Raw genomic sequence first — 63,656 nt, 5'->3', positions numbered from 1 at the left:
ATTAAAATTCTAGCATTTCGGCAATATTCTATTTAGAACTTTACACCACTCAGGCCTGCTCTTGTTCCTTCATTGCGGCCATAAATGCCTTTTATCCTATATACTCCCAGATCCCCACACTTCTCTGTTTCTCTGAGTAAGCCTACCACTCTTCTCCCCTGCCAAACTGGCAACACACAATTCCCCTCACTCCTAATCTTTCCTCCAGTTCCTCTAGAGTGCTTCTCTCCTTGAATCTCTTCACTGAACGTTGCCTCCACTTCTTAGAGTTCAGTAAAAGTTGACACTCACCTGAGGACGCTTCTTTCCCTGCCCATTTCTCCCACATTACACAGACTACAAAAAGCCCAGAAATTTTATCCAGTTTCCCACTCCTGCTTCTGCACCGTTTCTTCCCATCTCATGCAAAAATCTCATTACTGAAATTTATGGCATCCAGCGATTTTACCTTTTCTGTTCTTTGTGGCCGTGATATAGTCCATGTGCCAGATTTCCCAGTTTTCGGCACCAGACTCTCTACCTCCTGCCCCATCGTCATCCTGGACGACTTCAACGTTCCTGAGGAAAACTCATCCTACACCCTTGCCACAACTGCTTACGGCTTTTGCCTCTACTGAATTTTGACCATCTGCTTCCAGGGGTACACATCAGGCTGTTTCATAACCCAGAACTCTATGATCCTGAACTCCCATAGTCTTCTCAGAACTCCTATCTTTGCTCCTTTATTCCTTCTACTTGCTCAAGATCACTAATGCCCGACCCAGCCCTGCTCTTTCTGATGGCCAGTACTCCCACCAGACTTCATTCTTCTTCCCCAGCCTTTCTAGACCCCAAGGTGCATCATCTCAGCTATTCTCATAACTCCCTTGGCTACTAGTCCTTCAGCTATACCTGCTTGGCAAACCTCCAAACCAGGACCAGGACTCTTACCACCCATCTTACTACCCTTTTACTGTGTCTATTGAGTTAGACTACAGAAAATCGTAAAACCATGAAGAAAGCCTTTGTAAATTTACGGTTTACCACCTCAGCAGTGGCCTCATTCCCAAAACTCATAAAGGCTATTCCCCCTCCCAGATGGACCACTCCTTCGAAAACATAATTACTTCTTACTTAACAAGTTTATGCTATCAGATACCTTGCCACTTCCCTTATTCATACGTGTGTCCCTAAACTCCTTTCTAACTCAGGAGAAGCGCTATTCCTCTTCCAAACAGCTCCTTCTTCCCAATTCACTACTCTGAACCAACAGCCACCCGAGCTCCACTCTCACTGCTTCATTAAACTTCTCTTACTAAAGTTACCAGTGGTCTCACAATCAAATCCAACAGCCAATTCTTAAGTCTCCTGACTTACCTTTTATATTTGATACTGTAATCATTCCTTTCTTGAAACGCTAATTCACCTCATCTCTTGGACTTCCATTTCCTTAGTGTTGCTCATTTGAAAAGCTTCCTCTTCCTCTGCCCTTAAATGTTGTTATTCATCAGAATTCTGTCCTTCCTTTTTCACTGTACATACTTTCCCTACATTATCTTATTCATGTCCATGGCTTTTTCTATCACACAGTGGTGACACCCCACCCCCACTTTTCCCATTTTCTCTTATATGGACTTTTTAAATAGTTGGCTAATTGGTCTCCCTGCTTTAAGTCTCACATCCTCCCATTCTCCAAACCTATCCTACATATTGCTGCCAAAGTTATCTAATACAGGATAGTGGTTCTCATCAAAATCCCCTGGAGTGTGTGTTCAAACAGACCTAGGTATTCATCCAGAGTTTCTGACTGTTAGGTTTGGGTTAGGGCTTGAAAATTCCCATTTCTAACAAGTTCCCAGTTAGGTGATGCCAATGCTGCTGGTCCAAAAATTACACTTCCAGAACCCTTGACCTGAGAACTCTTTGGGTCATCGTTAAGTCCTTGGCTTAAAATCTCTCATTAGATAGCTTCTGTCTACAAAAGTCCCCAGCCTTCTGTCCACTTAAGAATTACCTGAAGTACTTGTGGAAAATATGTATTACTGGGCTTCACCCTCAAGATTCTGACTTAGTAGATCTGATGCAGTGCCCAAGGATCACTCCTTTGACAATCTGTGACCTACAAGGTAATAAAAATCCAAACCACTTAATGTGGAACTCGAGTCCCTCTGTAATCTATTCCTTGCCTAGCTCTTTAGCATTATTGAACTATTAGTTAAAAACTTAGTGCAAGTCTATGCGAGTTTTTGCCTCTTCTGTTCCCACTGCATGAGCCCTCCCTCCCTCTCTCATCTCTGTGGTAAACTAGTGCTGCTTCAAAATGCATCATGTGTGTTACTGATGCAGTGAGGCATTCCCTGACACTGCAGCTTCCCAGCAAAGTTGATCATTTTCCTGCATTAATTCTGTCTCTTGCATATACTTCCTTGACTGAGCACATTTGTGTTACAATTATTTACTTTTTTGCCTTCTAGTAAATGCACTCTGAACATGAGTATCTCTGGCACTCAGCAGCATCTAGCACATAGTAACTGCTCAGTAAATAGAAATGAGAGGGGTGGTGTGGAGGTAATTGATAGGGAGGGGAGGGAAAGCAGCTTAGGGAATAAAACATAGAATCAGAGTAAACAGGATATTGAGGAACGTTTCCATCATGCTAATAATGCCTGTGAACTACCCTCCTCTACTCTGACACATTTACTCACCTTAAGCCACCCAGACAACTGGTCAAGCAACTTCTTTCCTTCTCCAGTATCCCAAGTTCACCTAACTGATCTTTTGCTATACCATTTTTTCCACATACCATTTCCTAATATTTAACAATTACAAAAAAAAGGCCATTCTTTAACGGGCATGCATCTCCCCCTATCACTAAACAAAGATGGTGTCCTTTATATCACATGATTCCTAAGTAACAGGATACACAGGTAACTAGTAATTCTTCTCTCCCCCATCTGAATGTGGCACCTACAAATGTCAGCTAAAATGAGTAGAAGCATGATGAACCGAAGGGTTTTATCTCCTGATGCTGTCATATCTGGAAGGAGAAGGGGGGCATTTTGCAATTCCTTTAGTCAAAATTAATTTTTATTTATTATATTCACTCATTTGTTTGGCCAGGTTGGCATCTGGTCCTCCTGTGCTACTACTTTAGAATATGGCCAAGACAGGTCAAACCAGAAGGGGGAATCATGTCAGCTTTCAAGAGTAGTCTATTGGGCTTCCCTGGTGGCGCAGTGGTTGAGAGTCTGCCTGCCAATGCAGGGGATACGGGCTCGAGCCCTGGTCCAGGAAGATCCCACATGCCGCGGAGCAATTAAGCCCATGCACCACACTGCTGAGCCTGCGCTCTAGAGCCCGCGAGCCACAACTACTGAAGCCCGCATGCCTAGAGCCCGTGCTCCGCAACAAGAGAAGCCACTGCAATGAGAAGCCCGCGCACCGCAGCGAAGAGTAGCCCCCACTTGCCGCAACTAGAGAAAACCCAGGCGCAGCAACGAAGACCCAGCACAGCCAAAAATAAATAAATAAATAAATTTATTAAAAAAAAAAAAAAAAGATGCCTTCTAGCAATGCCATTCCTAGCACTTTCTATTTCCTTGATCTGTTTTTAGTTTTCGCTTTACCACACCTATTGCTACTACCAGGAGACATTAAATTATATGTTTGTTTACAGCATATTTTGCACCCCCCGCCCCCCACATGGTAAGCTCTTGAGGTAGGGCCTTTGCTTTTCTCACTCACTGCTATATCCCCAGTGCATAAAATAGTGCCTGGTGGCCAACACGTTATTTGTTGAATGACTGAATACACTCATATTGACTGCCAAATTACGTAACTTAAAAAAAAAAAGTGTATCCATCAAAATATTTAAGGAAACAATGGTTACACATAGTAGTCACCTTGGGTAGCTGTACACACACCTACTCCTCACAATGCTGCCTTTGCTGAAAACCTGCTGGGAACTCTTCTGCAAGAACTGTTTTCAGAGCCAGTTTATGAATTACCTGATTTTTTTTTTTTTTTACTTCATAAGCCATATTGTGTTTCAGTGTAAAAAAGCCAAAGTGAGCATAGAAAACACATGAGAATATATTTCAGGCTCTCAAGACAAGGCCTCAGAAATTCAGATGACTAGTGACATCAACTAACTAAGTATATCACCTCTCAAGAAAATGGACTGAAAGGGGTTAATGCTCACAGACATGAAGGCTCTGGAGTATGAAATTCAAAACACACACAGATCAAACTACCTGAGGACAAAAAAGTAAATTCTCATATTTCACTTCTGCTGGTAACTCTAAACATGCCTCTGTAGCAGAGTTGCTGCTAGACTGCATCCATTCCTCCAGTAACTTGGTGTCTTCAACCTGCCCAGATCCCAGCCCAGGGGATATGTGCTCATCTTCTCCCACTGATCTAGTCACACACCAGCTCCTTCATAAGTTTGGGCACTCTATTCTGTCCTAAAAAGTATTCTTTCAAAACAGCTAACAATAAAAGGAAAATCTTTACAAGCAAAAGAAGTGAAAGAACAGGGAAAATGAGAACAATACCCTGTTTCAGGGTAAGAGCTCACACAAAAGTGTATTTAAATGTCATACGGCAGATAGAACGCTGAGTTCCTACCTTAGAAATGCTTCCTCCCAGTAGGCAGCAAAGAGAACCCCACCAGGACGAAAACCCACTTTTGCCCCATGCATTCCAATACTATCTGCCAATCAGAAAAAAAAAGACAATGAGTGCTGTCAAGCAACTCCACTGATCTCTTTCTGTAGCAATAAGGCCAGCTAAGGACTAAAGATAATGAGAAAGACTAGAAGGCAAGTAGACACACAAAAGGTACTGTGTCAAGTGATATATGAGATGTGTTCATAAGTGAATAAGTTATTCCAGAGCCATACAAACAAATCAATCTCTTTACTGGAGAGGCACACCTCTCCTCTGTATATTATTCAGATATACTAACACAGGAAAGATCACATCATCTTGTTTATGGATACATTTAATGTCCCTTGCCCTCCCCACCTTTCAAAACATAATAGTATACAAAATATAAAATATCTTAAATATTTATAAAAATCGCAAGAAAAAAATAGAACGTATGAAAATATTTTTATCTGAGTTCTCCCTCACTGTTGAGAGGCAGCTTAGTTTGCCTTGAGTTCATAATTATTGAGTGGATAGGAGTATGCCCTGCCTAATACTATTCTGTCCCGGAGGAGCTTAAATAAAACATAGTAGTTGCAGAAGAGGATGAGAGCCATGGAAAGTGTATGGTTCCACTTCTCCGACCGCAGCAAGGAATAGAGCTGGTAGAAGACAACACTGCCCTCAATAAGGATAAGCAGATTTAACAGCCTTAATGGACGATGAAACAGGAACTGTAAGGAAGTTAAAAAGCAAAATGTTATTTCATAGAAAAGACTGCAGTTATTCTCACATTTTTCTTCTAAAATCATTTCATATTTACAGGCTCCTATGTGCACTAACAAGCAGATCTGCTTATTGAGTATCAATCAGGCTATTTCTTGCTATAGAGACCCAAACCCTTTCTTTTTTGCTCAAGTAATAATGAAATACATTTTATTTCAACACCCCGAGACATGAAAAGGGATTATATCCCAAAGAACTCTGCCTCAAAAATTTTTCCTAGATTTTATCTTAGGTATATATTTTATTTGAGATAACAAAAAGTATATTTATTTATCTAAGACAGGGGCTGGATAAAGGACCAAATGGGAAATATTTTAGACTCTCAAGTCAAGAGACAAAAACTGAGGATATTATATGTAGGTAACTCATAACCACTTAAAATGTAACCGCTTAAAAATACAAAAATCATTGTTAGTTTGTGGGCTGGTCTAAGACATAAACACCTACACTAGACAAGTCTGCAGGGAGCAGTGGTAATATAAGTTGAAATATCAATACAGTAATTTCTTAATTTTTTTCTTAAACTGTTACCCACCATGCTGTCTGTTTTATTTTGTTCAGTTTTTCTGGGTATTGATAAGTAGGGTGAACAAAGACAGAACAATGAGGAAGGAGGGAAAAATTAGTCAGAATTAGAGTTTGGCTAAAAACAGACCTGTTTTCATTCCCACCAAATTCTTCAGTCTAAGAGGCTAAATCCCGGTTGACTAATAAAAATGTATTATGAATAGGAAGATAGAGGCCAAAGAATGCAAACTGTGATAATGGTAGTATATCAGATCTAAAAGAATAATTTAGACCTCAGGACTCGAATCTGAGAATAAACCAAATCATCATGACAGCTCTGAAAGGTAACTGGGTTCTCAGGATCCTTCTGCGGGAGGAAGAACATGTTTACCTGGGTTTTATTACATGATATCCAGTAATATCATGTATAAAATTGGCTCAGAATTAACATTCAAAAAAAAAATTAGGCAATTTCAGATTCTGTGGCAATTATAATTAAATGTGCAAGTAAGCTATAAACTGAAAGAGTAAAAATGTGAGGACAGCCAGAGCTACAGGTAATAGGCACATTTTAAGTGAGTGTTCTTAAACAGTGTGCCTAAGAATCATTTCCAAATATGCAAATGCTGCAAATTCCTAGGATCCTTCAGAGATTCTGACTCTAAGTGACCCAACGACCACTTTGGGAAGCACTGATTTACTTTGGTCACGCAAAATCAGTAACAAGTTAATTTCCTTAATCTTTCTTCTATGGATTCCACCTGATGCTTCAGCTGTCCAACACTAGCAAGGAAAATACTTATATTTCAAGCAGAAAATTTTAATAAACTATCTGGTTACTGTAGGTTTCCAGGGGACTGCAAGAGCCAACAGATGTCCTTAATGGCCTGTGGAACTCAGCTGGCTGAATTAAATATTCTGTGTAGAAACCAAATGCTTATGTAGTTGTAACCTAAGTCCACTCCTCCATCTTAAGGCAATCCCACAGGAGTCTAGGAGATTACGGTATTTCCCTCATTCAAAGGCCTTTCACCTTGCCCCACCCTCCCCTACCATATTATTTATAAGCATCCCGCCCTGATGCAAGTTTCCAGTATTTAATTAAAAGGCCCTTAGTAGCAAACGCCCGCAGAACCAGGAAATCCAAGTACCCTCATAAGGAACTGGGAGTGATGGGAGGGAGAAAGGGATTCAAGCATCTAAAAAATAAATAAAATCTCCAATTCTTTTTCAGAATATGCTCTCCATTCAAAGGCAATGCACTGCACTAGGTACATTTTTACTAAAAACAGTTCCCTGCATGTACCTTCTTTTCCCCTCTCCCATCAATCAGCTGGCCTTTCTCTTATAAGTAAATACTTTTGCCTCCTAGAGCCAGAATTTCTGGAAAAGTGAAAGATCAAATAGAACATAACCCAAGGTGTAAATTCAAATGGAACAGAAGCTGGATTTAGTGGGTGTCTACTGCTTTTTCCTTTTAAACTTTTAAGCCTTTTTTCCTTTTAATCCAAGAGAAGGTAAAAGGCCACAGATCATGGCATTTGCCTGAGTTTCAAAGGGGAAGTCAAAGTATTTTAAGGAGATGATACATATGACAAATACCAAAAAATAAAACCATCACATTATTACTATATTAAATATTGCTTAAGGATACACAGATATATTATAATAAGGACACCACTAAACCAAACTACTGCAAATAAAAGTTGTAAGATTAAAAATGGAAGTCTTAAATAACTGTGTACTTGTTTCAAGTAATACTAGACTCAACAAATTCCAGTGTAACTAGAGAAATCAGTCAAGCTATTAAAATTGAGAAATAGGTATTTTCACCTTCAATCTGCCTTCAGAAGATATTTCCAAAGGACAGAGGTCATTATAGTAGTAAAATAATTACCCTGTCTTAATTTCCTAGTATGTGCTACACACTGTGCTAGATGCTTACACACAGAGTAACCTCCTAACACTTACTCCTAAGCTTATGTTTGAAAAGAAATAAGCTGTACTTGCATAAAAGCGGGCATGGGATACGTCTGAAGGCACTGCCACGTTGTAAGGCCCCATGGCTCTATATAAGCACCTGCTGTGTCGCACCAGCACCCCTTGAGGCCATATTGTATTTTCTGACCAACTAAGGGAGAAAGAAATGCAATGTTAGCCTATTGGCAATTACAGATAAGACAGTGTCTGGCAAGGCCAGCTATACTTCTATGGAAAGGATTAAGTATTCAAGGCTTCATCTGCCTGAATTCTGAAAATACAGTAATTCCATGGTCAAACTGGAAGCAGTCAAAAAGGATTTATTATAACTTCATTGCTATATAGTAGAGAGAAACTGCAAAGTTAACTCAGTGTCAAAGGACTTAAGAGGCTTAGGAGAACAAGCAGAAATAAACGTGTAAGGAAGGCATCTATGAGCCAGAAAATCCAGTGTAAGCAGGTGGACTGTCACCTCAATCCCAAGTGAGTAGAGTCTATTGGTGGAAATGCTAGAGGGAACAAACAAGAAGAGAGAGTGGATGGTAGTAAGAGTAGTGGAGAAATTCACACATTATCCAACTAGCATGACATTTACTGCAGAATTACATCCCAAAAAGCTACAGAAAATCTATTCATTTATCACACACTTCAAATGCTTCATATATGTGAGAAGCTATACAGAAGAACACAGAGACACACAAGGTACCGACACACAGACTTTTCTTTTTACCACTTTCTTGGTTTTTTTTTATAGAGGTTTCTCTAGGAAAAAGAAGTTATGGAAGAAGCTTCATTCTTTCCAGCACCAACGTAATGGAGTTGGGGTGGGGATGGGGATCTTCAGGTTAAGCTTTTTAAAAAATCTAAGTTAATTCATCTCTTCCTGATTTTGGAAAGGTTAGTTTCCTAGGGTAAGAACTGGGACAGCATTTTAAATATGTTAAAGAAAAAAAAAATTCTAGCACCCTGAAGCTTTCCCAGTTCAGAAAATGTTCCGTCGGCCTTGCTCACACTTACCAGCATTAAAATGATGATACACCTCATGGCCATGTGCCATCAGGAGCCTGAAGATGTACAGTACTAGTACTGTGGATTGTATTTTCAATTTTTATTGAAATTTGTCCTTTGCCCACAGTCGGGTTTCTTTTCAGCCTGGCCCAATCTCTTTCAGTTCCTGGGCTTGAAGGCCTGTGCTAATCTGTATCAGACATCAAGGCAAATAATTGAAGGGAGCACTCTGAGGGGGAGGGGGAAGGGAATGTCACCTCAATCTGTCCCCCTTAATTAGGAAAGAATTTCTAGGTGATGAAATTTGTGAAATGTTCAAATTATAAAAGGAAGATGAAGATGGTCCAGGTCTGAGAGAGAGGCATGATGAAAGGCTCAGAAGCAAGTGAATAAAAGGGTTCTAAAGTCAGTCATTCTGGACCACAGGGATCATGCAGAGAAATGACTAATAGGGGGACACAATGAGAGGAATACTCAGAAAGAACTCACTTAGGGACAGTTTTCATTCAAATTTAGGAAAAGCAGGGCAACATTCATTAGTGAGTTTAGGAAGAAAAGAAAAACACAATTAAAGATGCAGGCTAAAACAACAACAACAAAACAAAAAACCCAAAAAGCAAAAATAAATAAACAAATAAAATGCGGGCTAGGAAAATCACTAGTACAAATTTACATTTATTAGAAAGAAAAGATGAGAGAAGCAAATTCCAGCTGCCTAAGTATAAGACAATTATCTAGCAGCTATTCAGCTGTGGCAATGAAGATGAGAAGATGAATCTCACAGTCTTCTAAAGAAAATTAAAAATATGTCATGACTCTTTGAATTTGGGCAAAGGGTTAGGACTGAAAAGAAAACTCCAAGATTATAGCTTGGGAAATAAATTACACATTCTAGAGTGACTGGGTAGTTGAAAGGTAGGAGGCATTTAAGGAGGGACTGGGGATGGTGGTGGAAATGAGTTAATATCCCCTGCGTTCAGTTTAGAGGGATGATAAGCACCCACGTGGACAAAAACTAAAACTTAAGTGTTCAAAGCCAAGAACAAGAGTGACATACAAAGCAAATAAACATGATCAGCAGCATGTAAAAAGGTGTTAAATGGTTTTATCCTCTAACCTACTTACATGTGCTGTGGAGCATTGCTGTAGGACCCATGTTCAAGCTTCTGCCACTTGCCCAGGTGAGCAGCTGATTTATGTAGCAAATCACAGTATTTGGATGGCAGCAGTTGTGTGGTGAGCATGACAAAAGCATTGATCCACACCATAATGAGGTGCTCACATGACCAGCGCATGTCATAGTACTGGGTACTCTGGAAGAGATCAGAAGAGAGAGAAATGATCCATGTACTGGTGAGCAACAAGGCAGGGATGGTGCGTGTACATACACCCTGCAGACAAATGCCACTCTGAGTCACCCATGCATTTGTTGTCCTCCTGTCTGTGCAGAAAGTTCAAGAGCAGAGTCCTCCAAAATCCTTCAACCTGACTTTCTGGCTGTATGAGTTAGGGTTGGGAGGGAGAGGCGATTATACTTTAAGTGCTTCCTTTCTAGAAGTGAATGCTCTCTGCGAATGACCACTCCAGCTGCAGATATGCTTCTCAATGGGTGAAGGAAGGGCACTGAAATGACCCAAAAGATTTTGGGCCCAAGTGACATCCAGACCATTTTTCTTTTCTACTAAAGTAAAGTTTAAAGGTTAGATTAAATTCAAGGAAACTCGTGATAACCATGATAAGATCAACCATGGTAGGCTGAATTTTACTGAAACCTCAGTCCTCTTAAGCTACCACATACGGATTCTAAGTACAAGTTTATCCTCCCCAGAAACTGGGTGGAAAAAAAAATCTTAAAAAAAAAGAAGAAAGAAAAGAAAAAAAGAGGGGACCACCACGGGTGCATCACAGATATGGAAATATCTATCCACCAACCAGGTATTAGTGCACTCCAGATGCAGCCGAACTCCACCATCCAGGCTGCCAAAGGGGAGACAGAGAAAAGGGGGATTAAATAAGAAATACCCAGTTTATGTCATTCACACACAAATCCAGGAAGCACATAAAAGCAAGTAACCACTTACCTTCACAAAACACAGGGGGAGAAATGCAACATAGTAGGCACTGAAGAGAGAGTTGAAGAGAACTTCCTTGATTCTGTGGTTGAAATCTGCTTTCAGACATTCTACTTCATTGCGAATGAGGTCTGGAGACAGGGGGCAGCTGTGGCTGGGGATGGGTGTGGCATTATTAAACTGTTCTTTTAGAGACTCCAGCAATAAGGAGAGGAAGTCTTTGGACTTGGCCAAGCCACCCACAGTCGAGGCACTCTCCTCTACCGCCTGGTGCTGAACCATGTAGTTATAGTCTGCAAGAAGAAGATGAGCTCTACTATCTTGGTGGAAACAGCAGAGAGGAACATAAACACCAAACCTGTAGAAAAAAGGGAGTATGAAAATGAGACCACAGAAGCCACCTAAGATCAGATCATATAACTGTGTTAGTAAAATAGTCATGATTCATCAGAGTGAATGTAATATAATAGGGACTTTGCTGACAGTAAATTCATTATCTGGGAAGCTCTTTAATTTCTTCCCACAAAGGCAATATATATTCACTGTAGAATAGGAAACTACCAAAAATCACGACAATAGAAACTACCCGGAAATAATCATTTTTATAATTTTTACAGTTGGGTGCACAGACTTTATACTTTTTCTTTTATATGTTTAGCCTCATACAGTATAAACTGTTTTGTATACTGCTGTTTTAACTTTGGGTGTGTGGTTATGTAGCATGTATATATTGAGCTTTTTCTTATGGCATTAAATATTTTTCAGCAACAATTCTAAAAGGTACTATAGTATTCTCATGTAGCTATACCATAACTTACCTATTTCTTTCTTGTTAGGACTCAGGCTGTTTCTTACTTTCCACTACTATAAATACCATTGGGATAAGTAACTTCCCACACAGATTTTTGTGTACACCTGGTATTTTTTGAATGGCTTGCCCTTCAAGTTTCCTCTTCTTAGTGAGGGGGCTCCCCTGCGTACCCCCCTACCACATCACCCACCATACTTCTACAGGCACTCCGAGTTCCTCTTGCCTGGTTATTTTTCTCCACTGATCTTACCACTCCATATATTTTACATGTTTTTTATTTTGGGTTTTTTCCCTTTGGTCTATCCTCCCCTCACTACAATGTAAGCTCCAAGAACCAGAGATTTTAGTCTGCTTATTAGTTCACTGCTATATCCTTGACGCTTAGAATAGTGGCTGAAACATACTAGGCACTAAATAAACACTTGACGGATTAATGAAAACAATTCTAAAAGTACGATAAATAAATTTTTACAAGTAAAATTACTTGGCTAAAGGACTGCAAATTTGTGAGACTTTTCATAACTTCTTATAGTTGCTCCAACTTTGGTTCCTTAAAAAAAGTTTAAACACTTTCCCAAGTCCTCATTAAGTAACTTCCACATTGTAACGTAGGTATGTATAGGTATGTATTATATTGGGTTGGCCAGAAAGTTCGTTCGCATTTTTCCGTGCCATCTTGCGAAAAACCAGAATGAACTTTTTGGCCAACCCAATAAATAAAATGATCATTTCACGGACATAAATTTAGATATTAAAAATAGCAAATAAAAAGACATTTAGTTATAAATTTTATTTAAAAAAAATTAACAAACGTCACTTGTTCATAGTTCTCTAGAGGGAGAAAGGATGAGCTTCTTGTAAGTTAAGAAGATGGTTAGCAGCAGCTCTGGGATCCACTGTGAACGTGCCCTGGAGTAGTAGGATGGGAGGGGGTAAATGCAAAAGTATCATGCTAGGATCATAAGCTTGAAATGAGCTTGCCACTCTGTCAATTTCATGTGACCATGTCCAGGCTAGCCTGCCAGAGCATGAGAGACTCATGGAGCAGAGCTTAGCTGTCCTAGTTGCCTAAACTGACAGCTGGTCAATCCCACATATGTGACTGAACCCAGCTAAGATCAGGAGTCTCCTGACTTCCAGCTGATCCCAACACATACACACATACACAGTAAATACATAGTGTGGTATGCTACCATGGCTCTGTGGATGTTCGTTACAGCATCATATGTCAATAGATAACTGATACAGGGTAACATCAAAGGCTTAGAGCCTGGAGAGCTTTGTAAGGTAAAGAAAATGATTCATGAATTTTAAAAAGGGTTAGTAAATATTTAGACATAAAACTTGTTTAAATTACATGATTATTTCATTGTTTTATAGGGATGTGGAGAGGCTCCAAGAATAAAGCTTATTTACATATCTAAAAAAGTGAAAATGCTTGCTGGCCATTTGATGATGGTAATCCTCTTCAGTCTGGCCAAAATATTCCTCGATATTTCCATAATAAGCCTTTCAAGTTAGACAGGGTTAACCTTCTAAATGATTCAACCAGCTATTGTTGATAAATAGAATAACTAAATCATTTGTTTCCAACTCAAACAGCTGAAATATTAATCTAGAAATACAGAAACAATTGATGTAAAATATACACCTTATAAGAAATCTGAATCATGAAAAATAATGTTTATAACAAAGAAAATTCACTCTGTATGAACTGAGTTGATGAGTGCCTTAAGTAATCGTTTAAGGAATTTAATTAGAACCTAACAGAGTACAACCAATAGAAAGACTCTTCCTGCCATCTTGGCCACACAATCTCTGGGTATGCCTTTATTTTATACTGTCACTACCCATATAAATTCATGCTTACACTGCAGCACCATAAACAGTATAGAGCAATGATTCTCAAACTTGAGCTAGCATCAGAAGCATCTAGCAGGCTTGTTAAAAGACAAATCCTGTGCCATACTTTCTAGAGTTTCTGCTTCAGTTTGGGGTAGATTCTGAGAATTTCTATTTCTAACAAATTTCCAGGTGATGCTGATGCTGCTGTTCTGGGAACCACATTTTGAGAACTACTGAATTTAGAGTAATGGTTAAGACAAGGGCTCTGAATCAAAAAGACCTGAGTCTTTATCATTAATTGTCTAACCACGGGAAAAATTTTTAACCACTTAATCTGTCTTTACCTATGGCAAAGATTGCTAATTGTCTGCCAATAGCTACTGTTCTCCTGTTTCTTCCATAGCAACAGAATTTTTTTGTGTGTGTGAATAGCAGAAACGTTTATTCTACCCAGCAAAGTCAAGAAAAGTGAAGTTCCAACACTATTCTTTTGTCTTCTCAGTTATAAATAAAAGAACAGGCATTTTATCAAAGACATACACCTGGCAAATGAACACAAAAATGTTCAACATTATGAATCATTAGGGAAATGCAATCAGACTATAGTGAGATACCTCTACACACTTTAAAACAGCCAATATTTTAACTACTGACCATACCAATCAAATACTGGTGAGGACTACAGGGGAACTGGAATGCTTCCATATTGTTGACAGGAATGCATAAGGGTACAGTTATTCATTTTAGAATATGAAACCATATATTCATATGAAGACTTTTATGCACATGTTCATAGTTAGTTTATCTGTGGTGGCCAAACTGGAAACAAACCACAAAACCCCTTCTGTTATTTTTCAGGAAGAAAATGAACTACTCATACGTGCAACTTAGATGATTCTCAAAATAATTATGCATCATGAAAGAAAAAGACAAATACAAAAGTAAACATTAAGATGCCAATGATATTAACAGTCTAGAAAACACTAATTGAGTGGGAAAAGAAGTAAATCAACTGTAGTTGCCTGGGAGTCCTGGGAGACATGTCAGAAGGTAGATATTGGTGTTGTATGTTTGTTATTATGATGATGGATCTGTGGCTTTACAAGTATTAAAACCTACCAAGCTGTACATTTTAGGTATGTTCATTTCAATGCATACCAACTATACAGCTCAATTAAGTTTTAATAGAAATTGGCTTCACATAAAAATCTGAATCTCCTTTTCAGTAGAACTCTGCCAACCACAGGTTAACTCCATCACCTCTCCTTGTACATGGGAGGGATTCTGTTGCAGTAGCAATGAAGACTGGTGAGCACTGAAAGGTGTTTCCACTTGAGTTATCCAGGAACCCTGCCTGGGTCCTAAAAATCACATGCCTGGACTACACGACTTCCACTCTCATGCAGCTCCAAAATCACTGGTGGTTCTCACAACTGTCCTCATCTCAGGGTGACCTCTGAACCCATCAAAAATTCTGACATCCAGGACTCAACATTAGTCCCACAGAGCCCTGCAGTCTACCCTGGGAGGCCTTGGACAACAATACAAATTAGACCACAACTGGAGTGAACACTATTCTCTGCCATGATACTATCCCCACTGAGGTATACAAAGTTTGCAACACTCACAAAACCTGTTCCTCTTCATCTGGACAGTTCAACATGGCTTTCAGCATCAGTCCAACAGTGAACAAAAACCAAGATGAAAGCGGGCTTAAATAATAGTCTTTATTATGGCATAGAGCAGAGCAAACTGAGACAGACAGTTTCCAAAAAGGGTGACCTGGAGATAGAAAAATCCATCCCGAGCATGACATGAGACAATGCCACCAAAGAAGGTGCAAACCTCTGTGAGCCACCAGCAGAACTCAGCCTGGATCTCCATGGTCAAAGGTGGTTAGGTCCTGTCTTAGCCAGTTGATGGAAGAGAAGGACAACACCTAAGTGCTCAGCCTATTAATGCTTCACTCCAGGGGACAGGAGAGCACAAAGGTCTACCTACCCTGACCACAGTGAGGTCACTAATGCCCAGTATGGGGATCATAGCAACAGAATTTTTAGTTGAGATACAGCTGTCCTGCTAAAGACTTAATTTTCCAGCCTCCCTTACAATCTATCCTGCTAGGCAGGGTGGAGCAAAAAGATAGCAGAAGCTTGAGTTCTGACACCATGGAGCTATCACAACTATCCGAGATAACTTAAATACACACTATACAGGAGAGAGGAATGAGCTTCTAACTTTTTAAAGCCACAAGCATTTTGGATCTGTTATAGCAGACTAAATATACTACCTCCTGGGTCATTGTGATGATTTCATGAGGTGATGTTTATAAGCACCACCTAGCCCAACACTTAACACTTAATAAGAGCTTAATAAATGATAGCTATCTGTTAACATCTAACAAAGGTTTTAGCCAAATGTAAACAAGTTAAAACTATGCAAAATAGTTTAATAAGCTAATATGTACAATAATATACCACTACACAACCATCAGAACGGCTAAAATTTTTAAAATGGAAAACATCAAATGCTGGCAAAAATGTGTAGCAACAAGACTCTTATAGAATTGCTGAAAGAATAAAATGGTATCACTTCTTTGGGAAAAAGTCTGGTAGATTCTTATAAGACTAAACATACTCCTACCTTGTGGCCTAGCAGTGCCACTCCTACATATTTCTCCCAAGAGAATGAAAAGGTATCTTTGCAAAAAAAGACTTGTATTAATAATGTACATAACAGTTTCTTTTTAATAGTAGTCAAAAACTGGAAACAAGCCAGGTGTCCAACAATAGGAGAATAAACAAACTGTGGTATATTCATACAATGAAATATTACTGATACATGCAATCACACAGACAAATCTCAAAAACAACATGCTGAGTCAAAGACAGCTTGAAAGTGTACATACTGTACAATTCCATTTATATGAAATTCTAGTATTGGCAAACTAATCTACGGTGGAAAAAAAAATCAAAACACTGTTGCGGGCTTCCCTGGTGGCGCAGTGGTTGAGAGTCCGCCTGCCGATGCAGGGGATGCGGGTCCGTGCCCCGGTCCGGGAGGATCCCGCGTGCCGTGAAGCGGCTGGGCCCGTGAGCCATGGCCGCTGGGCCTGCGCGTCCGGAGCTTGTGCTCCGCAACGGGAGAGGCCACAGCGGTGAGAGGCCCGCGTACCGCAAAAAAAACCCCAAAATAAAACAAAAAAAACACTGTTGCCTCTGGGAGACAGTGGGATTGGGTTTGACTGGAAAGGGACATGAAAGAACTTCTGGAGTAATGGTGATGTTCCATACTGGGATAAGGTTTTGAGTTACACAGATATATGCATTTATCAAAACTCAGCATATGTACACAAGATTTGTGAATTTTATTGTATATGAATTTTATTTGGTGGACAGAGCTAATGAAAATATTCTTCATTGGTAGGAGAGCCACACCTCTTGGGGATAATCTTAGTTTATGTCTATTGTCTCAGCTGTATCCCAGTTTAGAAAATAAGTTATATGGTCACTCTAACCACTGATCTTTCCAATTTTCTGGACTCCTGCTTTATATTGAAGAATTTCATTTCCCTCCTTTTTATACTATCATTTGCATGACCCAAATAATTTCTTAAGACTTACTAATAAAATAGTAAAACTGGAGTACTCACGGGTAGCCAAGGAAAAGGAGATTGAGGACTGAATGGCTTCGGAAGAGATTAACCAAGGTCCAACAAAGTACCCATCCACACAAAGTAAGTAGCACCAAGCGAGCTGATATGAGAACCATGTAGTGAATCATTGATGCTGCACCCGCCTTAGTGGCCTGTAAGTTTGGAAGCACCAAAAAGAAAAGCTTATAAGTGACTTTATTCAAAAGCAATGTGACTCAAGTAAGGACTTAGTAGATTTAGTGGAAGGTAAACTGTGGGGAAAAAAAAAAGAAAAAAAAGGAAGGAACGAAGAAGAAGAACTGTCCATCCGACCTTATCTTCCTCATTCTTGAAGATTCGATCTCCCCAGGGACAGTTAGCTGTTTCCTCCTTGAATTTGCATAGTACAAAGACCTCCTTTAAGTTCTTATGATATTGTCTAATTTATTTACACTGGGGCTTCTCAAAGTATGTTCCATGACCCACACTCATCAGAATTACTGGGGCTGCTTACTGAACATGCAAATTCCTACTGACTTTCACCACCAGATATAGGGAACAAAAATCACAAGTCAAGGAACCTGTATTTTAACAAACCAACGAGTGATTTTTATATACATAAAGATAGTGAGCCACTAATTTATCTGACTCCGGACTAGACTGCCATGGCCTAAACAGCAGCAACAGTGTTTCTATTTTTCCTTGAATCCTCCCCCCAATCTGTTTGCTGAATTAATGTTTAATAAATTACTGAAACTTCAAAAAATAATCAGATCTTCTTTGACAAATCCCTATATAAATGTTTCTTTTTTGATTTTTGCAAATATGAAAATAATGCATGATCATTACTTCTAGTTCTTTACATCACAGTTGTTCAAATATTCTTCTTTAATCCCAGATCTTTAAAACTGATTAAATATAGTAAGAAAACATACTTGTCTAAACATGAAGCTCTGCAATGTCATTTTCTTTCAAACTGAACTAGGAAGGAATGAGTGAAATGGAGGGGGAAATGACAGATTCTTATAACCTCTAAAATAGCATTGTCAGAACTCAGAAAAACAATTTTCTGGAGTCAACAGCACATGGGAAAGGAGAAGGAGTTTTTCAGGTCCCTCCTGTATATCCATTTCTTAGTTCACCCAACATACTACATAGCATATATAATATATACCCAATATATACTATTTGTGTAGTTACTTATAAATGCAAAGAAGCAGTTGAATTAATACTACAGCCTGGGCCTTAAACTGTAGAGTAGGCTCAAGCTGTTCTCAGCCCAGCAGGACAAAGAGTTGCATATCACTCCCCTGATACATACCTCATGCCAATGTACCTCATGTGCCAAAGTCAAGGGAAGGCATCTAAGCCACTGGAATTACTCCATTGCCTCCATTCTCAAATGTTTAGGATTAGTAATAAATTTAAGTTTAATATTTGTCTTTCTTGGTTGGGCAGCCTCATAAAGACATCATAAGGACCTCAAAAAGAGGTCTTATTTGTCTTGGTTGCCACTGTAATCCCAGGACCTTGTGTAGTATCTGTCACATATAGGTAGCACAAGAGCTTGGGGTTTGGAATAAGGCAAAAATGACAAATACATTCAAGCTCTGCTGCCCTGGTGACACTGGGATGAATGTGACGAGGAAAAGAGTATGTTGCTATTGGAGAGTAAATAACAGGAGATCCTAACCTAGGGAGGGTCAAGATTAGTCCTATGCAAGTGTGGATGCTGTCATTTTAAAATTCTAAGTTTTAGTAAACTCAAACAAATGTCTCTTGCTAGCAACTCCACAAATGGTATATAAATAATTTCAAGTGAATGTTACTTGAAACAATGTTTTAGATGCAACTCTTTATTTACATACATACAACTCTTCTTAACAATAGTTACCTAAAATCTATCCTATTTTTACTGCAACTATCAAAATTAGAAAGATTGTACTGGAGAACTCAGAAGACAGAACTAAGCTCCTATTGGACAAATGAGATTTCTAACAGTTGAATTAGTATATCACACTTGAATTTTAAATATACTGTAAGAAAACCTTTAAAAAAAAACTAGCACAATTCATGTAAGAGTAAAGAAATTAATTTATAATTGCATTCAAATTATACTTGGACATTTCACATTTTCAACCTCTAACTAGCTCTAGCTACAAGTGATAGAATATAGTGAATGAGCTGTTACCTCTGAGATGAGGGCCCATACAAGCCTCCTCGCAAGCATCACTGTGATGAATGCTGCCAGGTGGTAATCAATGAGATGAAAATTCTATAAGAGAAACAAATAACTGTATCAGAAATATGTGTATCCAGTTGGAACTACTACATGAAGCGGTTTGCCCCCTCAAAAGACTGTCCTATATCATCTTACACTTACAGACCACAGGAATTTGAGGGACCTCGAAGAGACTTCCTACCTTCTACTTCTTTCATGACAAACTGCTTTAACTTTTCAAACACTATTTTAAACTATCTGGAATGTAACCTTCTCCTTTTTTGCAAGTTTACTGTATTAGAAGGAAAAGATTACAGTTTTGGGTTAACAAGTGATAACCTGCAGAATTATGGCAAGAATAATTATCTAAAATGCCATATTTATAATGAGTGTCAAAGTTAAATTCCCAGGCTTCAAGAGTTACTGTTGTTGGTCTCTCTTTATGAAAGCTTATATTAATCCAATTGGGCATCTACTAATCTAAACTCCCTACTCACTGATACATCAATACATTCAGTCTTTTCCCCTTAGCTTGATTTAAAAACATGTCTTATATTTGATCTCTTCTTCCTATAAAATGATAGCATTACCTAGATGCTATGTATGGTTCCTTCTAGTTCTAAGTCTGTATATATAACTGTGATAATAAACAAAATGAAAAATCAATAGCAAAAAGAAAGTTGTGATGTATTTTCATTTTGATGGTCAGAAGGTCTGTAAGTTTCCACAGTCCTCCTTCAAGAATTTCTCAACTTATTCAATAAATATGAACTAGACACCCACAGCGTGCCATGTAGTCTTCTAGATACTGAGGATACAATGCTGAAGAATGATAGACAAGATTCCTGCTCTCCTGGATCTTACTTTTTACCGCAGTGTGAGAGAGAAAGGGGATTGCAGAGATTACTAGTTGTTTCTTCTGCCATCACAAAATTTAACTGGACACTGACTCCTAGCTGACTAAAGGTTCATTTCTCAGCCTCCCTTGCAATAACTACTTGCGGCTAAGGGACACGAGGGAAAGTCGTGTGTGACTTCCAAGCCATGCCCTTAAAGGAAAGAGCTGTCTCTTTCTGCTTTCCTCCTTCCTGCCAGCTGCATGTGATGACAGGAGTTGGAGCCTTTGGACCATGGTGTCTGAAAGAAGCACACTGGATGGCAGAGCAACAGATACGAAGAGTTGCCACACTGGCCTTTTATCACCTACCTACTTTTTATACAATAGGGAAATAAACATCTGTTCTGTTTTAGACACCCTGTTACAGCAGTTAAACCCACATCTTTAATAATAAGTTGCTTAAGGGGGGAGGGCAATGACAATAAACAAACTAACAAGCAAAAGCATTTCAAATAGTTATGCTGCTGGTAAGAAATAAAACAATAATGACTGGGAAGGGAAGTGCAGAACCAATTTAGATTGGTGCTTAGGGAGGATATCTCTGAGAAAGTGGCACTTGGGCTGACAGCTGAACGACAAAAAAGCACAAGCCATGACAAGATCTGGGGGCAGAGAGCTCCAGGCAGAGGAAAAAGTAATCACACAGCCTCTAAGGCAGGGAAATATATGCCTGGTATGTCTGAAAATCAGCAAGAAGGCTGGAATGAGGTAATGAGCAATGAAAGATTGAGTTTATATATTTTTTCCTATGGGGAAGTCATAAGAGTGTTTTAGGCAAAGGGTGCCATGATTCTATTTGTATTTTAAAATTATCACGCTGATTGCTGAGTGGAAAATACTGTATTGGGGAAAGATCAGTTAAGAAGCTATTGCTTTCAATTCAGATGAGAAAACATGATTGACTGAACAGGGTCAGTAGCGATGGAGTGGCCAGATTTGGGATACATTTTAAAGGTAAAGCAGTCAGATTATCAAAAGAGTGGCTTACCATTCCTCAGACCATTTCCTTTTCCCTGTCTCTCTTTAAGTGTTTGGATTCTAACAATTATTTATCCCCTCTTAGTTTTGAGACTCCTCCCTGCTCATCCTACTCCTTCAAAATAATGGAAGCAAATACACTACAGGCCCTGGCTAATGTCTGGGGGTCTTATGTATCACCAATCCATCTAAGACATTTTTTATATCGAAAAATGTAAGTGCCTAACGTACCTCATTGTTAAGCAAATTTTGTTATATTCTAAATCATTGAAAACTAGTAATCTACTTATGATTAACTCTTTATAAACCAGAATATTTGATTAATCAAAGTGCTCCACTCCTGAATATTCTGAATAACTTACTACACCACTTTTAGCTTTTATGTTTCTTAGGGTTAAGACTCACTCAGCTAATTATCTGATAGCTAGAATGAAACTTTACATATTCAGGTGTCCACATTTTCTTTTTGATAATTATTAAGATCTTGAAAATGAAAACAAAAAACCATATATATAAATCTGACAAATTTCTGAGTCAGGCATGCCTAACAGAAGAAAACTTAAAAGAGACAAACCAATAGTTAAGACATAAGTCCCTTGGTGACCATCCCAGTCAAGCTGCCACCTGCCATGCTTGAATACCTTCAGTGGTGGGAAGCAATTAGGTCTGTAGCAGTCCATTCATCTTTAACAGCTCACTGATGCAGGCCCTCAGATTCACAGGCTAAAATCTTATTTGCTATTCCACATATGTTACTCTTAGCTCCACAATTAAATTTTAAGCTTTGTGTGATCAAGGATTATGTGTGGCAAATAAGTTAGCCAGTCCACATGGTAACCTCCTTTAAGTGTGCCTTCTTCTACTGTAGAGACTGGAAAGCTAAAAACTACATTTCCGAACTCTCCTGTAACTAAAGTTACTAGATTTGATTTAATGTCTGCCAATCACATAAACTGAGTAAAGTGGGGAGAGGGGCAGGGTAAAAGGCATCCATTTTTGGTGGTATGAGTCAGGCAAAGGAAGCATAATTCTGGAGTCAGCAGCCATAGCAGCACTGGCTCCCTCCATTTCAAGGCAACATTTATAAGGGACTTTCACAAGAACTCCTGTCAGAAATGGTTGACTGGGAAAAGAGCTCTTTGATTACCTTAAAATTCAGTAAGTGAGAAGTTTCCATGGGATGTCAAAGTGAAAAGAGTATAACAGAACTAACCAATGGTACTCATGAAGTAAACACAGAATAAATACAGGAAGCATAGCAGATAGGTCTGAATTTGAGTGTTCACTTTGTCACATGTGATTTTAAGCCAGTTTCATAACTTCTAGGTCTTATATTTCTCACTTATAAAATGGGAGTCTTAGAGTAGTACCTACCTGTTTTTAGAAAGAATAAATGAGATAATACTTGCAAATAACATAGTAAATATTTTAGCAAGTATTTGCCAATGTCATGGTTAAGATACTGAGGTATTTACTTATAAAACTATACAACTGATGGCCATCATCAAAAAATCTAGAAACAATAAATGCTGGAGAGGGTGTGGAGAAAAGGGAACACTCTTGCACTGCTGGTGGGAATGTGAATTGGTACAGCCACTATGGAGAACAGTATGGAGGTTCCTCAACAAACTACAAATAGAACTACCATATGACCCAGCAATCCCACTACTGGGCATATACCCTGAGAAAACCATAATTCAAAGAGTCATGTACCAAAATGTTCATTGCAGCTCTATTTACAAAAGCCAGGAGATGGAAACAACCTAAATGTCCATCATCGGATGAATGGATAAAGAAGATGTGGCACATATATACAATGGAATATTACTCAGCGATAAAAAGAAACGAAATTGAGTTATCTGTAGTGAGGTGGATGGACCCAGAGTCTGTCATACAGAGTGAAGTAGAGGTGGATGGACCCAGAGTCTGTCATACAGAGTGAAGTAAGTCAGGAAGAGAAGGACAAATACAGTATGCTAACACATATATATGGAATCAAAGGAAAAAAAAAATGTCGTGAAGAACCTAGGGGTAAGATAGGAATAAAGACACAGACCTACTAGAGAATGGACTTGAGGATATGGGGAGGGGGAAGGGTAAGCTGGGACAAAGTGAGAGAGTGGCATGGACATATATACACTACCAAGTGTAAAATAGATAGCTAGTGGGAAGCAGCGCATAGCACAGGGAGATCAGCTCGGTGCTTTGTGACCACCCAGAGGGGTGGGATAGGGAGGGTGCTAGGGAGGGAGACGCAAGAGGGAAGAGATACGGGAACATATGTATATGTATAACTGATTCACTTTGTTATAAAGCAGCAACTAACACACCACTGTAAAGCAATCATACTCCAACAAAGATGTAAAAAAAAAAAAAACTATACAGCTGGAAGAAGCCTTAAAGATCATCTAATCCAACCTCATTTTACAATACCATGGCCAAAGAAGGATTTAAAATAAAAATGTTTATTCCCTTCTCATACTATCTTGAATATCTTCTTCCACATTTCCTTTCTATGTTCACCAGGCCAGGGAGGTTTTCTAATCATTTATAAGTGTCAGACACATACAATCTACCCAGGACAATAATCTTCTTTCTCCTGGAGCATATCTCCACTATCCATCCAAATCTGCCATTGCTGACCACTTACCTACTAGGTCACCTGACTATCCTGAACTGTTGTTTTATATACCTATCTGTGGAGAACCCTCTGTGCATCAAGATTACCACAGCACACTAAATAACTGGAAGAGTTATAACTGCTGATGCACTTCAGCAGAGATGGCTAGTTCTTATCTCATTTTATTTTGGTAACAGAACCCAATTTTACTCAGGGTAACAATGAACCCAGCTAAGGTACTATATTGTCCAACCTCCCTTACAGTTAGGAGTGGGTACTTGTGAAAATGATGTGAGCCTGGCCTATAAGAAATTCTCCTTTATGCTTCCCTACATTCTTTCCCCTTTCTGGAGAACAGGGACAGACCACAGCCACCTTGGAGGCCACATGCTAGAAGATGGCAGAGTCTCCATCGGCCTGGGTCCCCTGCCAATGGAAGTGTGCTACTCTTGCCAACCAGGTCAACTGCCTCAGACTGTTACATGTTTGAGGCATTATACAATTTGCGGTTTATTTGTTACAGAAGCTATCACTATCCTCATATAGCCATCAAAAGGAAAAAGTTCCTGGAATATAATCATACTTGCACCTTAAACTTTCAACAAATTTAACATGGTGTACAGAAAGCTAAATATTAAAACCCTTCTGTGATATGTTTATAATAAATTACTTAAATGTTTTCTGCATTTTCATTTATATTTTTACTACTTCTGGTTATGGACCAAAGCCAGATATTTAACTATCTTATGACATTATATTCTGAAGGTAATCTGTGCTTTAATATAAAAACATTTTATTCCAAGAAAAATTAAGAAAAATAATTTCTACACATAAGGTTTCCTACTAGTTTCCTGGCTAAGTAACATGAAGAACTTAAAGGCCTGTTAAGACTTACCAATGAAGTACAAGAGGCAGGATGATTATAAGGATACCACCACACTGTTTTATATATGTTGATGTACTGAATGAACAGAGCAACCAGCAAGTAGATGAAAAAGAGAAATTCAAAGAGCAGGCTCCCATCCACAGGCAAATCAGGAATTTGGCAATGACGAACAGGACCTGGGGTGATTAAGGCTGTGATAGGTGGGACCGGAAGGCCAATAGCACTACCATTCCTAAAAAGAGAAAATTATGGTTAATTCAAATGGTGACATCTTTCAGTGTCAAAGAGCACAAAGGGGTTCTGCTTCCTTCTTCACCTACACTTTAACTGTTGGCCTTCCTCAAGACTCTATTCTGGGACCTTTTGCTCGTCTCTTTCCCCTCTGTACACTCTCTCTCCGTAATGTAATACGTGGTCATGGCTTCCATTATCTCCTACATGCTGAAAACTAAAATTTCTCTCCAAAAAGCTCACCGCTGCATTTTAGATCCATGATATCAAGTTGTCTACTGGACATCTCTGTGGTTCTCCTCCTACAATCCTGACCCTAGTCCATGGCCCACCCAGTTAGCTGCCCAAATCAGAAACCTGGGAGTCATATTAGGAATTTTCTTCTCTAAATCATATATACTCCACTTTATAAATCTTTTTCCAAACTGCACTCTCCTCTCTAAACCCACTGCCTAAGTTCAAGGAGTTACCATTTTTCACTTGAACTACTGAGGTAATCCCTCTAAATTCAACTCTACTTTGACCAAATCCTCCAACCTGCCTTCAAAGATCTTTCTAAAGTGAAACTGATAGTGGACTCTTGCCTAAAACTCTTTGGTGGCTCTCCACTAATAGCATAATATCCAAAAATGTTTAGTCTGTCCTATGAGGCCCTCTGCTTAACAGACTACTCTCATCTCTTATCACTCCTCCACATGCACCCTATATACTACCCATGCTATTTGCTATCTGTGAATATACATGCTATTCCTTTGTATACACCATTCTTTTTACCAGCAATGCCCTCCACAATCACCTTCCTTAAAGTTTCACATACACATTTACAGACAAAATCCTTCAAGACTTTTTTTTTTTTTTTTTTTTTTTTTTTTGCGGTACGCGGGCCTCTCACTGTTGTGGCCTCTCCCCTTGCGGAGCACAGGCTCCGGACGCGCAGGCTCAGCGGCCATGGCTCACGGGCCCAGCCGCTCCGCGGCATGTGGGATCTTCCCGGACCGGGGCACGAACCCGCGTCCTCTGCGTCGGCAGGCGGACTCTCAACCACTGTGCCACCAGGGAAGCCCCTTCAAGACTTTTAAAATGATCAAACATATCCTCTAAAAGCTTACTCTGACTCACTCAATCAAAACTGATTCATCTCTCCTCTGTGCCACCATTATACCTAAACTCTGCCTTTATTGCACTTTTCATACTGTTATACAGTTTTTTTCATTATACTGTTATATAATTTTTTCGCATACATCTTTTTGTCTATCAGATCATAATCTTAAGGACAGAGACAGTACTTTTCCTAGTTCACTGCAAATACATACCTTTAGGCTGAGGAGACAGCAGACCAATACAGTCATTAAAAAGAGGGAGATCTCTTAAAACACAAATTAAAATGTAGAGATTTTAATCCCTATCTTCTTCTTGTTCTTTCTTCTAAGTGTTTTTGTAAGTCACAAATAGCTGGGCTATCTAAAACGATAAGATGAGGGATTTCCCTGGTGGTCCAGTGATAAAAGACTCCACACTCCCAATGCAGGGGGCCCGGGTTCAACACCGTCAGGGAACTAGAACCCGCATGATGCACCTAAAAGATCCTGCATGCTGCAACTAAAGATCCCACACGCAGTAACGAAGATACTGTGTGCCACAACTAAGAGCTGGAGCAGCCAAATAAATAAATAAAATGATAAGATGAGGGTAAGGAATAAAATTTCCCATTGTTTATATGCCTGTGAATAGAGATCTAAGGGTCTACTATTGCTAATAGTAGGAAAAGAGGCTTGGTTTGGTTATTTCCAAAGAAGATTCTAGAGAAGGAACAATATTACTGTTACCATTCTACTCTAAAATTTTCAAATATAGAATTCTACCATTAGTGTGTGACATTTACAGTACTTTAAGTGACTCATGGGAATATGAACTCTGCTCATTCTGAACAGTTAAGAATACCATGGCAGAGCGCTTCCCTGGTGGCGCAGTGGTTGAGTCTGCCTGCTGATGCAGGGGACACGGGTTCGTGCCCCGGTCTGGGAAGATCCCACATGCCGCAGAGCTGCTGGGCCCGTGAGCCATGGCCGCTGAGCCTGTGCTCCGCAACAGGAGAGGCCACAACAGTGAGAGGCCCGCGTACCGCAAAAAAAAAAAAAAAAAAAAAAAAAAAAAAATACCATGGCAGAAACTCAGAAGAACTAGAAGGGAAGAACAGGGATGGGGGGAGAGTCAGAAAAAATTATAAAAATTTCTTCCCCTCATTCTCAGGAGTACACTCCAATAGAACAAGCTTACCAAGGAGTAGGTTGTGATCTACCGGTAGGTCTCAAAACCTTACTTGCTCAGTCATAAACCAATCATTAATACACCACTATCCTCTGACCTGTTCTGGGAGATGGGCCGCAGCACTGCACAACTCCAGGAGGTATTTTTCACACAGAATACAACATGAAAGGTGCCCTCTGGAGTTGTTCAAGTTGGTGAACTTGGAGAGAATTAATGCCAGCAGCCATTCTATTCCCTCATTCCATTTAATCATAAAATATGGAAACAAAAAATTCTGATGAGGAGCCTCTACTCTAGGATAAACTAAACATTCTCTAGAGCAAATAAAATTTCTTATTCCTTTTCAGTCAGAAGTACATGCTAAAATATCTGTTATGATTTAAAGGTTTTTATAGAATTTTCCTAAGTAAAGCAGATTAATTCTGCTGTTAACAAAGTTAATAACACTCTGGGCTTCAAGAAAAATATTAAAAACAAAATACAAAAGATCTGTATTTGTGGAACTACCATATGATCCAGCAATCCCACTCCTGGGCATATATCCAGAGAAAACCATAATCCAAAAGGATACCTGCATCCCAATGTTCACTGCAGCACTGTTTACAATAGCCAAGACATGGAAGCAAACTAAACGTCCACTGACAGATGAATGGATAGAAAAGATGTGGTACATATATACAATGAATATTACTCAGCCATAAAAAAGAATGAAATAATGCCATTTGCAGCAGCGTGGACGGACCTAGAGATTGTCATACTAAGTGAAGTAAGTCAGACTCAGAAAGACAAATATCATATGATATTGCTTATATGTGGAATCTAAAAAAAGGTACAAATGAACTTATTTACAAAACAGAAATAGAGTCACAAATGTAGAAAACAAACTTATGGTTACCGGGGGAAAGGAGGTGGAGGGATAAATTGGGATTGGGATTGATATATACACACCACTATATATAAAACAGATAATAAGGACCTACTGTACAACACAGGGAACTCTACTCAGTACCCTATAATGACCTATATGGGAAAAGAGTGGATATATGTGTATGTATAACTGACTCACTTTGTTGTGCAGCAGAAACTAACACAACATCGTAAATCAACTGTCCTCCGATAAAAATTTAAAAAAAAAAAAACAGGATGCCCTCAATCCTCCTCCCCCATACTTGGAAAAGCGCTGCTCTTCTGTACACCCATTAAATTCTGTCCCTAGTTCCCTTATCACACTTATCATTCATACAGTATTGAAATATTCTCTCCCCTGGTAGACAGTAAACCACGTGTAATCAGAAATCAAGATGTTAGGGAACTACTGACCAAAACAACTCACCTTGGCCAGACACAATAATAACTGCTTGCATGAGTTATCTCGTAACAGGAGATCCCAATAAGGAACATGGTGCTGCTGCTGAAAACTAACTGGGAGAATTTGGGAGGGGCCAAAAAGAGGGAGGAGATGCCAGCCCATAATATGTCCTGCCAACCTCCCAGAAACCCTCATGCTAGAATCCATCTTGGCTGAGAGATACGTGCGTCACCAGGAAGTACCGAGTCAGACCAAATATGGCACAAGCAAGATGACTGGCCAGAGACAACCCAGAAAGCTAACCCCATTACCATAAAACCTGAGACTGCGAGCCAAGTAGCAGAGCAGTTTTCCTGGGTTCCCTTACCCTGCTGCTCTCTGTCCAGGTGCCCCTTCCAAATAAAGTCTTTTGCTTTGTCAGTTAAAAAAAAAAAAATCTGTTATTTGTGATAACCTATACAGCCTTGGCTATTATACTTCAAGACAAAAGACAGAGACAAACATCAAATATAGTGATCCAGAGAATCAGTTGGAAAGAGGAAAGTAATTCTATATGTTAAAAGTTTGAGAGGAAATATGATCAAAGATCTTATAACCAAAAAAAAAAAAAAAAAAGAGCTAAAATAAATAGACTTGGTCAATACATCTCAGAAAATTAATTACGGAGGTATCATTTAAGAAAAATTAAAAGTATTGTTCCTGGGCTTCCCTGGTGGCGCAGTGGTTGGGAGTCCGCCTGCCGATGCAGGGGACGCGGGTTCGTGCCCCGGTCCGGGAAGATCCCACATGCCGCGGAGCGGCTGGGCCCGTGAGCCATGGCCGCTGGGCCTGCGCGTCCGGAGCCTGTGCTCCGCGGCGGGAGAGGCCACAGCATTGAGAGGCCCGCGTAACGCAAAAAAAAAAAAAAAAAAAAAAGTATTGTTCCTAGGGCTTCCCTGGTGGCGCAGTGGTTAAGAATCCGCTTGCCAATGCAGGAGACATGGGTTCGATCCCTGGGCCAGGAAGATCCCACATGCCGCGGAGCAACTAAGCCCGTGTGCCACAACTACTGAGTCTGCGCTCTAGAGCCTGCAAGCCACAACTACTGAGCCTACGTGCCACAACTACTGAAGCCCATGCACCTAGAGCCCATGCTCCACAACAAGAGAAGCCACTGGATTGAGAAGCCTGCGCACCGCAACGAAGAGTAGTCCCTATTCGCCGCAACTAGAGAAAGCCCGCATGCAGCAACAAAGACCCAACACAAACAAAAATAAAATAAATTAAAAAAAAAAGTATTGGGCTTCCCTGGTGGCGCAGTGGTTGAGAGTCCGCCTGCCGATGCAGGGGACACGGGTTCGTGCCCCGGTCCGGGAAGATCCCACATGCCGCGGAGCGGCTGGGCCCGTGAGCCATGGCCGCTGAGCCTGCGCGTCCGGAGCCTGTGCTCCGCAACGGAAGAGGCCACAGCAGTGAGAGTCCCGCGTACAGCAAAAAAAAAAAAAAAAAAAAAAAAAAAAAAAAAAAAAAAGTATTGTTCCTCTGAAAGAATATAAAACAGATTCAAGAAGAGCAAAGTGACACAAATGTTTGAGATACAATGTGGGAGAGTTCCAGTCCCAGATATCCCACTAACTAGTTGTGGTTTTTGAGAAAGTAACTTTATATCCCTGAGCCTCAGTTTCTTCATCTATAATACAAGGGTTGGAAAAGATTCTCTTCAAAGAACTCTTCTCAATGCTATCACTGAATATTCTCTTTCAAACTGTGTTGCAGGTCCCCAAGACCATGCCTAAGCCTGATGATTCACTAGCAGGACTCACAAGACTGCACATATAGTCATGTTCATGGCTTCGATGTATAACAGCAAAAGAATACAAATCAAAACTAGCAGATAGGGGCTTCCCTGGTGGCGCAGTGGTTGAGAGTCCGCCTGCCGATTTAGGGGACACGGGTTCGTGCCCCGGTCCGGGAAGATCCCACATGCCGCGGAGTGGCTAGGCCCGTGAGCCATGGCCGCTGAGCCTGCGCTTCCGGAGCCTGTGCTCTGCAACGGGAGAGGCCACAACAGTGAGAGGCCCGCGTACCACAAAAAAAAAAAAAAAAAAAAAAAAAAAAAACTAGCAGATGGAAAAGGTACCAGGCAAAGTCCGGAGGAAACCAGGTGCAGACTTCCAAGAGTCCCTTCTCAGTGAAGTCATATAGGATGCACTTAACTCCTTCAGCAACTAGTTATGACAACATGTGTGAAGTGCTGTCTACCAGGGAGCTTCATTAGAGACTGAGCAGGCAAGGTTTTTTACTGGAGACTAGCCACGTAAATACTCTTTACCTAGCACTACCAAAATTCCAGACTCCCAAAAGGAAAGCAGATGATCAGCCTAACAATCCTTAGAAAGGACTGCATAGGAGGCTGGCATCTGGGAACCTGACTGGTAAACAGTCCCCTCCACTGATACAAAAGCTTCCCTAAATAATAAGAGTGCCTAAACTATTTGTGCAAACAATATGAATTATGGTGAACCCTGCTTTGTCCTTGTATGCAGGAAAGAGTTAACATAGCAGACCTAAGACTGGCTTTTACGGAGCTAGCAAGCAGCACTTTTTCGGTAAGCAAACGGATAAAGCAAGAAAAATTTAAAGGAATAAAAAAGAACTAAAAGGGATAGAGAAAGCAGTGATCATTCGAACACGCTCAGGTGATATTATTAACTAAGCATACAAGAACAAAACAAAGAAAAAAATCACTCTTAGTCCTTCTCAAATAAGATTCTCCCTCAACTAAAAGCTCTCTAAAAACTCAGCAGTTCACAGTATATCCTCTTTCTTTAGATGGCAATCATCTAAGCACATAGTCCCAAGAACAAATCCCTGCTCCCCACAGGTAGAAAGCAGGACAGGATGGATTTCAATTCTGATTGTGTCACCAAACTACCTCTTTGACATTTCAAGTTTAACTTCAAACAGGTCACAAACACCTAACAAACAGGGGCAAATGCTCTCTTCTTCTGCTGATTTCTGTCTTGCAGAATCAAGTATAATATCCAAAATTACATCACACTTAAGCAATTGTCTATTTATCTCTTCAATACTCTACAGACACTCCAGAAATGAGTTCTCTGCATCTGGACATTGTCTTTCTTTATACACATCCTTCCTAAAATCATATTCTAGGCTATCTAACACTGGTTTTATCCACACTTTTTATACCCTTTCCCCAGGTCTTGTAAAACAACCTGTTCTAGGCTGCTTCTTTCCCATCAAGAAACAAATATAGGACTGTCTGTCTTCTTCCAAAATAACCCCTATAGGTAAAAATGTCACAAAATAATCCCTCATAATAGCTTTAGTGACTTTTCAAAACATGAGCAACTATTATTTTTCACTTTATTCTAATCTGTTGAAAAATAAGTCCTTCTCTCCACCAACACCATTAATTGCTAAAGAAATATATGTTAAGGGAGGAAAGTTGATGGAGAATGGTAGATCAAGGCAACCATAACTAGAACCTGGAAAGCCAGGATAGAAGAGCTACAAGGAAGACAGATCACATGCTCAGAGCTAAACTCATTTAAGAGCAGAGGTATTTTCTAAATGTTCTTAGTTCTTCCCAGTATTCTATCTGCAGACTTAAGTACATGCAGAACCATCTGAGAATGTGGTTTTCAGCTCTTTTTAAATAGCAGAACAGTTCATATTCCCTCCCCCAAAAGATATTTTACATGGTATCCTAATATTTAAAATACACAGGAGAAAAAGTTAGTCTCATTAAGAGAGAACTGGGAAACCTAAAGCCTAGACTACTAGGCCTGAATGACTTTTTCTCCCTTCTTTGTGCTCCTACAGCAGCCCAAAACACTGAGGAGTGTTTCCATGGGATGGTATGAGAATCTAATCTAATCTAAGAATCTAGGGAAATCCTCAAAGTCAAAGTAAATGAACAAAGAACTACTGGAGGGCTTCCCTGGTGGCGCAGTGGTTGAGAGTCCGCCTGCCGATGCAGGGGACACGGGTTCGTGCCCCAGTCCGGGAGGATCCCACATGCCGCGGGGCGGCTGGGCCCATGAGCCATGGCCGCTGGGCCTGCGCTTCTGGAGCCTGTGCTCCGCAACGGGAGAGGCCACAGCAGTGAGAGGCCAGCGTACCGCCAAAAAAAAAAAAAGAACTACTGGAGTTAATACAGAGGTAGAGTTAGAATACTGTAGATAGCTAGAATCTTAGCTAGGGACAGCTATGATTTTCTACTGCAATTTGAAAGTACTGAATCACTAAACTGATGGTCAGTATATATTAGTAAAATTAAAGCATGAACTTCAAATAGGAAACATCCTTCATCTCAGTATCTATGTTGGATAGTACCTTTCCTCAAGAGCTTTTTCACAGTCTCATTTTTTCATTTTTCTTTATTAAAAAAAATAAAACAACACGTTATTTGTAGAAATTTTGGAAAATTCAGAGTAAAGTTTTTAAAAGTTACTGCAATTTACTACTTCATTTATTTCCAAGCAGAAAGTACTTATTTATGAAGCAGAAAGTATTACCATTTTTAAAATGAGGAAATCCAAAGAACAGGAGAGTAAAAATATTACTCTAGGATAAATTATAAGTACTCTGTATGCATATGTAAATATAAAATTTGGATTGAAAATTAGTATAATGAGAATCAGCCTGGAAAGTCCCTTCAAACTGGAATTTCAGGGAGAGCCCCACTGAAATGACAAGATCAGAAATGATTCTGAAGACAGAGTAGAGCTTGGGGTGGAAGGTGAGAAAGAAAGAAGGCCAGGACAGAAAGAGAAAGTGCACAAATAACATCAGGAGGGCCTGAAAAGACAAGAGTAGTACTGACTGCTAGCTGTGAAAAATAGAATCCAGGCCAGAGAAAACTCTATTCAGGGAGGAAGCAGAAAAAAAAAATTATCTTGACCAAACAATCCAGTAAAAGCCATCTCTTTCTACTGCTACATGATTGAACCTCCTGATGAAATGAGTTATCCTGGATAATTTTAGAAATAATTCATTCTAACTTTTGAAAATTAGGAATAGAGATAAATTTCCATTGAGAAAATCAAATTCTTTATTCTCGTACAACATGACACAAATCTTAAGATGTTTAGGCTACAGCTGATAGTTTATTCATTTCATTTTGAACAAAATAATTTTTAAGACCCTGGACAGAATATGACAATTTTAGAATCACATGTTAACTGTCTATTTTAATTTGCCCTCCCCAAAAAAGAATGCTAGTAAGTAGTTAAACCATCATATTCATCTTGAACTGTAATTTATTTCTCTCTTCTTTTAATAGCTGAAAAAAAAGGTGATGACTAGAATTTGGATTATCAGCCATAAGTATGAATCAGCCTGTTTTCACTTTGTGGGCATCACAACTTTCTATCTCCAAAGTATTCTGAAATACTTCGTTTTCAATCTTTAGGGTCAGGATTTCTACTTCAGTGTCAGAAAACAATCTTGATAAGCAAATATCTGAATAGTCTGTATTAGTCTTCTGTATTAGCCTTACTGATCATAGGATATTACAAATTACGCAAAGTCTTATTTCTTCTTTACCTGTTTCTCAGGCCTGTTCCATTGCCACAGCCCCCACCAACCAAAGTCTGCAAAGAAGGTAAAGCTGAACGGCTTAGCTGCTGCCGACTAGGGCCCCTCCTTCCACCGGGCATGTCCAGGAACCAGTCTGCTTCCAGTGCCACCTGTAGCTGCAACCCAGGTTAACGGTTGTCAGCCTGTTTCAACACTGAACAAAAAGAGACATTTAAATATCAGTTTACTATTTTTAAAGTAGGCAGTGTAACAAAACAACCAGAAAAGCTGAGTGAGCAGACCTTGTAAAACCAGATTGTCAAACAAATGCTCCCAATGTCTATTACCTAGTTTATTCTAATGAAAGGACTACTCAGCCTCCAATGGGTCAGAAGCCTAAATTCTAATCTAAGCTCTGTTTGAAAGATATTACAATCAGGTAGAAATTTACAAGAAACATTGAATATATACATTTCCAGTTCAAAAGTAGTATTTCACAGGGACTTCCCTGGTGGTGCAGTGGTTGAGAGTCTGCCTGCCGATGCAAGGGACACGGGTTCGTGCCCCGGTCCGGGAAGATCCCACATGCCGCGGAGCAGCTGGGCCCGTGAGCCATGGCCGCTGAGCCTGCGCGTCCGGAGCCTGTGCTCCGCAACGGGAGAGGCCACAGCAGTGAGAGGCCCGCGTACCGCTAAAGAAAAAGTAGTATTTCACAATAAGCCACTTGAAATGCAGAAGAATCAGCACTGTCCAAAATGTTAGGTTTCGTTATCAAGGGAATCTAGATTCTGAGATCAATTCTTATTATGACTTCCTAATATCTGACTTCTTATTATCTGACGTGGAAGCATTTAACCTCTGAGTTTGTTTCCTCATCAGAAAAAAAAGCGTTCCTTGTCCTACAGAGGTGGTTGTCAGGACTGACAAAGATGCCTGAAAGTACATCAGAAGGTCTTTTAACGCTTTAAAAGTAAAACTGTTCAAGTGGTATTCCACATGTTAGAGTGAAAATACTGGAAAGAGCTCAAGTGGATGACTACTCCAGAAAAACTGATGTAAAATCATTTAGAAATTACTGAAACTGCAGGATTAAAAGACAAGTAATACATAAAGACCATCACTGAAAAGAAACTGTTTTTATCAATCTGTGGCAAAATCACGGCTCCGCCAATATGGATACCAAAAATCTGTTTCCTAAACAATACAACTTAAAAACTGAAGAAAGACACCGTGGAAAAACCCTGGTTTTCAAAACGTTACAGCAGATATCCTCTGTTCCCTATTCCTAACAGCTTTCGGCTGCAGATTAACAAACGCCAGGTGAGGCAAAGCATTCAAACCGTTGAATGTAGAGGCAGCTGGTCCTTGCTCAATTAACCAGCAAAGGGTAAGAAAAGTGTGGAGCAAAAAAATTGGGACGGAAGAGGACGAGAGGATGGGGTGGGGAAAGGTGGGCGGCGAGAGGACCACAAACTTCAATAGACTGGCCCCTAAGAGGGGATGACAAAGCGGCCCCCGCCGCGCAACCTGGAGGGCCGAAGCAGGCCAGGGACAATCGGACAGCGCGGCAGCTCGGTAATACTCACGCATGGAGGAGGCCAGGCCAGTGGGGAAGGATCCCTGGGAGGAGGCGGCTTTACAGGCTGGACCCCAGGCAAGAGAACTCCCTGCCCAGGTTGAGGCGCTACAAACCAGTTGCTTGCCCGCGGGTCGTCCCCTCCCGGAGAGTCGAGAAAAAGTGTCCTGGCTTCGCGCTGCCAGACCCAGACACCGAGTCAGTGCCAGAGTCAGAGCCAGAGCTAAAGCTAGAGGCAGAGACCGGCCCCGTCAGCACTCACCCTCAGCCTCCATTACCACGGAGCTGAGCAGACGTGGCAGCGCACAGTGGTGACGTCAGCTCCGCGACGGCCCACAGCCCCAGCCGCGAACAGGCCCCGGAACTACACGAGAGCCAGGGAGGGAGCACCGCGCCACGTCTTGCGTGCACCTGCGCAGTGGAACTCGCCTTCTCCGCTGGTGTCGCGGTCCCGCCTTCCCCGCTAGTACTAACCAACGTATTTCCTCCCAAGCTCCAACGACGTGCGGACAACCATGTTAGGGCTTATTCCTGTTATCTCATGGACTCCAAGGAACAACCGTGTTCAAGTTATCAACCCCCTTTTTACAGATGGGGGAGGTTGGGAGACATCACCTGAGCTCAAGTCACTGCTAGGTAAAGGAGATGGAGCCGCGAAGTCGTGCTTCAGCAACAAATCTTGCGCTTATTTTATGTTAAGAAAAGGACTAGGTAGATGGTGGAGTTAAAAAAGTGAATATCCCAAAGAGCTCACAGTCTAGTAGAAGAAACAATACACCAGGAAAACACAGTAATTACAATTTATTACAATAAATATAACATTAAAAGTATGCCCAAGGGGACTTCCCTGGTGGCACAGTGGTTAAGAATCCACCTGCCAATGCACGAGACAAGGGTTCGATCCCTGGTCCGGGAAGATCCCACATGCCTTGGAGCAACTAAGCCTGTGTGCCACAACTACTGAGCCCGTGTGCCACAACTAATGAAGTCTGTGCACCTAGAGCCCATGCTCTGCAACAAGAGAAGCCACCCCAATGAGAAGCCTGCACACCCCAAGAAGAGTAGCCCCAGCTCGTGGCAACTAGAGGAAGTCCGCGTGCAGCAACGAAGACGCAACACAGCCAAAAATAAATAAATAAATTTTTTTTTTTTTTTTTTAAAGTATGCTCAAAGTCCAGAGACAGCATGCAAGACACGGTACTAAGCTCTGTGGGTTGTGGTGTCAATCCCAAGAAAATCTTCACAGAGAGCTTGGGGTTTAAAGACAAGACTGCAAGAACGAATAAGCCGTTTCATTTACACTTTCCTTTATATAACATATATAGCTGTATACCTATACTGAACAGCAAAATGTTGACCACTGTTTTTTTTCCCTGAGTCACCCCAACTGTTATAAACTGCTATTACAAAGAGATGTGTGCTATATACTATCTGCAACCCTTTGGGGTCTAACAGTACTGTACACATTCAGGTGCTCAACAAATCTATGCTATTTAGTAAGAAGCAGTTCGAGGTTGTGAAAGAACTACTAGCCTGGGTTGTGCCCGTAACTGTGAATCTGTGGGCGAAAAACATCCTCTCTGGCCTTCAGTTTTCTGGCTGCAGAGAATAAGATGTTTTCAAGATGTTATAGGATGTAAGAGACAAATATTACACATATTTTTCCCTGGGGATGCCATTTATTTATTCTCTCCTGAGATCCGATTTCACCTGAGAGCGCGCGCGAGACAGAGGGAGAGAGAGAGCTATATATGTGGATATGTGGATAGCTCGGCTCTAAACAAACGAGCAGGTCAGCTACAGCCAGCCCGCACCGCACTGTGGTTAGCTGCGCGGTGGGTGCCCAGCTTCCCCGCGCCGCCTTCCCAGGGACCCTTTGCGGCTGGCCGGGCTCGGGACCAGGATCCGGAGGCAGAGCTGAGCGCAGCAGTCTCACGGCGGGGCGGCCCTCCGCCCACGTGGTGCGGCTCCACGGCCATCTTTGTGCGGGGCTGCGCTTCCGTCCGCTTGCGCTGCAGCCTGGTCCCGGCAGTGGGAGGGCTGGCGATGGAGCGGTGGGTGCGCTCCCAGCTTCGGTTGTGGCTGCTGTTGCTACTCCTGCACCCGGTGCCGGGCTGCCAGAAGGAGTCAGGTGGGCTCCGGACAGGGCCGAGCCCACTGCTGGGGCTCGGAGTCTGGTCCGGTCCCGAGGCGCTCTCCCGCGCCCCTCGCTCCCCGTTGCGGCCGGCGCTACGCTCGTGCTGTGGGCGCTGCGGGGCAGAGCTGGGCAGGGGGCACGGGGGCACCTCGGAGCAGAGAGTGCGTTTAGGTGTCTGGCAGTGCTTCTCCTGCCCAGGACCCTGGAGAGTAACCCATCCTCCGGAATTGAGTGATAGAGGGGAGGGGAGGGCCATGCCCCTGTTTACCCACAGCGGGTATGGTCCACGCTCGGCTACCCCGCACTTCCCTAACACACTGGGGGATAATTCGTGTGTGTGTGTGTGTGTGTGTGTGTGTGTGTGTGTAGTGTTCTTAGTCCATTGCCAGAAGAGATGAAGGGAAGGTTAATAATGCCTGGGGCTTTTAATCGATCCTCTTTGTGGAGCTCAGTTTGATTAGTAAAAGTTGAGAATCCGTGTTACCAGTTTATCCATAACCTTCTGAGTGTCAGGCATTAAGCGTGGAATTTTTCCCATTTCTTGGATACCTGGCAGCCCGAGTAAAGGGGCAGACTTGACCTGAGTGCAGGAGAACTGTAGAATGAATCCTTCCTGGAGGTTCATTTCCACCAGTGGGATGAGAAGAGGGTGTCTAAAAGTTTTGACCTTCTGTTGGTTCTGCCTGCTTGCTGCTAGTCAATAAGAGTGCTCAGGAGTATTTTGTTAACTTTGTTACTTCACTTTTTGAAGGTTCAAAATGGAAAATATTTATTGACCAAATTAACAGGGCTTTGGAGATTTATGAGCCATGTTCAAGTCAAAACTGCAGCTGCTACCATGGGTGAGTTCTTTTCTTTGACGTGTCTTTAAGAATTTAGATCTTGTCAAGAGGAAATTCCCTAAAATCCCCAAGAGACCTTGGTTGCAGTGGTCAGAGAGCCAAGCATGTTTTGAGAGCAGACAGGGTCCTTGCGGTGGTTTTCTTATATTTCTGGGGGATAAAAATACCCTGGGAGAGGAGAGGCCCAGGTGCCTGTTAACTCCTTGTGGGAATTAGTACATGTACTTGTCTGCTTTCTCCCCTGGACTGAAAGCTTCTTGAGGTCAAGACCTATGTCTTATATTCACTGTTATATTCCTGGTGCTGTCTCTCAGTAAGTACTCAATAAATACTGTTGAAGGAACGAACATATATTTAAATGAATCGAATCATAAGTTTCTTGTTGGTTATCTTTAATGTATGCAAATTAGGGCTGGAGTGTGTTATGGTAGAAAGATTACTTTGAAATCAGCCTTGGGTTCTAGTCCCAGATCCAAGTCCCAGATCCGAGACACTTCACTTCTCTAGATTTCAGATTCCTCACCAGCTAAATAACAGGGTCCTTTAACTCCTCATTATGTTATTCTGTGATTCCTCAAAAAATTCACCTGATGTGTGTGATACTTACTGAAAACTTGCTACGTACTGAACTTTAAAAGGGATTCAAAATAGTGTAATTTCTGGTTACTCCTGTCAGTCATACGTACTGCTAGAGTATGCAGGGTGGTGGGGGCCAAACAGACTAGAACATGGGACTCAAACAGTGTCAGGCTGTAAGGCATAAACCATACCTTCTGTGAGATTCAAAGAAGGGGAGGTCAGTGGGACTGCAGTGACTGGGAGGACGTGGGTGTGGCATGAGCAGTGAAGGAGGAATATACATCAGGCCAAGGAGGGGCAATCCAGATGGAGGGAGGTAGAAGAGATATTGACTTGCTTTTTCTTTTTTGTGGCTTTGTTGTTGTTGATATTTTAGATCGCCTAAGGTGCTTCCAGGAAAGCATTCCTGCCCTCTATTCTTTCCCAAAGCTTACGTGTTCTCTAATACTAAGCCTAGACCCACAGATAGGAAGTAGGTGGAATGGTATTATTCTCTTGGCCTGCCTTCCTTGATGATTCCCATTCTTTCCCAGTGTCATAGAAGAGGATCTGACCGCTTTCCGAGGAGGTATCTCCAGGAAGATGATGGCGGAGGTAGTCAGACGGAAGCTAGGGACCCACTATCAGATCATTAAGAACAGATTATACCGAGAAAATGACTGCATGTTCCCCTCAAGGTAAGAGCTATGAGGTACATATATCTTCTGATCTTATTGCATAAGGGCTTACTTGATACTACTCTTATAGAGTCCAATGAAAGGGACTTACAGGTAAACCCTTCCTCACATTTCAGAAGGACTACAAAATAGTGACAAACTCTTCTGCTTGCCCGGGAATTTTTCTTGCCAACCTCTCTTCTCCTATCTCCTATATCAAAGCCTGTCTCCTCTCTCTTTGTAAGGCTGAGGCACATCACTGATTGTACTGGCTGTGACTCTGCCCTTTCTCCTTCCCCAGATATAGTAGCTGCAGGACACAGGCTGACGAGACCTAGCATGAGTGAGCTGGGCTGAAGGAGGAGGAGAAGCGTTGACTGACTGTCAGGGGCCAACTACTATTCTAGATACCAAGTATTCAAAGGAAGATGGTGGAAAAGCAAGAGAAATAATGGGTGCTGCAGATTACGTAGGCTCCACTGGCCAGGACTTCAGGTGTGAGAGCTGATGTTACATATCATTGGGCTGAGAGCTGGCGGGGAGCAGGGAGGGTCACAGACTGAGCCTGGAAGTTGGCCTTAGGCAGCATTATGTACAACAAGTGATAAACCTTCCTCTTAGCAGTCTTTTTTTCCCCGCCCCCCCCCCCCCCCCCCCCCCCCCGTCCTGCCACTCGGCTGACCAGGGATCAAACCCGGGGCCTCGGCAGTGAGAGCACAGAGTCCTAACCACTGAACCACCAGGGAATTCCCAGGAGTCTTTTAGAAAAACGAAACAAAACCTCTACTCTTTATAAAATTACAAAGTACAAAACCCAGAAGGCAGGATATTCCCTTACTAAGATCTTTTTTCTAAATGATGTTATATCATTACAAGTAAAATAAATAAGCAGTATTGTAAAAAACATGCATCCATTTGGTCATAAGGATTTATATTATTTGTCCGTAATAACAACTTTATTATGAATTAGTATACTTTCATTGTAATGTAAAATATGTAAAAACAAGAACAATAACAACAAAATAAAGATCATTTAATATCCCACACTCTGAGGTAATCACAATTTTGGTTATCAAGTGTCAGGGGCAAATAAGGTGGTAGTGGGGAAAATCACTGAGGTATTTTAAATAGACATTTGTTTCATTACTTGGAACAATAATAGAGACTTTAACTACAAATTATGAGCATAGAGGAATTTGTAATTTCTACAAATGAGAAAGAAAATATGAATATAGACATTGTTGGACTTTGAAAGCTTTTTCACTGTTTAATAGTTAGCTGAACAGTCTCCAGATCAAATTAAGTAGCGCTCTCAAAGTGTCTGAAAGGCACATGGCTCTTATCCCAGACCCCAGAGCTTTTTGGTCAGAATCATGAGCTCTTAGAAATATTAAGAGAGCACAGGACCTTTCACTGACAATGAAAGGTCCTAATGTGTTGAAAGTTCCCTATTCCAACTATTAATACATATACAACTAAGGAAAATAGAGTTAAACAAAAGAGAAATAAAACGAAATATTCAGAACCAGTGTCCTTAATGAAATGGACACAGTCGTGTAATATCTCAGACTCTCATCTGGCCAAAAGAAGTATCTTTCTAGGTCTAGATACTTTTACTTCACCCAGTTTGAGAAATATCTATGACATTTAAAGTATTCAGTTCTGAACAAAAGAAAATGTAAACTCAGCCTTTCAAGGATGAGCTGAGAGATTTTGCTGGGGAACTGGAGCACCATCTAATTAACACCGGAGGGAGTTCCCTGGTGGCCTAGTGGTTAGGATTCTGGGCTTTCACTGCCAGGGCCTGGGTTCAATTCCTGGTCGGGGAATTGAGATCCCGCCAGCCATGTGGCGTGGCAAAAAAAAACCCACAAAAAAACAGAAATAAACAAAAAGAAATATGGGAGTCACATCATTTCAAAGGTAGAGAATAATAGTATTATTTAAATAATAGCTTTAGTGAAGTATGGTTGACATAAACTGCACATATTTAAAGTGTACAATTCGATAAGTATGTATATAACCAAAATAACATATCTGTCACTACCAAAAGTTGCCTTGTGCCTCTCTGCAGTCTCTCTCTCCCCTGTTCCCCGCCATGCCTTCCTCCCACCCCCATCCTCAAGCATCCACTGATCTGCTTTCTCTCATTATAGATTATTTCCTAGAGTTTTATATAAATAGAATTGTACCGTATGTGAGAGAGTGCTATTTTAAAAGCTGAATGGGAAAGAAAATAAATGTTTCAGCTGTTACATGTAAATGTACTGCAGTAATACATTTTTTTAGAAACTTTTTAACGAGTAATTTTTTTCAGTATCAAAGGAGTGTTACATGGATAAACAACAAGGTCCTACTGTATAGCACAGGGAACTCTATTCAATATCCTGTGATGAACCATAATGGAAATGAATATAAAATAAGAGTTTACATATGTGTGTAACTGAGTCACTTTGCTGCTGCACAGTAGAGATTGGCACAGCATTGTAAATCAACTATACTTCAGTAAAAAAATTAATATTGGGTCTTTGGATATATGAATAGGGTGTATCTTTCCATTTACTTACGTCTTTAATGACTCTCTCCATTGTTCCGTAGATTTTAGTATGTAGGTCTTGAATGTCTCTTGTCAAAAGAATCACAGGATATTACATATTTTTGATGTTATTGTAAATAGTACTTTATTAATTTCATTTTCTATGTGGCCATTGTTAGTATATAAAATATGCTACATTTCTAAATTCATTTACTAGCTGTAATAGGTTTTGGCGAGATTACTTAAAATTTTCTACATAGATGATCATGGATCTACAAATAAAGTCAGTTTAAAATTTTCTCTTCCTATTATATATCTTTAATATTCTTCTTGCTTTATTGCATCTGCTCGTATTTCCAGTAAAGTGTTCAAAAGAAAAGAAAAAAAAGGAGTGTTACATGCACATGGTAAAATATTTGGATAACTCAAAAGTATGTACAGTGAAAAGGAGGTTTCTCTACCACTGTACACCCCCCTCCACCAGACCACTAGTCCCTGAGTCCTTCTCTCAAGAGACAACTACAATCACCAGTTTCTTTTACAGCCTGCCAGAAATAATCTCTGCATATACAATTATCTAGATTCATCAACAAACTAGAACATGCTATATCTTCTGTTCTGCAACTTACTTTTCCTTTCCTTGTAACAGTAGATTTTGAAATTTTTCCATAGGAGTACATGGAGAACTCTTTCATAGCTGCATAAAAACCCATTGTATGGATTTCTGTATTGAGTCCTCTATCAATGGCCACTTAAATTTTTCCCCACCACTCCCCTTTAATTTATTTTTGGCTGTGTTGGGTCTTCATTGCTGTGCACGGGCTTCCTCTAGTTGGAGTGAGCGGGGGCTACTTTTCATTGCGGTGCATGGGCTTCTCACTGCAGTGGCTTCTCTTGTTGCAGAACACAGGCTCTAGGTGCGCAGGCTTCAGTAGTTGCAGCACACAGGCTCAGTGGTTGCGACATGCGGGCCCTAGAGCACGTGAGCTTCAGTAGTTGTGGTGCTTGGGCTTGGTAGTTGAGGTGCGCAGGCTCAGTAGTTGTGGCTCATGGGCTCTAGAGCGCAGGCTCAGTAGTCATGGTGCACGGGCTTAGTTACTCCACGGGCATGTGGGATCTTCCCGGACCAGGGCTTGAACCGGTGTCCCCTGCATTGGCAGGTGGATTCTTAACTGCTGCACCACCAGGGAGGTCCTCCCCTTTCATTTTTGACTAATGTAAACAATGATGCAGTAAACATCCTTGAAATTAGACCTTTGAACACTCATGTAAATACATCTGCAGGCTAAACTCCTAAAAGTAAAATTAATTGGCCAATTAATGTGTTTTTAAAATCTTGATAAATAGAACCAAATATCCTCCAAAGAGGTTGTGCCTGTTTACACTTTCACCAGCCTTGTATCATGTGCTCAGAATAGACCTCACACTCTCACTATGTATTATCAGACTCTTTGATCTTTGACAATCTGATTGATGAAAACTGGCATCTAGCTTCACTAGATTTTTTCTTTTGTCATGGTGATACTTAATTTTTTTATTGAAATATACTTGACATATAACATTGTGTAAATTTAAGATGTACAACATGTTAATCTGATACATTTATTTTCATATGATTGCTATTGTAGTGATAATTAGCACCTCTATCACCTTACATAATTATTCTCTTTTATAGTAGTGGGAATGATTAAGTTCTAGTCTCTTAGCAAGTTTGGTAATTATAATACCATTTTGTTGTCTACACTCAGTACACTGTGTATTAGATCTCTAGGGCTTATTTACTGCTTATTGTAAGTTTGTACCCTTAAACAACGTCTGTCCTTTCCCTCTATTCCCCAGCCTCTGTTAGGCACTTTCTCTGTTTTTATAAGTTTGGCTTTGGGGGCATTTCCTTATAGTAGTACAGTTGACCATCTTTTCTTATGTTTATGAACTATTGATATTTTGTGTAGTTATCACCCTGTGTATAAATCAATATTTTAAATCAGTCATTTTCATGCTGCCAGAAAATTTTGGTTAGGCCTTGGAATGTTGCCCCCCAGTATAGTGCTGGTCAGGACCTCAAAGGATGGGGAAGAAAAGTTAGCTGTCAGTGTATACTCACTTTTTTTCCAGAAATCCTCTGAGAATTCCCAGGAAGTCTATTCTGAAAGCAATATTACAGTCTTTGTGATTATATACATGGCACTCTTTCTGGCTTGCAAAACTGATTTTAATAGTGTTCTGTATTCAGGTTGAAGGTAATGAAAGGTTTCCTATCCTTCCTCATAAACTATGAGACTTAGTTATGGTGGAAATAAAGATAATGTCTTTGTGAGATGCAAAGCCCAAGGGACACAATTAGAAAATCAGCTTTTCCGGTTCCTATCAAAATTTGTATCTTGCTTACTAATTAAACTGTTCTGTGTAGGAGACATAAAGAAATGCTGGGAATGAAAAGAGGAGAGGAAATGGTGGGAGTAGCAATAACACTCCCTTCAAACGTAGGATGACCTAGTCGGAAAATTTTATTAAGTATTGTAAGCTGGAGCAGCTTAGCCAGAAAAGGTAACTGGCACCATATGGAAGAGTGGAGTAATCCTTTCAGGACACTTTGCAGGAGGCTGATTATCTGGACACTGGCTTGTCTTACTTTGAAAGTGTAAGCGGGACCCTGCCTTGTCCGAGAGCAGGCACTGCTCTGGTGAAGTTGTGGTATTTCTGGTTGACAGGTGTAGTGGTGTTGAACACTTTATTTTGGAAGTTATTGGGCGCCTCCCTGACATGGAGATGGTGATCAATGTACGAGACTATCCTCAGGTTCCTAAATGGATGGAGCCTGCCATTCCAGTCTTCTCCTTCAGTAAGGTAAGTATAGGAAGAGCAATATGAGGGGGTGGAGGGTGGTCCTCTAGCATATAAGCAGGAGATGACTGTGGCAGAGTCTGATGGATGATGGTGAGGATGAGGCCTGAGGTCCAAAAGTGGGTCTGTGTCCCTGTTAGCTTCGCAGTCATTGAACGATAAGACTGAGGAGATGGGGTTGAGGACCCATAAGTGATGTAAGTAAGGTTGCTTGTGTTTATAGGGCTAGGGATGGAGGGTAGGGAATGAGAGAGGCCTGAGGAACCTCTAGGACATTGGAGGTGGGATTCAGAGATCCTACAGAGCATGGGAGAGAGTGGCCCAAGAAAACTCATGGGCTTGAAGTTAGGGAAAACCTGCATTCAAAGAAAAGATTTGTTGAGCTTCTACATTGTATGTATCAACCATAGTATTAGGTATCGTCTGTCCGGCCACTGTATCCCAGGGTCCCAGCCTGGCTAACAGTGAGACTGAAGGTGCTAGATAACTTCACACAGTTTGCACCCAAGCAATGCAATGAGGGGATATGCCTGCGATACCCAAGAGGGATATTGAGGGGGTGATCTTTGGGTCTAGTTATGGAGAGATAGGAGTACTAGGACACACTTGTGGGCTTGGAGAACTTGGGACAGTGAATATCTTAGTGCTCAGGTTCTTGTAAATGGTGTATTAGCAGGAATGGGCCTTCATTCCCTAGAGACTAAATATGAAAGCATTTGGGGGCAGGCATGGGGGGAGGCTAGAAGAGAGTGGATGGGAGATTCTATGGGAGAAGAGTGGGTTTAAGAAAACCCTCTGAACTTTGAGAAAATAACTCCATTTCTGATTTGGTGTCTCCAAAGCAGAGGAACTTTTTATCCCCACTTTTTCTTTATCACAGTTTACTTTCTCTCTAGACTTGTTTATTTCCTGTGTTGCAAGTGGGCTGAGGCCACATTTGTGTTGCATTTCCCATGCTTTAGCCTCATTTCTCAAAAGTGCTTGGTCCCGTTATTTCTCATGAAGCCCTCTCAGAAGAACAGATAGAGGCTCCCATGTAAGTCAGTAAGGACTTTGTGTTTATTACTTATCTGTTTTTTCTGTGGATAATAAGTATGACCATCAGTATACTAACTTTCCTTTCATCTTTAATCCCCTCCCTTTTTTTTTCTGAACCAGTGACTCTTAGTTTGCAAGGGAGGGATTTTAGTCTGTCAGCTTTATAATAAATGTGCAGTTTCTTTTGAGCAGCTGTTATGCCTGAGGTGCTTGATAAATCATGTACCATTTTTTAAATATTTGAAAGACAAACAGCATATTGCATATGTAATTCCAATGGAAGAAACAGTAGAATTAGAGGCTTATCAGTGACCAGAATTTTAAGAGAGGTAACCGTGTAGAGGGAACAAATGGTTTCAAACTTTTTTCAAAAGATGTGGGATAACACCCCTCCCCCTGCATTCTGCCCATCACTGCTTTTGACCCTGATCAAAAAAGAAAAATAACCAAAAAATAACTCACAATTTATTGACCAACCAATGTGAGCTCAGCAGTGCCACAGTAATAGGTAATACTAACACTTACTGAGCATTTACTTTGTGTCAGACACTGTTCTAAGTTTTTTACATGTACTAACTCATTTAATATTCAAAACAAGCCTATTAGATAGATAATATTATTGATATTATTATTTATCCAGTTATAAAGATAAGGAGACTGAAGCATAGAAAGATTAAGTAACTTGCCTAGAGTTGGAAAGAGGTGGAGTCAGATGATCTTTCTCAAGAGCCCACACTCTCAACCATTGCACTATGTTTCCTAATTCTTGCTCCTAAAAGACCTATCTAGGAAATAACTAAGAACTGGTACGATAGTATACACTCCAAGTGTAATATCAGTTAAAAGATGAGACAGCTATGTGATCATTCAGAATTGGGTATATTATTTCCCTAAACTAAAAACTCCAACAGTGTATGTCCTCTAGAAAAACAGAACTTTGGGGAACTGGAAAAGTTGACCTTTAGTGTGATTTTGTATTCTGGGATTCAGTCAGCCCACAAATTTTAACCCATGGTCATTTTTGCCTTTTAGCATCTAGAGTCTAGACTTTGAAGACTAGGGAAAATATATCTTTGACAATATAACACTGGGGCAAGGCCTTTTCCAGATCCCGTGGCATGAATGCAGTTTGCTGCTTCTTCTTCCGCTCTGAGACTGACTTAGAATAACCTCTCTGTTTCTGTTGAAGACGTCAGAGTACCATGATATCATGTATCCTGCTTGGACATTTTGGGAAGGAGGACCCGCTGTTTGGCCAATATATCCTACCGGTCTTGGACGGTGGGACCTCTTCAGAGAAGACCTGGTAAGGTAAGTCCTTTAGAGGGGTTTTATTTATCCCTCTTTGTGGGTCGTCTTGAAGTAAACAGTAAAGTATAAACAATTAATTTTGTTTAAAAGGACTAACTTTTTTTTTAAGGACTAACTTTTAAGCTAAAAATGAAAGACAAAAAACTATAGCATAAGCAATTTTGTATGTGTATAAAAATATTTACATATCCATAGAAAAAGAGCAAAAGAACCTACCCTAAAGTGTCAGCAATGCTTCTGTGGGAGGGATTCTAGAAGCCTCTTCTTCTTGAAAGTTTTCTGTACTGTTAAGTTTCTCTAAATAAGAGTGAGTTACTTTCATAAGTAGGAAAAAATGAATGACCATACTGTGGGGAAGGATAGAAAATTACTTGGAAGCACATAAATGTACTTTGTAATTAAGAGCTAAGTCCTTCAGGCAGGGATGGTGTGGGTATAAATGGCCCATAGATATCTCAAGTACAAGCTTATTCCAAATACTCTCTAATTCACGATTGAAACCTGCCTTGGCCTGTTGACTGTATCCCGCCATTATTTCAGAATTTAGATTGTCCAGGTCATCAAGCTGTAGGTACTTCTTACCTAGCTACATTTTACATGAATCATTCCAACAACATTGGTACCTAATGAGAAAACTTCTAAAAACACACCTTTCTAGGTATTCTCTCAGATGTAGGGAAAGCAGTAGTTTAATTCAACTTCATTTCCACAGATGTCTATCACCCGTACTAAGTGTGGCTGGAGATTTAAATGAGATGAAGAGAAAGTCCCTTCTCTGGAGAAGCATATAAGGCCGCAGTCCTCAGTGGCAGCTAGAGCCACTGGGTAAAGAAACAAGTTTATTATTCAGTAGGTATAATTAGGAAGTTATTTTTTAAGATAACTTGGTCTCATACTTCATAGAACTGGACCTAGAAATTGTTCTTGTCCAACTGTTTATTTCAGGGATGAGGGAATTCAGGCTCAGAGAGGTTAAGTGACTTGGTCAAGGAACCAATTTAGGCCTGAAGTCTAGGTTTCCAAGTGCATTATTCTCTCCACTTGACTACTTAATATTTCCTATGTTCTCCAGACATTGAGACCATCATTTCTTACTTAGCATTTCATTTTGAACATAATTTTGAGAAAGGGAAAAATAAAAATGTCTTAAACCTTTTTTTCTCCAAGTTATTCCTGACTTTAGTTTTCTAATCCTTTTTTTGTTTTTTCAGGTTCTTGCAAATACCCTTTTCACACTCTTCTTTTTGTAGCTCTTTTCCCACCTGCTGTACATCTATTTTGTTTTTAAAATCATTTTAAAAACAATTTTTTTCTGAATATGAAACCTTTACATGCTCATAAAAATTTATAAGTGTGTCCAACTTAGGCAACTTTTTCCCCGATTATTGGTGTCTTAGAAATCTTTCCATGTCAGTACATATGAAATGACCTCATTATTTTAAACAGTTGCATGGTATTCCATCGGATAATAATTTAATTTATTGTGTCCTTTGATGGACATGTAGGCTGCATGTGTAATATATGCATAATTTCTTGTTTTCTGGACTATTTGAGAATATGTTGCATACCTTATGACCCTGTACCCCTTAATACTTTCGTGCATATTTCCTAAGAGCAAGAGTGTTCTCTTTTATAACCACATTGCAATTGTCAATTAGAGGAAACAATATTAATTTAATACTTAGTTGTCCCAATAATGTCCCATAAGGCATATTCCCTCTCCAGTACAGGAGCCAATCCAGCATCATGTGTTGTATTTAGTCCTCATGTCTCTTTAATCTTTAATCTGCAGTAGCTCTTCAGTCTGTCTTTCTCTTTCGTGACTCTGACATTTTGAAGAATACAGGCCACTGAACATTTTTGATACAATGACACTGAACATTTTTAATAGAATGCTCTTCAGGTTGGTTTTGTCTATTTCTTCATGATTAGATTCAGTTTATGCACTGCTGGCTCAGATACTTACATAAATGATTTTGTGTGTATCCACCTCTCGTTAGAGATGTTAATTTTGATCACCTGGTCAAGGTGTTATATCAGGTTCCTCTACTGTGTAGTTACCGCCCTTGTAAACTAATAAGCAATTTTTAGGGAGATAGCATATGTTTTAAAATCTAATCTTAAGTGAATTTGTTTTTCTTTTGATACCTTCCCCTTTTATTCTTCAGTTGAATCTATTCATGATTATAGAATTGCAATTTTATTTTTCAGAGCCCTCCGTTCAGAATCTCTAGCCCCATGATTTCATTTCTCACCTTTAAACTTTAGTAATCTACTTGCTTATCTACACTGATGTCTGCCTGGCATTTTCCTATTTTTATAAACTTTTGGGAGTTTGTCCCCATTGACTTACTTTTCACTCTGTGGAAGAATTCAGTGTCCCTGTGTATTTAAAGAATTCACTCTATGGTCAGCGGAGAGGTGGGGTTATAAAAGAGGGCTGGGGCAGCACCAAGCTGTGGTGGCCACTGTTAGTGCTTGCCGGGAGACAAATGTCCTAACATGGGTCATTTGAGGGGTGGGTAGGTGGGTAGGAAGAATGAGGGAGAGAGAAAACAGAGATGATACTTGGTTCAAGTCTGTGTCTGCGGCTTTCCCCAGGGACCAAGGAAGTTTATACTCAAAATTTCAGTATAAATTGATGCATTTTGTGTTGGGTAGTTTGGCAGTATACATGAAAATGTAAAATGTTTATATCCTTTGACCCAGCAATTTTACTTCAAGAATTTATCCTAAGAAGATAATTAGACAAGCATGCAAAGATGTGTGTACAAGGATATTCACTTCAGTGTTGTTTCTTAAAGAAAAAAGTTTAAAACTACCTGAAAGCCCACCAGTAAGGAATGAAGTGAATTACGACATGGTTATAAAATGGAATACTGTGCATGAATGGAAAGTAAAGGTAGCATAGGACTTAAAAACAGGGACTCTGGGTTCAAACCCTGGCTCTTATTAGCTGTGTGACTCTAGACAAATTGCTTAACCTCTCAAGGGCCTCAACTATAAAGTAGGGTTAATGAAACCTACCTTGTAAGGTCATGAGGATGAGTTTATATTTATATAGCACTTAGAACACTGCCTGGAACATGGTAAGTGCTATATAGGTGTTGGCTCTTATTATTATCTATAATATGTCCTAATAAGAATGTTAGCTAGCAACATGCATGGTATGATCTCTGTTATATAGAGCAAGGTTTTTCAATCTCGGTACTCTTGATGTTTGGGGCTACATCATTCTTTGTTGTAGGGGGCTGTCCTGTGCCTTGTGGATTGTTTAGCAGTATCCCTGGCCTTTGCTCACTAATGCCAGTAGCAATCCCCTAGTAGTGAAAATCAAAAAATATCTTTATATACGGCCAAATGTCCCCTTGGGTAGAGGGGCAAAATCACCCCCAACTGAGAACCACTGATGTGGAGAGATGATTGGAAGGAAATTCTTCACTGAAACGTTAAATTGTTAAAAGTAGTTATCTGTAGGTGGGGAGATTCCAGATGAATTTTTTTTACTATTAGAATTTTATATAATGAGTATACACTATTTTTTTCATTAAAAATAAAAAAACAAAAAAAACCCATTGCTATAGTGTTTATATTTTGGTGGGAGGGAATGTGAGACAGAGAAATAGTTGGACTGGAGAATCGGGTAAAGATGATCCAGCAAGAAAGGACTAGAAGATAAGCCAGGAAAATAAGAGCAGTGGTCTCACCTGAGAGAAAATGGGACACTATCTGAATCTGAAAAGTATCTCTACCTGAAAAGTTTATGTTCTAAATCTCTCCATTACAGCAAGTAGCTCACCAATCCCTCATTAACTCCAGTTCAGTCCAACCCCCTCCTTTTTCAGAGGAAGACTCTACACAAACTTCTGTGAAGGGTTCCTACAAAGTAAGTTAAGAATGATGCATCTGTGGACTAGCAGTTTCAGCAAGGAAGGCTGGCTGTGGTAGTGGGTACTGAGACCTGAGTTTCAGGGACTTCGTCTTTATGGAGCACTAAGTACAGTTCTGGGGATACCAGGTGCTTTGGAAAATCAGACTAAATCTGATGGTAACTCCTATGCATCTAAAACATGAAGTCAGGAAGTGATTTGTTTCCTTGCCCTTAATTCAGTTTCTGATATTTTCTGCAGTTGTCTTTGCCTGTTAATTTTATCAATAGACTCTAATTAAAGTGGGGAAGAAATCCTCATTGTACTGAATTAAATAGCCCTAAACATGTCACTTAGTTTTGGAAACTTTTCTTTCAATGTTGTTAACTTATTTACCAGGCCGTAGATTTGTAGATATTGCTTGCCAGCATCTCCATAGGAATGAAGTAATAACAAAAGGGAACATAATGTTATTTAGAGCTTTTTCTTTGGAGTAGCCTGGATCAGACTGATTTCAGAATGTAAAGATCTCAACTAATCTTCAGAAATGGTTCAAAGTCATCCTTATATAGTTAAGGAAGAAACATAGAAACTAATGAAATCTATTTTTAGGTCAGCAGCACAGTGGCCATGGAAAAAGAAAAATTCCACAGCATATTTCCGAGGATCAAGGTGATTATACTTTCTGACATTTTACAAAAGTATTTTTCCAGTTAATGTGCAAAATATAAGTAATTTTGAGGGTGTGAGGAACCCTAGTTTAAAGAGAAAGCTAAGATAACTAAGAAATAAACACAGAATCACAGAATTTTAGACTAGAGAAGAACTCAAATTATTTGCCCAAATCACTCTAAGTTGAACTGAAATTCCAAGAAGTAAAGTTCATCTGTCCAGTCATTCAACAGATATTTACAAAGTGCCAGGAGTGTGATGGGCTTTGACTATATATAATGCTGAACAGAACAATGAGTTGTCCTCTTGCCTGAGAGATTACAGTTTCCTAGGAGTAGCTTATGATCGTGCCCACAGGCCCTCTGCCACTTAATGGCAGAGTGGGAACCATCACCAGCTCTTCTGACTGCCTTTTTCATCAGACCATGTGGCTGCCAAATAGTGGTGGAAGCGCAGACTGAGACTGGTGAAAATGGAGAGGGAAGCAGGGAAGGAAGGGAGGAAGAGGGAAAGAGAAAAGGTTGGGGAAGGACCCTGTCCATGTTGTTCAGCTCCATATCCCTGGTGCTAAGAACAGTACCCACCACATAGATGCAGAATGAGTACCTGTTAGACAGATGAATACAAAAGAGAATGTTTAGGGAGAGAGTTTTGTAGTTTTCTCAGAGCATCCTTGTCCGAGGTCACAGCCTCTCTTCACTCGCAGTGGACTTCAGCCCAACAGCAACTGCTTACACTTCCTTATCAACCTCTCTGGTTCTCAGATCTTCAGATCAGATTCTTAACTTGGAATCCATGTGTGGACTTCAGGAGTTTTAGGGATTCCTTGAAATTATATGGGGATATGTGCATTTTTCTAGAGAGGGGGTCCACAGTTCTCATCAGATTCTCAGGGGGTCCATGACCCCTCAAATGTCAAGACCGTCTGCTACTAGGACCATAACTAGGACTTTTTCTACATGCAGTTTTCAGGTGTTTGAGCCTTTCAGTTTTCTTTTTAATTTAAATATTATACTGGATTTTACAAAGCACACCCCACAAAAGTCACGTAGCTATTTTGGTGAGTGGTGATTACCTAGTCACACAGCTATGAGTACCAGTGATTAGAGGTTACATGAATCTTCTAAAAGGGAAATAATTCCCTGGGATATGGCTATAGTGCCCAGAACAACATAATCCTAAAGACTAGAATGCAAGCAAAGAAGGGCCAAATACTCCCCTTCCCTGAAGGGTAAAGTGGAGAACAGCCCAGGACCTCCTAGTTGCTGTAGGATCTAGTGTCCCCCTCCTCTTCTATTAAAGTAACCAATGAATTGTCCATCAGTGTGTACAGTCTTTTTCATTGGGTCCGATTACTGCTTCCCTTTCAGAGATTGAGAACAGTATCATGGTGTAGGACACATAGTTTTATGTCATGTGTTTCTTTTATAGGACAAGTCCAGAACGAGATCCTCTCATTCTTCTATCTCGGAAAAGTCCAAAACTTGTTGATGCAGAATACACCAAAAACCAGGCCTGGAAATCTATGAAAGTAATCACCAATCATCTGACTAGAACTACAGCAGTGAACATTCTCACTCAAAGAACGTTGCCACCTGGGTAGAATTTGAGATTAGGTTTCCTCTCAGTGTTGGGATGAATATAGAGGAAGTTCCATGGACTAAAATTAGCATATATGTAAATTATTCTTTTTCAAACTCACATTGCTTTTCTGGCCCATATTATGACTTGTATTTTATACAATTTTGAAGGTTTAAACGTAGGTCACAAACTTTTTGTGTAAAGGACCAGATGGTAAATGTTTTAGGCTTTGCAGATTCTAGAGTCTGGGTTGTAGTTACTCAGCTCTGCCATTGCAGTGTGAAATCAGCCGTAGACAATATGTAAACGAATGAGCATGGCTGTGTTCCAATGAAACTTTATTTATGGCACTGAAATTTGAATTTCATGTAATTTTCCTGTGTCATAAAATATTCTCTTTTGGATTTTTTTCCAGCCATTTGCAAGGTAAAAAGAATCTTAGTTTATGTGTTGTGTACAAAAATAAGCAGTGGGCTGGATCTGGCCTGTGGTCTGTATGTTTGTCAACCCCTGTTTTAAACCAGTGGTTCTCAACCCTGACTATACAATCCAACTAGAGAACTTAAAAATGAATAGAATGAATCAGAGTCTTTGGAAATGACATATAAGCATCTTCATTTGTTTAAAACTCCCTTTCACCTTTCATTCTAAGGTGAAAGCAATGACTGGCTTCTTTGGTTTGAAGTCCATCTCTATCCTCTTAACTCTTTCTTGCCTTATTCAAAGAACCTTAAGCCCTAAATGTCCTCATCTGAAATTTCCATATACCATATGAGGATGATATGAGAAAAATGTTTAAACTTCTTGTCAGAAAAACTAAGTAAAAACTAAGAAATACTAAGTAAAGCTGCATGTATTTATTATGTGACTGCTTAATTCAAACAGGAGCAAATGCAGTATAAGAAACTTTGTTAAAAAATAACAATATGAAAAAGGTATCCATTCAGCCCAGCATCTACTATGGGAGGCTGCAAAAGCAAACAAGACTTGTTCCCCTCATCGAGTTTACCCTCTGCTAATGTGACTGGAATACAGATGGGGGTCTCAAACTCCGATACCCCCAGGGGCTGCACTAGTGAGAAGGAGAGAGTGCTGAAGATCTGGTCATTGCTGCCCAGGGGAATAGGAGCTCTCTTTGCCAAATCTTCCCTTTTTTTTCCCCAAGAAAAGTTGGAAATCTGGGTTTTTGTAAGAAACACCCTACCACCTCTAAATGTTGGCAGTGGTTAGAATATTTATTTTTAAATACTTTGTGAGCTCAACAAAATTTGTGTGTGGGCTACACCTCTAAGCCCACCAGCCACCATTTGTAACCTCCTGTGCAGTATGATTTACACAGAGTGAAATGTGCTGCAGGCCATGACCTCTGAGTTCAGGGGATTCACATGGTTCCAAGGGAGCTTAAACTGTAAAATCAGACAGAACCAGGTTGAAACCCGAGCTCTTCTACTTCGGGCCATGCGACCCTGAGCAAGTCTCCCAACTTCTCAAAGCCTTGGCTGCTTCATCTATCAAGTGGGATAATCATGCCTCCTGAGTCTGTTTATTATAAGACTTAAATGAGGTCATGTTGATGAAATGTTTAGCAATGCTTACTGCACAGTGGTCTTCAATAAATGCTCCTACTCCTAGTATTAATAACTTCCTTTTCACTGAAAGGATACCTTGGGAAAGCCAGCTGCTAAGGATGTCCATCTTGTGGATCACTGCAAATACAAGTAAGACTTACAGAACTCCTGACTCTCCTAGTTTCCCTATTGCTTTTGGAATAGCTTCACTTTGGGTGAGAGTTTTAATACTAGGGTCCAGGCGGGGTTTGTGAAAGTCACATGAATTCACTTAGCTATCATTTTCTCAGAGTCTGCTGTGCACAAGGCTCTGAACTAGGTTCTGTGGGAACCGTGGAGACATGAAGTGTGGTCCCTGCTTCCAAAGAGCTTGCGTGCTTGTAATCAAAGGGATGGGATTCCTTCTCTCCACACCCCGCCCAGCCAAGAGCTGAAGTTAGATCAAGTATTTATTAGGTTATTAAAAACAGTTTACGGTCCAACATGAATAAAGCATATGTAACTATTATACTTAAATGCCAGGACTAAGGATTATATGCACATGTAAAACCAGGTCAGGAGGAGGGCAGGGGGGGATTCAGAGAGATGAATGCTGATTATCCTGCACAGTGAGAACTATAGGGTAGAAGCAGCTCTGGTTGGAGACAGGGGTACATGCATAGGAGATGCTGAAAAGAAAATGTTCTTTTCCTTCTAAGTTAGCTTTTTTCCAGGGGGCATTTCTTTGAAGATTGATTAGGTATGCCTGGTTGTCTTCTCCAGATTTCATAAGAGGGAATAGGGAACGGGGCACGCCTTTGATCAGATAGGGTACCCTATGGGAAAAACAAGGCTTTGGGAGGCCATGATGAGTTCAAGACTTTAGGCCTAGAAAAACTTGTAGCAAAGAGTGAGGTGTTGTTTCCATCTGAGCCTTGTATCCGCTGTACCCAGCACCCAGCTGCTGGCCCTATCAGTCTCTCCCTGGAGAAAGTATCCCTTTTTTCCCCTCACCCTGATATTCCCAGGAACAACCTCTAACCCCTGGAACAACAAGGAGTTTATAGAAACTTCACAGGGACATGCTGATGTGTCCTTGAAGACTGAAAATGGAAAAGGAAAGGAGAGGGGGTAATAAAAGGAAAGAAGGGTAAGAGGGAGTAAGAAAAAAGGTCATATCTGTGGAAGTAGGCATATAGTTTCAAGTATATTTTGCTCTTTCTTTTCCAGGTATCTGTTTAATTTTCGGGGTGTAGCTGCAAGTTTCCGGTTAAAACACCTCTTTCTGTGTGGTTCACTTGTTTTCCATGTTGGTGACGAGTGGCTGGAATTCTTCTATCCACAGCTGAAGCCGTGGGTTCACTATATCCCAGTCAAAACAGATCTCTCCAATGTTCAGTAAGCAGCTCTCCCCCAAGCAGAGTTTCCGATGACTCCCGCAATCTGCCTCTAAGTCCCCAGCCATTTAAGACATTTACTCCTGATGACTTTTTCCATTGAAAACTTTTTATTTTTCATATTTGGTTCTCAAAATAGTATTGCATTATTATCCAACTAGGCTGAGTGGGATTTAATTTTTAAAAGTTCTCTAATGCTGATTTAAAATGTAACATTCAGACAGTATGCAGTGAAAAAGCTCTAATCTCTCAAAGACTAGAGATGTGGGTATTCAGTTGTGTTATATTGTCAAAAGGACTTTCAGATACAGCATGAAAATTGACCTCAGTGAAACTGCGGCAAGTTTCCTCTCATGGAGGGAGGGGCTCGGATGAGGAATGGAGAAGGGCCAGAAATGTAAGCTCAGCGCCCTCTTCTGGGGGCCAGAGCAAGAAACGAGGGAAATTTTTTTCTTTACTATTGATTTTTGACGTGTATCATTGAACATTTCTCTATTTTTCCAAATATGTTCCGGAACTACAACATTGTCTTCCGCCTGTGTGTGAGATATTTGTTGCTGCTGTTGTTGTTGTTATTTTGTTCCTGTGAGGACCTGATATCTTTGCTTTAAAAAAGAAATAATTCACCATCCACATATCTAGAGATTAACTATGGACCTCACTCTATGATCTCTCTGACTTAGTACTAATGAGCTTGGTCTGTATTTCAGAGCCTAATAATTCTTTCCATTTTAGGGAGCTGTTGCAGTTTGTAAAAGCAAATGATGATGTAGCTCAAGAAATTGCTGAAAGGTAAGTTCTGTTCATTTTTCTTTTTCCACTTTATCATCCCCATTTTGCCTGAGCTAATGTCATAAGAATGCTGTTACCATGGTGATACCTGAATTTCAGCCTCATTATACAGAGATGATCAGAATCAAAGCTGTCTTGGGGGAAAACACACATTCACATATGTCCCAAGCCCATACTTTGTAGAGTTAGACTGAAATCTTTGAAGTCATTCAAGTACTGTTTCTGAGGATTGGCTGTTTACATATTTGTTTTTAAGAAAAAAAAAATCATGTCTATTTCCAAATGCGTGTGTGTGGATATGATGGCTATAGAGTTGGTTCTGAAGATCAGAGTTAATTTATACAAAGTACTCTGAACAGTGCTTGGCACAGGTAAAAACGCTCAAGTGTAAGCTACTAGTATTATTCAATGGTGTGCTTTATTCTTGTTAATCTTGTCTCTAGGGGAAGCCAGTTTATTCTGAACCACTTGCAGATGGATGACATCACCTGTTACTGGGAGAACCTGTTGACTGAATACTCTAAATTCCTGTCCTATAATGTAACAAGAAGGAAAGGCTATGATCAGATTATTCCCAAAATTCTGAAAACTGAACTCTAGTAGTCATCATTGAGCCATAGTCCTCTCTATGGCAGCAGATCTCAGACATCCTGTGGTGAGAAGCTCACTGTGAGTGTGACACCTATACCTTGGATACTATTAACAAGCCAAATATCTGGTTTTCCTTATCATGCTGCACCAAGAGCAACTTTCGAGAAAGATCCGAAATATGTTTAATATAGATATGAAGCAGCTCAACACTTTGGCTGAATAAGGACCAGAAATCATGAGATGTGGGTTTTGAACCCAATTCTGCCTTTCATTTTCTTAGGACCAATCACAGCTTGTGCCTCAGATCATCCACATGTGTATGTCCCTCACTTTGGAACTGACTGTGCCCATGGGATGATGCCCTTTGTCTCATTGTTTGGAGTAGAAAGTCAATCCTTTGGAACTAGTGCAACTCATCACCGCAGTTCTGCAGTTATTCTACACTTGATTTCTGTCGCTATATTTTAATGTAGAAAGCCCTTTAGGGTTTGTGAAAAATACTTGGGGATTATTTCCTAAAAGGTCTAAGGAAGCAGTAGTGTGCCATGCCATGATGTAGGAGCTCTCTTTTGTAAAAGCCTAAACTCTTTGGTACTCAGGAGATTTCTATAAAGCCACGTAGAAGGGGGCCAATTGCATGAGCAATTTTTGCAATTGGATTTCAAGTTCCCTTTCTGTACCTTCACACCCTTCTTTATGTCCTCTTTCAAAAAGAAGACATAAAAACCTCTTAATAAATTTAGGAGATGGTCCTTACTTTTTAGAGGAACTGTGCATAAAACAGCATCTCTTCCTCATTCTTCACATGCCCTTAATATTTTTCCTCCTTGAGTTGGCGGTAGTCCATGCTTGCAGGGATCTCAAGGAGTCTTCATGTGTGAAATGGTGTTAAGTTGGGAGTTTAGAGCATTCAACTTTAGCACTTACTTTTATAGGAGATGTTTGTTTTAGTGCACATCCATGTTGGAGTGCTTCCTTTTCCCTTTTTGAAAAAGACATTTGGATAGTAGTTTAATCTCAGGCTGTTCTCCCTAACATAGTTGAAAATGAAGAAAAAATTTTAGATTAAAACCCATATAGGGGCTTCCCTGGTGGCGCAGTGGTTGAGAGTCCGCCTGCCGATGCAGGGGACGCGGGTTCGTGCCCCGGTCTGGGAAGATCCCACATGCCGCGGAGCGGCTGGGCCCGTGAGCCATGGCCGCTGAGCCTGCGCGTCCGCAGCCTGTGCTCCGCAACGGGAGAGGCCACAACAGTGAGAGGCCCGTGTACCGCAAAAAAAAAAAAAAAAAAAAAAAAAACCCATATAGTCTGTCCCTGGTGGCACAGTGGTTAAGAATCCGCCTGACAATGCAGGGGACACGGGTTCAAGCCCTGGTCCAGGAAGATCCCACATGCTGCAGAGTAACTAAGCCCGTGCACCACAACTACTGAGCCCGTGTGCCACAGCTACTGAAGCCCACGCACCTAGAGCCTGTGCTCCGCAACAAGAGAAGCCACCACAATGAGAAGCCCACGCACCACAAGGAAGAGTAGCCTCCGCTCGCCACAATAGAGGAAGCCCGTGCACAGCAATGAAGACCCAGTGCAACCAAAAATAAATCAATAAAATAAATTTATAAAACAAACAAACAAAAAAACCCATACAGTCTGATGACACAGAACCAGCCTTGTCCCTTAGGCCCAAACTTTCCACAGAGAAATCAACTGTTTGCCATTGCTTTTTTTTTGCGATACGCGGGCCTCTCACTGTTGTGGCCTCTCCTGTTGCAGAGTACGCCTCTGGACGCGCAGGCTCAGTGGCCATGGCTTACGGGCCCAGCCGCTCTGCAGCATGTGGGATCTTCCCGGACCGGGGCATGAACCCGTGTCCCCTGCATTGGCAGGCGGACTCTCAACCACTGCGCCACCAGGGAAGCCCTGCCTTTGCTTTTTAAGAACTGTTCGGTATTAACTGGTTTCAAAATTAGTAAATGTGAGATTCAGTTATATAAAATCAGGGACTTTATTCCACTTGTGAAACAGGTGTTGGGCCTTTTAAACTCCCTTTCACAAAATTGTAAGCCTATGGACCTTCTTAGTAAAGGACCTGCTGGTAAGATCATTGCATAGAATAAGGCAGGTGTTAAAAGTTGGATTTTTTTGAGTATTAAAAACTCATGGGAGGGGCTTCCCTGGTGGCGCAGTGGTTGGGAGTGCGCCTGCCGATGCAGGGGACGTGGGTTCGTGACGCGGTCCAGGAAGATCCCAAGTGCCGCGGAGCGGCTGGGCCCATGAGCCATGGCCGCTGAGCCTGCGCCTCCGGAGCCTGTGCTCCGCAACGGGAGAGGCCACAGCAGTGAGAGGCCCACGTACCGCAAAAAAAAATATAATAATAACTTATGGGGACTGTGTTCTTAGGTGCTATAAGTCTGGCATTAAGCAGTCCAGATTTCTGAGTTGTACTGTGGTTTTGCCTAATCAATAGGAGGCCCTGGTAGATATTATCATTCTGTTTTAATTTTCTTCTCACTAAACTAGGAGCAAAATTTTCAGTTCTTTGGATTAGGAGCTGAAGGTGCATTTCCCTGGGAGTGTTTCCTGCTTTGCTTCAAGATCCAGCTCAAGCATCATCTTTCAGAATCCTTGTTTTCACTCCTCTAGGCAGTTAGAGGCTATCATAATACTTTGCTCATGCCTGTATTATATGATATCACATTCCACTGTAGTTATTTGACTGTTTCTCCTACTGTTCTGTGAGCTTCTTCATGGGTGAGAATCATGTTTTACTTACCCTGATTTCTCCATTCTCCAGCACAGTGCCTCACACAGAAGGATGCACAGAAGAATGCTGGAAGGATGGATGGATGGATGGATGGATGGATGGATGGATGGATGGATGGGGACGGCAGGCTTAACTAAATCCTATTTACAGACTGCCCAGACGTTGACTTCAAGGGGGACTGGACAAGACTGTAAGAATTGGATCAATGCAAATTCTCACCTACCTTTTGAAGAGTTAATAAGAACATCTTTGTATTTAAGTACAGCAAATGTTATTCAGATTTTACAGTTATTTGTTTACCTCTGCATAGATGGTATGAAGATGGTGTGTAATGACATGTAAAATGTATGGTTTTGAAAATAATTTTTATCTCCATAACTTTCGAAGTTGTTGTTTGTTGTTAATACTATCTGGGTCTCAAACTTACCATTTCTTCCTCAGAGAGCTAGAAGCCACACTTTTCTTCAAGGAAAGAAAATAATTGAATTTATTTGAGTGAAGTGGGATACTTGGATAACACAAGTAATGATTTTCCTTTATTTGGGGAGTATCATCTGTGTGATGTTGTCAGTGCGCCACCTTATTCTGCTGTTACATCAGGTTTTCCTAACAGAAGAGAAAAGAAACCACCTCTAGCTGGTTTAAGCAAAAGAACTTTTTAGAAGGATATGAGGGCATCTCCGAGTAGTTGGAAGGGTAGAAAGCAGAGCAGTTTCAGGAATATCAACAAGGGTTTGGATAGTTTCTAGAGTGCTGCTGTGTGCAGTTCCAGAGACAGCCAGGCTCTGTCTCTGAGCCCAAAATTCCCAAGAGAAAAAAATTTAATGGGCTCCTTTGGGTCAGTTCTGAAGAGGATAGTTCCCTGCCCTTTACCCCTGTACTGACTATGAACAAGAGCAACAGAGATACATTGAAAAGACATCTTCTCATGCATCTAAAGATGCCTTCACTTAACGTAATCCTACTGCATCCCGAGGTAAGACGTGGGTGAAGCAAAGGGGTACAATTACAAATCACTCATTTAATATTTATCAGATACTTCTTGAGCATTTACTGTGCACAGCAGTGGGAGATAAGAAAATGTTTACAACAGGCTCCCTAGCATGAAGGAGCTCTCTAGGTGAGATGATAAAGTAAAAATAATATGAGAGGCTTCATAGGCAGAAGGTAATTAAGGTGATATGAGGCCTTAATCGTAAGGCCAATTATTCATAAAGACAATGTGGATCTGAAGTTTAGAGGGAGAAGAAATTTCTATCTGGTGCAGATGGAAACTTCCTGGAGGTAAAAACTGAGTTACACTTTGAGGGATGGTTAAATGAAGTGGTCCTTGGAGTTCTCAGAATTCATTCTCTTTACCTGTGGTAACAGTTTATGTCATATATAATAAAATGTAATATATGTAGCAAGGGCAGTACCTGGTGAACCTAGCAGGGAAAGGGAACCTTCTGCCGCCTGGGAGAAAATTCATAATGGGGGGCAAAGCTACTGGGTTCTATGAGCAGAAATCAGCAAAAGGTCTGAGGGTAGAATAGTGGTGGTTCCAGGCACACTGTGCTGACCACACTGAAATTTTCCCTTGATGCCTCTACTGTGGTGGCAAATGCACATTCTGGGGAGGAGTCAGCTAAATGTGAAAGAGTGGTCTGAGTGAGCCACGTGACACCTTTTGGCTTAGTGTTGCTCTGAGACCCTTCAAAAAGGCAGACCACAGAGCAGGGAGAGTACTTTCATAGTGGTAAAGGAAGGTAAGCCCCAGGGGCTTGGAGCAGCGGGAGAGTGGGAGGGTGACAGAGTATTTGTCTGAGGAGCTGAGATGGAATAGCAGCAAAAGTGTGGGCGGGGCCTAGGGTCCGCGGACTTCTTGAGCGACCAGATGGCAAAGGGAACCTTACAAATGAAGCTTAGTTACCCAAATGAGAAGCCAGGTATGGAGTTCGCAAAATTTGCCTGTTAACATAACCTCATCTGTATCTGTAAGGTAGTGGGGGGACATTTGAGTTGTATATAAATGATTTCAGTAATAACTGCCCAACACTCCCACCCTCCAATTCAAAGTTCTCCTCATCGCAGAATGATTCTGGGGTCATCTTAAGCATTTAGATTTTCCACATGTACACTAGACAGACTGGACAGCCATTTCCTTGGGCTTTCAGGACTTGGGACTTTATCCCGGTGCCCACCTCCACCTGTATGGGATAGGCAGCAACCTGCGGCCAGAGCCAAGAGTCAGAGGATCTGAATTCTTTATTGGACAACCTATGTGCCAGCCATGATAGGTACTGGGGACAGAGAGATGAATATAAACGGTCTCTGACCTCAAAGTTAGTCTACTGAGACACATAGCAAATAGGAAATCGTGATGCAACGTAGTAAACGTTATGTTGGGAACTGAATCTAATCCTGGCTCCCAGACACCAGAGATCTTCCTGGCGCCGTGACTGACTCAGCTAGTCACTCTTATCAGTTAACTTCCTGGGCCTTATCTATAGAATTCCAGCTACCAAATTCCTGAACTCTATTTTCTGTATCCTACTGAAGAGTGTAAAGATTTGTAATTACACCTAGAAAGGAATGAAGGATTGGTAGGGATTGGCAAAGAGAACATGTGACTGTATTTGGTTGCTAGCAAAGATTAAGTGAAATTACACAAACCAGTTTGAGAATATTTTAAATGCGTGCATTTTAATAAAAACTATACTTTGAAGCACATGTTAGTGG

General features: G+C 40.7%; 2 protein-coding genes across 4 annotated transcripts; one reads left to right on the top strand and one right to left on the bottom strand.

Moving 5' to 3' along the window:
• Positions 1-4,968: 4,968 nt before the first annotated feature.
• On the bottom strand, positions 4,969-36,071 carry TMEM39A (transmembrane protein 39A). Its single transcript, XM_065876326.1, has 9 exons — positions 35,793-36,071; positions 34,234-34,420; positions 24,885-25,107; positions 19,464-19,547; positions 17,291-17,445; positions 10,992-11,340; positions 10,036-10,223; positions 7,933-8,053; positions 4,969-5,363 (listed from the first exon to the last, which is right to left on the bottom strand). The coding sequence occupies exons 2-9, from the start codon at positions 34,344-34,346 to the stop codon at positions 5,130-5,132; spliced, it is 1,467 nt and encodes a 488-aa protein (XP_065732398.1). The 5' UTR covers positions 34,347-34,420; positions 35,793-36,071; the 3' UTR covers positions 4,969-5,129.
• Positions 36,072-37,760: 1,689 nt separating this feature from the next.
• POGLUT1 (protein O-glucosyltransferase 1) lies at positions 37,761-58,887 on the top strand. 3 transcript variants are annotated; one of them, XR_010655841.1, is made up of 12 exons: positions 37,761-37,913; positions 38,671-38,761; positions 39,874-40,017; positions 45,244-45,379; positions 47,604-47,725; positions 52,207-52,266; positions 53,698-53,797; positions 55,507-55,565; positions 56,625-56,792; positions 57,527-57,583; positions 58,027-58,238; positions 58,455-58,613. XR_010655841.1 is itself a non-coding variant. In XM_065876386.1 (11 exons), exons 1-11 carry the CDS (start codon positions 37,829-37,831, stop codon positions 58,181-58,183), a joined length of 1,179 nt encoding a protein of 392 aa, XP_065732458.1. In that variant the 5' UTR covers positions 37,767-37,828; the 3' UTR covers positions 58,184-58,887. The 3 variants fall into 3 exon arrangements, 2 of the variants coding, with proteins under 2 accessions (XP_065732458.1, XP_065732459.1); XM_065876386.1 differs by having other exon boundaries at positions 37,767-37,913; positions 58,027-58,887; XM_065876387.1 differs by lacking the exon at positions 52,207-52,266 and having other exon boundaries at positions 37,767-37,913; positions 58,027-58,887.
• The last annotated feature ends 4,769 nt before the right edge of the window (positions 58,888-63,656 follow it).

Source organism: Phocoena phocoena, chromosome 4 (genome assembly GCF_963924675.1).
Source record: "Phocoena phocoena chromosome 4, mPhoPho1.1, whole genome shotgun sequence".
Taxonomy (NCBI): domain Eukaryota; kingdom Metazoa; phylum Chordata; class Mammalia; order Artiodactyla; family Phocoenidae; genus Phocoena; species Phocoena phocoena.
The sequence above is the reverse complement of the archived record's forward strand: the minus strand, read 5'-3'. Positions and strand labels throughout refer to the sequence as shown.

Bases quoted from the DNA above. Each gene is read 5' to 3' on its own strand.
- TMEM39A (XM_065876326.1), bottom strand. From the start codon at position 34,346: ATGCCCGGTGGAAGGAGGGGCCCTAGTCGGCAGCAGCTAAGCCGTTCA. The intron at 17,446-19,463 runs GTAACAGCTCAT...CCAAACTTACAG, and splicing joins TATGGGCCCTCATCTCAGAG to GCCACTAAGGCGGGTGCAGC. The intron at 11,341-17,290 runs GTGAGTACTCCA...TTTTTTCTACAG, and splicing joins CTCCTTTTCCTTGGCTACCC to GTTTGGTGTTTATGTTCCTC.
- POGLUT1 (XM_065876386.1), top strand. From the start codon at position 37,829: ATGGAGCGGTGGGTGCGCTCCCAGCTTCGGTTGTGGCTGCTGTTGCTA. The intron at 38,762-39,873 runs GTGAGTTCTTTT...ATTCTTTCCCAG, and splicing joins AACTGCAGCTGCTACCATGG to TGTCATAGAAGAGGATCTGA. The intron at 45,380-47,603 runs GTAAGTATAGGA...TTTCTGTTGAAG, and splicing joins CAGTCTTCTCCTTCAGTAAG to ACGTCAGAGTACCATGATAT.